General features: G+C 44.8%; 3 protein-coding genes across 5 annotated transcripts in view; 1 reads left to right on the forward strand and 2 right to left on the reverse strand.

Moving 5' to 3' along the window:
• Window positions 1–9084: 9084 nt before the first annotated feature.
• LOC115141457 (bone morphogenetic protein 2-like) lies at window positions 9085–38710 on the reverse strand. 3 transcript variants are annotated; one of them, XM_065000196.1, is made up of 3 exons: window positions 38520–38710; window positions 12504–12856; window positions 9085–11813 (listed from the first exon to the last, which is right to left on the reverse strand). In XM_065000196.1, the coding sequence occupies exons 1-3, from the start codon at window positions 38708–38710 to the stop codon at window positions 10753–10755; spliced, it is 1605 nt and encodes a 534-aa protein (XP_064856268.1). In that variant the 3' UTR covers window positions 9085–10752. The 3 variants fall into 3 exon arrangements, with proteins under 3 accessions (XP_064856268.1, XP_029536198.1, XP_064856269.1); XM_029680338.2 differs by lacking the exon at window positions 38520–38710 and adding an exon at window positions 19681–20264; XM_065000197.1 differs by lacking the exon at window positions 38520–38710 and adding an exon at window positions 13200–14314.
• Window positions 38711–39983: 1273 nt separating this feature from the next.
• Window positions 39984–41403, reverse strand: LOC115141456 (gem-associated protein 7-like). The gene is made up of 2 exons (XM_029680337.2): window positions 41288–41403; window positions 39984–41074 (listed from the first exon to the last, which is right to left on the reverse strand). The coding sequence occupies exon 2, from the start codon at window positions 41055–41057 to the stop codon at window positions 40671–40673; it is 387 nt and encodes a 128-aa protein (XP_029536197.1). The 5' UTR covers window positions 41058–41074; window positions 41288–41403; the 3' UTR covers window positions 39984–40670.
• Window positions 41404–58105: 16702 nt separating this feature from the next.
• The window catches only part of LOC115142120 (uncharacterized), a 17234-nt gene continuing 15339 nt past the window's right edge, over window positions 58106–60000 (forward strand). Inside the window, exons 1-2 of the mRNA XM_029681591.2 lie at window positions 58106–58210; window positions 58311–58343. Coding sequence (XP_029537451.1) covers window positions 58171–58210; window positions 58311–58343 — 73 coding nt within the window. The 5' untranslated portion in view covers window positions 58106–58170. The remainder of the gene's footprint in view (window positions 58211–58310; window positions 58344–60000) is intronic.

Below are 60000 nucleotides of genomic sequence, written 5' to 3' on the forward strand. Positions count from 1 at the left end.
TATGACATGAGTGACATTTGAGTTCGGCTGAGTGACATTTGAGTTTCTGTCACTAGAGAACATTCCATAGGCATCACCAGATCTTGGGGTGAAACCAGTGGAGGCTGCTGAGGGGAGGATGGCTCATAATAATGGCTGGAACGGAGTGAATGGAATGGCATCAAACACATGGACACCATGTGTTTGATGTATTTGATGCCATTCCACTAATTCCACTCCGGCCATTACCACGAGCCCGTCCTCCCCAATAAAGGTGTCAGCAACCTCCTGTGGGTGAAACAATGTTTGACAAGTTAGTCATCCCTCTCCTTGCTGTTGAGTCTTCAGTCCGTGGAGGAAGGAGAGAGGAAGAGAGAGAGTGCTACACTTCCAAGTACAGCAGTAGCCAGCAGACTGAGTTCACTGGCCAGTGAGGATACGGTATGCTATATTTCCAAGAACTAGTTTGGCGTGGAGATTGGGCCTGGGCTTCCAGGGAGGTGTTTCGGTAGCATGCTTCAGTTAGCTTGCAGCTCCATTAACAGTGTATTACATTAGCGTTAGCTGTTAGCACCTGTTAGCTACTCTCCTCCCAGAAAAGTCTCCGCGCGGTGACTCGGCCAGAGTAATTAAGCCCTGGTCGGCCCACCACTGGAGATAAGAGGATATATACCGTATCAGCCTCCCCATAGCTTTGTCTTCACGCCGTACCAACCCATCCTCCCTTTGGAGTCTCAGCTCAGTGGTGCTGGGAGAGAGGTCGTAATTAAAGGGAAGGGAATGGCGTAGGTTGCGCCAAACCAGGCCCACGCCTTCTCTGTGTTGGGGGGGGGATGTTATCCTTTCACACCCTCTCTCACTAGGATGGATTGTCCGGGCGTATATCAAGCATTATCATGCCTTAGAAACAGGTCACTGGACCTTCATCACTGCCCCTGAGGCAGGTGGGAGTGTTGATGGTGTAACACCGCATGGGGGTGAGCCTTGTGAGCTGTATGATAGAATGAGGCACTCAACAAGTCCGGTCCCCTTGACGGGGTGGTGTTTAGTGATGGGTGTGGTATTGAGGAAGAATAATCAGAAACAGATTACTAGTACAATGCTTGAAGTAGTTAGTTGTACATTATTGGGCTATGTCATGGGTATGGTCTGTGTAGTGTCAGACAAAGGCTTATAACAGGGGTTCCTAAATGCTTCTGGTCCGTGACCCCATTAAGATATATATATAAAAAAATATAATATCAACCCCATCATGTCAAAAAATGTAGACTTTAAAAAAAAATTGAAGCTATGACAGTCTGTCAAAAACTGCTATAGAATGATTTGTAATAATATTTTAATCTGAAGGAAGCATGGTTTGAAATGCATCAGAAAGGTATTGGGAAGGAAAACATCAAGGCAATAATTGTGTATGATGTTCTGTGTAGAAAAGAACATCATCATTAATGATGTTCTTTTACCACCGGTCTTCACCAGTCAGATTTTTTTGGCTGGTCCTGTACACTCTGTTCTAGGGTTTCTGACGGAAACAAACCATGCAGATGTGTTTGTGAGAGTTATCTTTCAGGAATGCGGTCATAATCATTTGTAGCGTAAACCGTTCAAAAGTTAGAGCCACATTTCTAAGAAGAAAACAGAAACAACCGTATAACAAAAGTACTTTGCGGCTACCTGAGGTTACTCAAGTAACCCCGGTTCTATGAACCAAGCACCCTTTTCTGTTCCCAATTTTTTTCCACGACCCCTAGGTTGGGAAACGCTGACTTATACGGAGGCACAAGAGGCACCAAAGCATCCGACCATTCTGTTGTAGGATCTATGCTCTGTAGACATTTGTTTTATATAAATTGTACCAATTTAACATTTGCAGCTTGGAGATGAATGGCTGAAGGAAGTGAAGAGTCGCAAAAAGAAACAAGCGCACTCACACAGAGAAAAAACAGAACAGACAAACCAGAGGGGATGAGGGCGGTGGAGGATGGCGGGAGGGGGAAGAGAATGTGAGATCGGGCCCAGATCTGTCGGGAAGCGGTAGCTTGGGCCGGACAAATTCACAGATGTTTTAAAGTGCTAATCTAATCTCTATGCCAGGCCTCCCCCCCCCCTCCTCTCTCCCTTCCCTCCTTTTTTCTTGATTCTCTTCCTTGTTTCTTAACTCTGGATGGGCTGAAGCCCATGTTAATGTTCCTCAGGAGCACCGTGTACTGCTCAGAGATTGCCCGCAGTTATTCATGCGCCTGTTATCGGCCCTGTTCTCAGGCTTAGACACATGTGCTAATGCAATGAGGGAGATTTGCCTGAAAAAAAAGGAGATAAAAATATCCCTACTCACTCAGGCAAAACACAAAGCCACCTTAAAAAAACGTGAAGAAGAAGGGAGGGAGGGGCTTGTTTCTTGTTTAGTTATGTCACCCCTGGAGACCATTCATCACATTCGATGAACTCACATTTTTTACTCAAGCAGTTATTCAGCTTATCCATGTCTCCTTTACCCATATTCTGACTATCAAAATGTTACAGTTTTGCTCCCGGTAAAGAACCAAAGGGATCGTATTGCCATCGCATAGTAAAATATTGGATATGTTTAAGGGCATACTTTGAATTTTGACTACCGAATCCCTCTCTCCTCCCGTCTCTGCCTTCCTCCCCCTTTTGTCCTTTCCTTTCCTCGCCACAATTCTCCCTTTCCTCTTTCCTTCAATCTCTTGCCAGGGAGGAAGAGTAGTCTGTCTAATACAGTAACCCCATTGAAATATAGTGACAGCTCCCCCCGACTCAACGGATGTACATGTTCAGGAACTGTACTCTCCTAATGTGACTGCAAACCTCAACCCTGTGGTTTAACCTGTATCACCCCAGACACGCTAGACAAGACACAGAAGTACTATCAGAAACGTCCACAAATAGTATCAATGACGTGAGAGTCTAATGAAGTGTATAGAAGTAAGTGGGAATGGAGTCTGCTATGACCCATCATTTGTACAGTACTGGAGACCGATTCAATATACAACACAATGATATCTATCATATGTAGGCATATAAAAACAAACACATCAGTGAGTTAATCAAGGAGAGCAGCTGGACAGGGAAGCTCTGTTTTTTTGTTGTGTTGCTGGGCTCTGACTGTTTGGAATGTGTTTGCCACAGACCGGGGGGGCCGGGTACTCCTACTGTTGACCCTCAGTATCTGACCACGTAGCACAATGAATGTGAAAGTCATGAAATGCGTTCTATGATGATTCTATCCTGGCAACGACCCACAAACACCCCTCCGCCCCTCTACCCCCCCACCCCAAACTCTCGCTTCTGTCCCCCCACGCCCTTTCCTCTGTGGGATTCAGAACATCTGGAGAAGAGTGACAGCCAAGTAAACAGACCAATAGCTGTCCTCCACCGGCTCCTTTCTCTTTCTCGCTCCCTCTTTCCCTTTCTCTGCCTTGCTATTTCTGTCTGTCTGTCTGTCTTTCTTTCTCTCCTTTCTCTCCCTACCACCCTCTCTCCCAGGAAGCTTATTGATGGATGTTTGGCTTGTTTGTAGGGCCAGATCAAGTTAAAAACTAAATAGGGCAGATAATTGAATCAGTCAGTTAGGAAAGCTGAGTAGGGTGTATCTGGGGCTCGTCTGAAGCCCCTCTCTGGGAGTTAGGGTTAGAAGAGCATCAGGTAATTAAGGGGGCTGTCCCATAGAGAAGCGAGGGTCTGGTCTACACGGTGGGGGGTTGAAGGGATGAGGAAGTGAGGAGTTTAGGGGTTGAGGTAATGACAGGAGTCAAAACACTGCCTTTATTGTCAACAAGTTGCTCATTAAAGCAACACTTAAGGAAGATCGCCTCCCTCCTCTCAACTTTGATGATATATTTCCCCTTAACGCCCGCTTCCAGTGTTGACAGCAAAGCAAAGGCCGGCAGAAGGGAGAGTATGGCAGGAGAGACGGTGGGAAGGGAGGGACGAATACGATTTCCATTCGAGTGCAGACAGCATCCGCATCGTGAGACACCTGTAAAAACATAATTTTTCATCCCAGGACTGAGGGGAGGAGGGAAGGGGAGAAACGGAGGGGGAACGGGAGCATGGCTGGCCGGAGGGTGGGGACTGGGGGCGGGGGGGGATTCATGCTTTTCTCTCGCCCGTAAGTCGTTATCCAGCCTTGCATTTCCATGGCGAGGACTCTGGGACAAGACTTCAACAGGGATTCCAGGAAGAAATGGGATACAGGGATGCAACAAGCACAAACAGAGACCACCAGCTGGTCCTAACTCATCCCCCAAACAAACCTCCATAATCCCCATTTACCCACACCATCATCCCCCAATTCCACAAACCACCCCCCAGCCCACCATACCAATCCCAGACCCTGTGACTCCCACCCCAGGAGTCACACACTCCTGGCGCTCCGGTCTGCTTCCAGGATGGGGATTGGGGACGGCCTTCCCAGCTTCATGACAGGCTGGCTTCCGCAGCACCTGCCTTGTTCTGTGACCCACTCACCCAGAGGTCCATGTTTTGTCAATCATTCCAGAATGGGTCCATCTTTGAAGCCCATAGGTGAAACCCAAAACCCTGGCTATCTATTTTCTGTGTTCCAGGCCAACCACCAACTCAGCAAACTGGATCCAGCTACCACATAACATTCTGAGAACCATGCATTTCTTAGAGCGTGGTTATCATATGTTTATCTTGCACACAATCTTTCCACAACTTTCTGGGAATGGTTCAGGATATTTGCTTGGCTTTGGAACATTCTCAGCACATTTAAGGAACTTAACAAAAAAAAGTTATTTCTTGATATTTCAGTACTTTAACAGAACATTTCCTAAATGTTCAAACATGGTTCAATTGAATTTACATTTTGGTAGTGTTCTGGGAACGTTCTCCAACTGGTTTGACATTGGGAATGTTCTCAAATAGTTCACAGAACGTTAAGAAACAATGTTCTTCTCTCAGAATGTCAATACTTCAGCATAACTTTTCCTACAGTTTTCCTCATGGTTCTGTAATGCTCTCATAACATTAACAAAACGTTCCATAAAAAACACAGGAACACATTAATAACGTTCAAAGAACGGAGTGCCTACGGATACTGAGTTTCTGTATCCCAATTTGCCCATTCAAAAAATAATAACGTAATAAAAACGCTCTTTTCCTCCGCTCCTCTCCGCTCTCAAAGCAACGCATTCTGTGTAGCAGGTAGAACATCACATTGACACGACGCTGATGGCAAAGCGACGTTGTGTAAAGAGAGAAGTGAGGGGGGAGTGTGAGCAGCAGGTATGTTAGAAAAACGAATGTGTGCGTAAAATAACACATGCGCACCACATGATCCGGATCCTTAGCTTTAAGAAATAGGTTTCCAGGGGAGTGGGTGAAAAATCCGTATCAGTAGCCACGGCCTATTTCAAAACGTATACATTCTGTTCTCAGCGTCAACAAAACTCTATATTTTTTCTTGTTTAATGTGTTCAGGTGTGTTGGCCACGCCCACTAATTGGCCACACCTGATCTCACTGAGTGCTAGTTTCCTTCGAAATGGGGGTCTGTTTGAATAAACTAAAATGAACATCTTTGTAAGTGTAAAAAAAGCATGGCATGTTAGCTCCATCCTGGTGGCGGTGTGGACTAATTACATTAATAAAAAAAACAAGATCATAGGTTTGAATCTCATTGACGCCGTGCCACAATAAAAAATATGTGTGTTTGCGTGATTAATGCCTAAGCAAATTCATGTGTCCTATCTCTGCTTAGAGGCCAAAAGAGTTAACGTAAGCTAGCAGTGTAATTAAAATTCTGTTCTCAGAATGCTATTTAACTACCTACAAATCCCCTATAATTTCCGTGAATAAAACCTCTAGAAACCGGAATAAAACGCTCTCAGAACCTCTCTGCGACCTAAAAAAATGTCACATTCCCAGAACAGGCAAAATTTTCACTTCCGTTCTCAGAATATTTAAAAAACGTTCAGTTTTACCGGTCAGGAAACTTATGGCTTTGTTCCCACAACTTCCAAGGAACCAAACATGCTAGCTGGGGAGGCTTTGACCACAGCTGCTATGGAGGGTTTTATCTTATGAAACAGAATATCTATCATATATTTTACATGTGGGGTGATCCGTGATTTAAAACCAGGTCTGATAGAGTACATGGAAACCTTTGTGACCCCACTGAATTGCTGTTGTGAGTTTTATTGAAATCGGACCTGGAACAAATACATCACCTACATCACTGATGTTATCCTACGACAGAGTTTTAAACTAGTCTGAAGCATATTTTGAACTATTCAAAAGCCAAGCCAAGCCAGGAGCTTTTACTCGATAACGTCAACCTATTATGTAGCCAGACTAGTCAGTCCACTGGTTCTGTCACGGATCCCTCTGGAACTTTCCTTGCGCACACCTGGCCCCTATTCCCACTGATTGTATTTGTATATATGTTCCCTTTGTTCACCATGGTGCTGTCCATTATTGTTCCCATGTCCGTTGGTGCGTGTGAGTACCCGTGCTGTGTGTTTTGGGCTTTCGTGCCCTTGTGGATTACGGGTCTTGTCCCGTGTGTTAATCATTGTGCTCGTGTGTTATTTATTCGAGGTACTCCTCGCTCTTTTGTTTTGGGTTTCTACCCTGTGTTTTGTTACGTGTTTGTTTGGTCTTCGTCCCGTGCCTTTACGCGGCACACCGTAATTTGGGCTTAATAAAAAAAACTATTACGCATTCCTGCGCCTGTCTCCCGAATCATTTATGCCAGCGTGGCAGGTTCTGATGCTAAACCATGCTTTGGCCTTGTGGTCCTAAATGTGGAAGGTCTAAGGCCGGGATTTAATCCAATCGTGGATTTTTACAATGTATTTAAAAGTAATTTCAGATTGAGCCCGGCATATACAGCGTTTACCGTACATGAGGTTTCGACGAACGTGGGAGCATTGCCTTTAAAACGTGCGTTGCCGACAAAGTGCGCTCGGATTGAATCCCGCCGTAGGTTGGCACAGAGTGATTTCCAACATGGTAATTTGTTTGTGCTTGTGCTAGTCTATGTGGGTGTATGAGCAAGTGTGTGTGTGTGTGTGTGTGTGTGTGTTGGGGCAGATGTGGGCAGTGGGTGGGCTGTACAGTTGACACAGTAAGTTGACAGACAGGAGTATAGAGGAACTGACGGCAGTGGGGGTTATTTCCCTATGCCAGGGTGAGTGGGGAAAAGCCTGTCACTTAGTAGGGTACTCCAGGGATGAGGCCTGCTCTGGGCTTACCTTGGCCCTGCCTGTGTGTCTGGTTGGATTGGCAGGTTGACGGAGAGCGTGCCAAACCTGGGTTTAACTTCATTTCCATGAACTCCACACTCCAACATGGAGGCACCTCTGGGCCTATCCCTGGCCCTTTTCACATGAACATTCTACTAATGCAGTACTGAATGTTCCAATCTAACTTCCATCTGCATGTAACACAGACTTTGAGATCCATAGTAAAATCTGTTCTAGAGGCATAGTGTTATAATCACAACTGTATTATCTGAACATTCCATACATTTGTGGCTGGAACTGCACTGGGCCTGTTGAACACTGCTTAGCTCCTGTAAAGCGGTTATCATAAACGTTTCCCTGAATGCAGCTAAAATCTGTACGTCAGAAAGAGGGCTATGTAACGTGAGAAATGTGTAATCCCCTGCCTGTCTGGGGTCCATCACAGGCACCTGGTTGTAGGTGCAGCCCCGCGGCCCTGGGTCCCTGTCTCTGTGGGTCGGGTGGGTTTGGAAGCCCTCAGGGCTGAGGGAAGGTGTTCCACAGGGTTGACTGGGTCAAGGCCAATGCTATCCAGGCTCATAGAGCCTACACACCTGACAAGATAAGCTGGCCATATCCTGTCTCCACTCCCCAGTTCTGCTCTAAACCCTGAACACAGTCATAATCCAACATCTGGGAGAGGAGGGTGAGGGAGGGGTTACGGGGGGGATGAGAGAAAATGGAAGGGGTGAGGTGGGTGATAAGTGAATGAGCTGGGAGGGGGAGAGAGGGGAGTGTGGGATGAGGAATGGGTCAGTGGGTGAGGGATGGGCTGGGTGGTGAGGGAAGATGTGTGAGGGAGGAATGAGTTGGGGGGCAAGGATAGGTTAGAGGGGAGTTAGGGAAGTTAGGGAGGATATAGACCCTCTATGGGGCAAAGGTTATCTTCCTGCCCATGCATGGGTGACTCATGCTGTGTGTATTTCATGAGATGGTTTTCGCTACTTATCTAAACACATCTACATACAAACACATAAATGCTCTCTCGCACGCAGGCAGACAGGCAGACAGATGCACGCACGCCACACACACACACACAGGAGCCCCGGTGGCAGTGTGCTGCTGTTGACAGCTGTTGAGAGGCGATATGTAAGAAGAATCTGGACAGCTCCAGCTGTAGCCGACGAGTTCTGGACCACGTCCAGCATCCGACAGGAGGGGAGGAGATTCGCCCCTCCCTAGGACAGAGCAACGCGGCTGTGGCTTTCACACTGTTCACCTCCCGATCCTTCACAAGCAGTGAGCCGATCCATCTGGAGGAGGGATGGGAGGGGTAGTTCCTTTCAACACACAGGAATGCGGGTTCAAGAAAGCTGTTGAGTTGGTTTGACCCCCACATTCACAACGTGGCCGAGCACACTGACTGCTGTAAGCTCAGAGGCTCAGTAGCTGTCTGGGTAGCATCTGGGGATCAGAAACATATGTGGGCTGCATCATAGGCCGGGTGTGAATTGATAAGATGGTGCAGTGGTTTTGCCAGTAAGAGTTCTGACCCATGTATAGCATTCTCCTCATGACCTTCTATCCCAGGCCTGTGTGTGTTAGTGGGACTATATAGGTACTCAAGGCCTATAGCCAAATCTGGTTTGTTCTGGGTTGCCCAAGGGAGCACTGGCTTCCTTCCTCCTTTCTGATCATGGATAATGTTAGCTCGATTGCCAATCTACGAGGCAATTTGTGATTGAAAGAGTCTGACCAATGGGAGGATTTGACAGTCCCACTCTGCTCTCCCCTTGTCCTTGTGCATAGGCTCAGAGCAATATGTTCTCAGAACACTAGCAGAGGAACAGCAACAAGGAAACGTGGTTGATTTTAAAAACTCAATCATGTGACAGAGGTGTTGTTTTGTCTCTGTTTTATTACAGGTATCACCACATCTTCAGACAATGTCAAACATTTTACAGACTGTTGTTTAAATGCTTCCATTTAAATAGAGGGAAAAGCAAATGACTGGAAATATACTCAAAACACTCAAAAACACCTGCAAAACCCCCGAAAGGCACTGGAAATCAACTGCTTTAACATTAGCCGTTCTTTAAAACATTTTTTAAACATGCACTCTGCTAGAAAAGACACCTGTGGTGAGGACGACATTGTGTTGTTGTTACGCGATTCAGTGGATTGCAATACACAGAGCCTTGATATGTGGAATTTCTCGAGCTTTTGACTGCTCCATTATGTTGTAGGACACCAAAAGACACCATAACTTGCTGTACCAAAGCTACTATAAGGACTGCAGGCTCCAGCTTTAGATGTATTACGGTACTGTGAATGTGGCTTTGTAGAGAGCAGATATCTGAAATATTTTCAAGGTTAAATACACAATATGTGGTTGCTATTTAAATACCTAAATGTGACTTTTAAGTTAGATGTAATGGAATTACTTTGACGACAACAGTTTTCAGATTTTTTCTTAATCTCTGCAAAGGAAATGTACAAAAAAATGTAGCTTTTTAAATAATAATGATGGTAGTACATTCAAACAATAGCATAATAATTTGTCCGTATTATTGTTGCGGTTTTAAATATCTCATGACGGGATGCTTGGCGCGGACAATTTGTCTGTCTGTGTGTCTGTCTGAGAAGTCCACATCTATACAGTCTATGAGGAGTGTCCGTCAATGTCTCTCTTGATGAGAGATCGGTAGTTGTCCATTGGCCCAGATATGTTAGATGAGTTAGTTTAAGGATGGTGTCACTGATGCAAAGGTTATACGTTTCCATCCTCCTCATATGGGCCACGTGACAGCTTTCTCTGCACTATACGTCACTCTTCATAATATGTCCACCGTATTAGATAGTATAATCTGGCACTGATATCTTCATCTCTTGCCAGTCCCCTTGGTCTCCGACTCCACTGGTCGAGTGCATCTCCTTCACAGATTGATGTTGCAATGAGGATGTGAGCGACACACTGAGCACGGAAAGACACAGATACAGACACATTACAGACACGTAGAGGGCTGGCGAGTGAGCATTGAACAAGCTCAGGAGTTCTATAGACAGAGAAGAGGTGGGGCTAATGGGAGGATTCTCTCCTTTACTCTTGGCTGTCGTTCCTCTCTTCTTCTGTCAGCAGCATCCTCTACCCCGACTGGGATGTGGGAGACTGCTTCGTGTTTCTCTCTCTCTCACTATGTGGTAGTTCTGAAGCACTGCACTGTGTTCTGAGGGGGCTCCTCTGTTTCTGGTTTTTCCTCTCTCTCTCTCCCTATCCTCTCTCTATTTCCACTACTGACAGCTGTGGCCCTCCAACACCTATACTTCTTAGAAACCACTTGGTCCTGCTGGATTGGGTTCTACATTCCTGTCTCTTCCCTTCCTCCCTCATCCATCTCTCCTGCCCCCCCCCTCGCCGCTACTAGAATTTTCATCCCACCACCAGAAGGTCCAGGTACTCTTGTCTCACATGGTCCTGCTGGGCTGGGTTCTGTCCTTGCTCTCTTTCCCTACCTCATCAGTCTCTCCTTCCCTCGCTCTCCTCCCTCCCTCTCTTTTGTTTCCCATTACCGGCATCCACAGCCCTCCACCACCATGTCCTGGTAGTTTTTGAGCACCACGCGGTCCTGCGGGTCCAGGTAGAGCATGGCGATGGGGCTGAGGGCGGTGGGCACGCAGCAGGCCCGCGGCACGGCTCCGTTCACCGAGTTCACCAGCGTCTGCACCATGGCGTGGCTGGATGAGTTCATGTGGTGTGTGAGCGGGAAGCGGCACTCCCCTAGGCAGAAGAAGGCGTCGTAGCCACTAGGCGCCACGATCCACTTGTTCCAGCCCACGTCTTTGAAGTCCACGTAGAGCGGGTGGCGGCGGCAGCGGGCGCGGGACAGACGCTTCAGTTTCGCCGCGCGGCCACCATTGCGCTTCACCCTTCCACCCTCGTCCCAGCTACCGCCCCAGCCAGGGCTGGCGCTCCAGTCCCTGTCTCTGTCCCGGTCCCGGTCCCTGCTGTTGCTCCTGCCCCTTTCTCTGGCCCGCTTCCTCCCCCTCATCCTCTGGACAGTGTCAGAGGTTCTCCGGCCATGGGCGGCTAGTGGCTCCCCGTGCCCGTCATGGCTGTAAGTAACCAGCAGGGGTCTCTCCCGTGCCCAGCTGTGCTCATCCTGTCCCAGAGACCTGCGCACCCTCAAGTGTCCCTCTCTGCGCCCTTCCTCCCCAGTGGAGAGTGGTAGAGCATCATGGTCAGGGGGGGTGAGGAGGGTGGTGTTACCGAGAGGGGTCACCTCCAGGAGGAAGGCCAGGCTGCCGGTCCAAGCGTGGGCCCCTACGAAGAGTTCAGTGCTGAGGCTGAAGGCCTCCCAGGAGTCAGCTGGCCTGGTTCTGGGGGCCCCTGTGAGGAGCCGTGACTCCAGCAGAGTGGGCTCAGAGTCCCCAGTGCCTCCATCGAGGAACAGGCTGACCTTGTGGGCCCCGGGGCCTAGGCTAGCCCCACCACCCCGGAAGAAACGCAGCTCGGCAGAAACCACACGCTCATCCTGGGGGATGGAGGACACGTTGAAGGAGATGGGGACCTTGTTGTTACTCATGGTGGTCAGGCTCTTTTCAAGGGGGAGTGAGGGGCTGGTAGACTCTGAGATAGAGGAGGGAGGGAGGGAGAGAGAGAGCAAGAAAGAGAGAGGTTAAGATAGGTCAAAGAAGAAGGTTCAATTTGTAAAACAAAATTGATGTCCTCCACAGTTCCTTGGAGGTCTCTCTTGTAGGATTTTCTAAATCAAACATTGTAATCTCACAATGTCAAATACAATGTAAATTGACCTGTCAACCCTTAACTTTAAAAGGTCAGACACATTCAGTGCCATAAACAGTTAGATAAGCTTTTCTTTGCACACACTAGCATCAGAATAGGACCTCCACTTGTTGCTGGTTAGCTTGTGAGTGTTATGGAAACATTCATGTTATCAAATGGAAAATAGATGGTCTGGATTTGGAGCCTACTGACTGCTAAGGTGGAGTCATAACAGAAAGAGACTGGGTATCACAGCCCTGTCGTCATCAATGCCATCTAACCCTGACTGAAACTACACATGGAATGTGTAGAACAGTGTCTATTAAAAACATACTGTGGAACTGATACCAAATGGTGGTAGGACAAGGGAGAACAGCTTTGCAAACTATCCACAAACTGTCTCAGATTAGGAGTGCTGATTTAGGATCTGTCCATATGATCTTATTCATGATAATCTAAAAGGCAAAACTAATCCTAGATCAGCACTCTTACTCGGAGGTGCTTTTGGGGATATGGGCCTATGTGTATTGTTACCTGTGTGGTGGAAGCTGCGTACAGTGTTGGCCTCCTGGACATGCTGGCTGGGGTAGCTGAAGTGTGGATCCTGGACTAGGTGGTACTGCTGGGCGTGGAAGCGATAGAGGTCCAGTATGTACTGGGGGATGGGCGCACCTGGCCGGGGGTTGCGGTGGGACTGCAGGCCCAGGCGGCTCAGCAATAGGTTCTGGATTGTCTGGGCCAGGCTGGGCTCCAGGGGGGTGGGTGATGGCGGTGGCAACGACGGCTCACTGCCATCGGGCTCGGTGGCAAAGCCCTGGCGCCCAGGCGAGGCTTGAGGTAGCAGCAGGACCATCAGGACCAAGAGTTTAGCAGCGAACATGGTGGATCTAGATGAGGGGGAAGAGAATGTGAGGAGAGGAGTTAAGTTAGGGTTTATTTCAGGGAGAAGAGGAATCGGAACGCTTAAGTCTGTCACTTTTTGACGCTTCCAGTGGTGCCCTTTAAAGTCACAAGTGTTCATTAAGATTCATATACCATATGTTTAATGTCTTTCAGTTAATTGGAGTTGGGGGGATTAAAATACTACTACTCACAACTTAAATCTTATGAGAGAAACTACTACCACTATATCATCAGCTTGTTTTCTCCTCTCCCAGTCCCCACCATACTAATTCCTCATCAGCAGAGTATGAATCATACCGTGACATTCAGACAATAAACATGTATTACCTTTAATGTGGCTTGAACACAACCAGTCATGATGTTTTCATCCGATTGTCAAACAAATCACTTAAAAAAACGTAGGCTACCTGCGCATGTTCATCCACCCCAAAATAATTCTAGCATTCTAATGAATGGAAAGAGACATCTGTTACAAAACATCAAAAGTTTTATGACATTGGGCGATTGTCATTCGTACTAAACTCTTGTGGCCGGAATGAATAGATGCTGTCACACCCTGATCTGTTGCACCTGTCTTGTGCTTGTCTCCACCCCCCTCCAGGTGTCGCCCATTAGCCACTGTGCATTTATACCTGTGTTTTCTGTTTGTCTGTTGCCAGTTCGTCTTGTCTCATCAGGCTTACCAGCGTTTTTCACATACACCTGTTTTTCTCTCGAATCCCTGTTTTCCCAGTTTTGACCATTTTCCCTGCCCTGACCCTGCCATTCTGTACCTTGTGACACTGCCCTGGATTACTGACCTCTGCCTGCCATTCTGTACCTTTCGGACTCTGCTCTGGATTACTGACCTCTGCCTGCCATTCTGTACCTTTCTGACTCTGCTCTGGATTACTGACCTCTGCCTGCCCTGACCCTGCCTGCCATTCTGTACCTTTCTGACTCTGCCCTGGATTACTGACCTCTGCCTGCCCCTTGACCTGTCGTTTGCCTGCCCCCTGTTTTTGTAAAAAAAAACTTTTGTTACTCTGAACTGTCGGCAGCTGGGTCTTAACGTGAGGTCTAATAGATGAGTCTTGCTGACAAATGTACATTTTTTTGTCAAAAGTAAAGTCGGGACATCTGAAAAAGGGGCTGAATTACGGGACGCAAATACAGCTGTCTGTCCCGAGTGCATTGGCACAGGAAACCGTGCGGGCCTGGTTGAAACAATTATGTAAGTTCAGCTAGCGGACTAGACCCAGTTGATAATGTTGCAAGGTCGCTAGTGGGCTGGGCCCAGTCTATACAACGTTGCAAGTCTTCTAGCGAAAGCTCAAGGCAGAGAGTAAGGCAGAGAGAGAGGAATTTAGGCTGAGGAGAGAGCTGAATGCAATTGAAAGAACCTGAATCAACTGTCACTGGCCTTAAACCATGAGAGAGAGGTGGGGGTGTTTGTTTAATTTGAAATATTTTCATATTTACCACTGTAGCAGTACAACGTGCATTTTAACCCCCCCCATGTAATTCACATACTGCTCGTCAGGCTTTTAGGACGTAATGCTGGTGCGACATCAAGAAATGTACTGCTGGAGTCCATGTGAAGTTGTTTGCCGGATACACATGGCTGTAAAAACAGCACCACTTTGTTTTCCTTAATGTTAATGTATTGCTATGTGTTGCCAAGGCCCCATCTCCTAGGAAATTCAAGCACAAGGGGATACAAGTGATTAAGCAGAGACTATATTCAGTGTGTGTGTGTGTGTGTGTCTGTGTGATTTAGGAGAACTTTAATAGTAGTACTGCTAAGACCATAAATTAGCTAAAGTTAGTTGACTTTAATGGATAATAATAACTAGTGTAGCTACTGTACTTTATATCTCTATTGCTCCAATTTACTCTCCAGAGCGTATTTGCTGAATGGACCTATACAGTAGCTTCAACCAAATACTTGAGACCATAGTTACTAACTGGCCTGTCTGCTGTGCGGGAAAAGGCCCAGTGCTGGAGGTCATAGCATTAATGCCCCAGCCAGCCAGGTTACCACCCCGTGTCTCTGTAGTACAGCTGTTAATGATTGAGCCACTAATTAGAAACTATAGGCCTTAATGGCCTTATGCCCTCTGGAGTCAGGAGGTCAGGGGTCAGGGTAGGGGTGTCTGACCTGTCTATTGTTCAAAGTAGGATGAAGTTGGCCCTGGACACTTAACTAGAAGGTCAGTTTGCCGTTAGCAAGAGGGTAAGCTGACCCTAGATTTGGTTCAAAGCATTCAAAGCTAGCAGGCTCGTGTAGAGACTGAGACCTGGGCTGGGCCATGACTTCTCTTCTCCCAACCTGTCTGCTTTACCATCATCCTACAACTAAAGAAATTAGAGATGTCGTCATTATTCTAAGAAGAAAAGATACGCCTCATTGAATGCAAACGAAATAGAACTCAACGTCCTGTTTCTCCCTACAGACTAGAGCGAAACTCTCTCTTAATCTTATCACTCCCTGCCTATCGCATCACTGTACTGAGCTGAGAATTGATTAAGTCCAACATGGCAGGATAACTGAGGCATTTATGGCACAACGAACACATAACTACACCATAGTCACAGATAATCATGCCATAGTGTCAGAGTAAGGTTTACAAGGAGGTCACAGGGTGTGTGTGTGTGTGTGTGTGTGTGTGTGTGTGTGTGTGTGAGAGAGAGAACAGACGCAGCAATACCCTGGGAAAATAAGCTGTGAGCGTGGAACTCTGTTCACTACCCATTAACTCAGTCGGCCCCACCCCAAGTAATGTCTCTCCACCCCATGCTTCTCCACCTGAGGCAACACTACGGGGGAATTAGAGGATGATTAGAGAGCCACAACTGTACACCCTTTCCCATGGCGTCCTATGGCTTGACAACTAGATTAAGGATACCCCCCACCCCCTTAATGAAGGTTCAAAGGTTTGTTTCAGAAGTGGGAGGAGGGGAGTCAGAGGACACCCTGCCGTTCATCCATCAAGAGTACGTCCACCCATCTCCCTGTCTCTCTCCAGCTAATCTAAACTGGGAGAAAAGTTCCTAAACTTAATTTGGCCTCTATCTGCCATCCCCTTCGTTGACCCGCCCCCCTCTCCATTCATCCTGGATGGTAACATCCATGCGATTGCTTTCCCTTCATCCCCCGCTCTCTCCCTCCTCTGAAATGGGACTAATCGAGTCTTCCGGGGGAGGTGAGGGGTGAGGTGGTTCTCTCAGACGTATTAGATGATGTCTGACCCAGAGCAGACGGTAGCGTGACCCCAGGCGCACGCAGACGAGAGATGGGCGGTAATCAGGCTGTTCCTCTGAACTCACAGATCAAAACAGACCAACATAAGTATATCTCTTTCCCTCTCTCTCTCCCTCTTTTAATCTCTCCTTTTCGTAGTCCCTCTTTATCTCCTTATCTCCTCCTCCCTTTCTGTTTCTGTCCCCCCTCATTCTCTCTTAGTTCCCCTCCATTTCTTTCAAGTCTATTCTCTGGATATCTTCTACTTCTATGGGGGGCAGAGGAAAGACAGATTTAGAAAATAGAGAGAGGCAAAGATAGAGAAGAAGAGATACAGCTAAAGAGAGAGAAGGGAAGACAGAGATATATCCCTCTTCTCTCTCTATCACTACTTGTCCTTTTCCATATCTCTTCCCCTGCCCCCCCTCTGTGTTCCCTGTCTCCCCATTCTTCTTTATCTGCATGTTTCTCTCTTTCCCAATCTCTATTTTTCTTTCTCTCCCTATCTTTATTTATCTACCCCTCTGTCTCTTGTGTTGGTCTTTTTCCTAAGCCCTCGAAATGAATGGTGTTTTTGCGGAAGGATGCTGCTGAGTGTTGTCGGGCGAGAGGGCCCAGTGTCACCGCAGCCGGCTGATTTATCCGCTGCCGCTGTCTTCGTGTTACGCCTGGTCCCGCCACTTTCCCTTCCTGTTGTTCTTCCCGTTTTTCTTTTCCCCAGATTCCTGCTCTCCCTCCCTCGCTCTCTAACACACACATACACTCTCTGCCCATGTCATAACTACTGCATGTCTTGGAAATCTTATACTCGCACACACACAAACATGTACAAGCTCACAAACACACTGCTGCTCCATGGCCTGGATCCACAGGCTCAACACACTGTCTTCTCTTGGACTTAACCAGGATTTTGACTTGAAACCGTTTTATAGTTTCAAAATGTCCAAATGATTGTGTTTCCCCCCCACCCTAATTGAATATTGAAGCGATGTCACTAAGTACTGCCACTATATATAGGACCTTCCACCCCCACCTGGGATACGGATGCTTGATGAAGACCTGAGGGTCAAAACATTAGGAATAAATATCACCTGGGAGCATGAGCAGCAGTGTACAACTCCAGCACCTTTCGAAAAGTACCTGGGTGTGCGTATGTTCTTCAGCTTTTGTACAAAGCTCACAAACACACATCCCAAGAACGTTTTTTTTTTCTTTTTCGAACTTGCTCAACCCGCATCTCTGTGGACCATTCTCAAAATCACCTGAAACGGACACCTAATGCATCCGGAATGATCCTCACACTTCTCTCTCTCCACCGCTAACACGCGACCGATCTCTCGAATGACGACCGCGTTCACTGCTCTATGATTTAATGTATCAGGCTGAAACGAGGAGGTAAGAGTGACATTTTTCGAAGCATGACAGTTGAAATCATTAGAATAATATTCCTAGTTACCTGCTGTGTGGTTTTATTAGAGTGTATTATACTTTTATCCCAGCTGGGGCGATTAAGAGGTTAATGACACGGGCAGTCCAGACTTCAGCCCGCCGCTTGCCTTCCTCAAAAAACCTTTATGGTAGTTACGGCTCCACGCGTCTGCACCACGCAGGCAGAGTGCAAACACGTACATGGAAATACAAGCCAAGAGGTATAAATATGTGTGTTGTGTGTATATGAATGTATATGACGGACAAAAGCCAATCGATTAGAATGTTTTCATGCATAGCGCTGCACATGCATCACACACGAACAATCGCAAAAAATGTCAAATGCTTGGGGACACACACACACACACACAGAGAGAGAGAGAGAGGAGAAACCAGTGTCTGCTGCCAGGGTTGAGATTACACTTTCCAGCTACTGGGGAATCAACCAACACTCTCACAACATCACTAGAAACTGCAACTGCAAGGTACCTGACTGCAAGGCCCTACAGAGTGTGGTGTGTATGGCCCAGTACATCACTTGGGCCGAGCTTCCTGCCATCCAGGACCTCTATACCAGGCAGTGTCAGAGGAAGGCCCCAAAAATTGTCAAAGACTCCAGCCACCCAAGCCATAGACTGTTCTCTCTGCTACCTCATGGCAAGCAGTACCAGTCTGGAACCAACAGGACCCTCAACAGCTTCTATCCCCAAGCCATAAGACTACTAAACAAGACTCCTTAAATGGCTAAAGAAATGGTCACCCGGACCTACCAGCATTGACCCTTTTTTGCACCAACTCTCGTGCACTGACTATGTTCACACACTGGACTCTACCCACACACATACATACACCCAAACACACGTATAAGCATTTTGCTACACCAGCAATAACATCTGCTAAATATGTGTATGGGACCAATAAAATTTGATTTGATTTGACATGCACGCTACAGACGCCCACACACACATAAGACGCGCACACCTGCATACTGACGCCACACACTTTCACACTCGCCATATACGCTGCTACTACTGTCTATCTATCCTGTTGCCTAGTCACTTTACCCCTACCTATATGTACATATCTACCTCAAATACCTCGTACCCCTACACATCAAATCAGTACTGGCAACCCACTGCATATATCCATGTAATTTGTATTTGTTATTCAGTGTGTTTTATTCCTCATCTCACTATTTCTATTCTTTATTTTTATTTTTTTAATATGTTTATCTTTAACTCTGCATTGTTAAAAAAGGTCCCGCAAGTAAGCATTTCACTGTTGGTCTACACCGGTGGTCTCCGAAGCGTGTGACAAATGACATTTGATCTGGAGCGTCAGCTACCCTGTACCCTAGGAAAGACATTTAGCCAGATACCTCTATGTACAGTATAGTAGTCACCACTGCCAGGACCTTCATTCCCAGGTCCATTATTAAAAAAGAGTCTAACTAGCACATACAGTGCAGGAGATCAACAGGTCACCTTTAACCTCCATCTATTTCAACCAGAACTACAAGTCACTGGAAGCTTTTCAGCTCTTGTAGATCTTCATCTATTTCAACTAGGACATTCACAACTGTATGCCTCAGTGTTCACGCCATTTCTCGCTGTGATCCATAACGTTTCACTCAGAGCTATGTTTCGGATGATCTGAGCGTCAGGGAGTTAAGCGACAGACGCCGGGAGACGGTGGTTTAGTTAACAGGAGGCTTTGCGGAGGCAGATGTATTGGTGGAAACAGTGACATGCACGACACATCAGACACGTCAAAAACATCTTCACACGTCCTGTCGACACAGACAGAGGTGGAAAAGACAAAAGCAGCACCGGTTCACGTGAAAGCTGTGTTTTACCATCAACACTGAGGAATAGTTCAATGCCTTTACACTCCTACAGAGAAGTAAGTTACATTAGGTCCTCTGAAAACATAATAGTCACATTATTCTTGGACCCTCGCTTATAAGCGTTTGATTGCGAGCAACACAGTAAGCCAGCATCTGCGTGTAAGTGAGCATGTGTTTGTTCTCCCTAGAGTGGCTAATGGTTTGAGCAGTGAAGTTCCCGTGGCCAGGCAGAGTTGGCTTGGCATACATGTATATGTGTGTGTTTGCGTGTGTTGAGAGAGAGTGTGTGTGTGTGTGTGTGCAATACTCACGTCCAGGCGTGGTAGGAGGTGTGCAGAGTCCATGGTTTATCCTAGAGCTCCAGTGTTACGAACCATCGTCTCTCGCTCCCTCTCCGTTGGACAGAATGGACAAAGTAAACTCTTTACCTCTCTTTCTCTCTCCGTTTGTCTCTCTTAGGTTAGCCTGTGTCTGTGTCTCCTCTGTGAGTGGGCTGTGGATGAGGATGCTGTACTCTCCATGGTTCTCCCCCTGTACTGCTGGGCTCTCCCCTCTCACTCACCCTCTCATCCTGTTGTCAGTTTCAGATAAGCGGCCTCTTAAAACATATCCACCGGCTTTCCCCTGCCTGCCTGACCTCTTCAAACAGGCAACTCCCTCTCTCTGTCGCCGACACTTCCACCTCTGCTCAGACACAGAGAGATAGATAGACGTGCAATATAGCTACTGTATGGACCTGCACAAGATAAATATATGTCTGGAGAGTTCTGTAACCGGCAACAACAACAAAAATGCCCTCTTGTCCTCAGCTTCCTAAATGTGTCTCCCTTCCTCTCTTTCTCTGTCTCTCATTCTCTTTGTCTCTCCTCCCCTTTTTCCTCTCTCTCCCTCTCCCTCTCCCTCTCTCTTATGCTATACCGAGAGTCCAGCTGGTAAACTCAGTTTAACTCTAATTGACTTTCCTGGTCATTTGGATCCTCCCTGATCGTGATGTCACCAAGTCAGACCACCCCCACTACCATCACACACACACAGAGTTAGAGATAAGGTCAGGGTGGACTGGCTAATTATTTTATTTTCCATTATTACTTTCAAACTCACCCACTGATTTTCATTGACACCATTTTCATTATCAGTTAACATGCTGACATGTTCACAGACATTACAATCTCCACGATCAATTCATGACTATGTTACTGAATAAGACCAAACATATTCTCTTACCAGACCAAGGCATGAATGGATGACTCATAGGGGAGGATAAAGTCACTACAATTTGGGGAATGTGATTGGATGGAACGAGCCAAAAAAAAAAAGGCACATTGTAATTCTCCACTGCGTTGTTCAAGCAAGGTGCAATCGTCCTTCCAGCGGCGGCCACCGAATTGGTATTCATCGGGCAGGGCTATGAGGAAACGTCTCTTTAGGATGTATCGTCTCACATATTAGATTTCATCTGGAGAATCACTTTATTTCCCGTCCCTCTGCCCCTCCCCCTCCCAAACACACACACACACAACCCCAACTCCCATCAATTCACCCAGTCTGATGAATTACCCTGGTCCAGAGGGACAACACACACACCTTCCCATCTGTGGGCTCAGACAATTTACATGACAGTTATCGAGTGTCATCTGTGTCATCTGAACAATTACACTGTAATTATTTACAGTGTATTTCACAGAAGTATTTGCTTTGATCATGATGTACAGTATTTGTCTTTGTACCTATGGATTCGTGGGGACATTCGAACCCAATAAGAGGCCACTAGGAAGCAACACATGCTGTTACATGTTTGGTGGGACCATAACATTATCCTGTCCAGTCTGTCAGTGAGTAGGCTAATGGATGTGTGAAGGATGTCACATTGCTTGCTTTAGTGAGGACCACTTTCCTCCTGATTCAGCTCTTACAGAGGCTCAAACCCAGTACCTCTGCCTTGCGAACGCGTGACCACCGCCCTTAAGCGTCTTACCCAATTACGCCACCGAAAAGCTAGCTATTCGGCAGCGCAAGTGGGGATAGTTCAGGCTGAGGAGTGAGTTTCACAGACTCCCATCTGCTACATACGGACCCTTCAGTCAGAGTAGGATACGGCAAGGACCCTTCAGTCAGAGTAGGCTACGGCAAGGACACTTCAGTCAGAGTAGGCTACGGCAAGGACCCTTCAGTCAGAGTAGGATACGGCAAGGACCCTTCAGTCAGAGTAGGCTACTGCAAGGACCCTTCAGTCAGAGTAGGATACGGCAAGGACCCTTCAGTCAGAGTAGGCTACTGCAAGGACCCTTCAGTCAGAGTAGGCTACGGCAAGGACCCTTCAGTCAGAGTAGGATACGGCAAGGACCCTTCAGTCAGAGTAGGCTACGGCAAGGACCCTTCAGTCAGAGTAGGCTACGGAAAGGACCCTTCAGTCAGAGTAGGCTACTGCAAGGACCCTTCAGTCAGAGTAGGCTACGGCAAGGACCCTTCAGTCAGAGTAGGCTACTGCAAGGACCCTTCAGTCAGAGTAGGCTACGGCAAGGACCCTTCAGTCAGAGTAGGCTACGGCAAGGACCCTTCAGTCAGAGTAGGCTACGGCAAGGACCCTTCAGTCAGAGTAGGCTACTGCAAGGACCCTTCAGTCAGAGTAGGCTACGGCAAGGACCCTTCAGTCAGAGTAGGCTACTGCAAGGACCCTTCAGTCAGAGTAGGATACGGCAAGGACCCTTCAGTCAGAGTAGGCTACTGCAAGGACCCTTCAGTCAGAGTAGGCTACGGCAAGGACCCTTCAGTCAGAGTAGGCTACGGCAAGGACCCTTCAGTCAGAGTAGGATACGGCAAGGACCCTTCAGTCAGAGTAGGCTACTGCAAGGACCCTTCAGTCAGAGTAGGCTACGGCAAGGACCCTTCAGTCAGAGTAGGATACGGCAAGGACCCTTCAGTCAGAGTAGGCTACGGCAAGGACCCTTCAGTCAGAGTAGGATACGGCAAGGACCCTTCAGTCAGAGTAGGCTACTGCAAGGACCCTTCAGTCAGAGTAGGCTACTGCAAGGACCCTTCAGTCAGAGTAGGCTACTGCAAGGACCCTTCAGTCAGAGTAGGCTACTGCAAGGACCCTTCAGTCAGAGTAGGCTACTGCAAGGACCCTTCAGTCAGAGTAGGCTACGGCAAGGACCCTTCAGTCAGAGTAGGCTACGGCAAGGACCCTTCAGTCAGAGTAGGATACGGCAAGGACCCTTCAGTCAGAGTAGGATACGGCAAGGACCCTTCAGTCAGAGTAGGATACGGCAAGGACCCTTCAGTCAGAGTAGGCTACGGCAAGGACCCTTCAGTCAGAGTAGGATACGGCAAGGACCCTTCAGTCAGAGTAGGCTACTGCAAGGACCCTTCAGTCAGAGTAGGCTACTGCAAGGACCCTTCAGTCAGAGTAGGCTACTGCAAGGACCCTTCAGTCAGAGTAGGCTACGGCAAGGACCCTTCAGTCAGAGTAGGATACGGCAAGGACCCTTCAGTCAGAGTAGGCTACGGCAAGGACCCTTCAGTCAGAGTAGGCTACTGCAAGGACCCTTCATCACAAGAGCAGTGGTATAACTCCACTTCTGCCTCCAGGTTTCCCGTCCTCTGGAAAAGACGTCCGCTGTCCCACGTTCCCCCCTCCACATTCCGACGGGGGTGGAGGAGCTTTTAAAGTAATACCTCACCACTCTCTTAACAAGCCGACCGGAGTGTCCCCCCCCCCACCATTTCTCAACCCTTTTCCTGTCCACTACCCTGACTGGAGTCACATCTGGAGGAGAGGGGACAGAGACGAGGGCCCTTAATCCCTCTGTACCCTTCACTTGAAGTTGTTGCCTATATCGTCATCATGGCGTATTTTAGCGCATCAGCACACTGTATTGTATGAACATTGTTGCCCCTTTGTGTGTCTGAAATGGGAAAAGTCCACAAAGAAATAGACCGTGCACATGAGGGCCTACTTCTGTTGTGGTTTGATTCACTGAGCTCCAACACGGCTGACAACCATCCAGAGACATCGCATCCGTGTTACTGCTCAAGTAATCGCGGAATTAAAGATGATGGATTGTAGAGTCAGGCGGGACTGAGAAGAGCATAGCCATAGGCGTAAAAATCAGGAAGTGAGGTGGGGAGGAGAGCAGTAAAAGCTGTATAGATGGTGGCGTGATCCTTGGCCTCAGCAATAACACAAACAGCCGAACTGGTGTTCAGCTTGAGCAGAACTGCTTCTCAGGCGATAATGGGAGAATTTACGAGCCACTTTATATCTGCGATAAAGTTCCAAATGACTGGTCCAAACCGCACTCCTTATCTGTGCCCAACTAAACATCTGTTTGCTCAGGTAACCTCCTCATTAAACTCAGAACTGCACACACATGGTGCATGACACACGTTCTTTGACGTCACTATGTAAGTATATAAGATAGCCAATGGTGTGCTAGAAAGCCTATTATAAACTGGGTGGTTCGAGTCCTGAATGCTGATTGGCTGAAAGCCGTGGTATATCAGACCGTATACCACAAGTATGACCAAACATGTATTTCTACTGTTCTAATTATGTTTGTAACCAGTTTATAATAGCAATAAGGCACCTAGGGGTTAGGGGGCTGTATCCATCATGCGTCATGCATAAGAACAGCCCTTATATAGCACACCTCCTTGGGCCTTATTGCTTAACTGTGCACTGGTAATTTTGTAGCAATATTGGATGAAAAATTCAATTGAAAATAGAAACATTTTACTTACAGATGTAGGATCTTAATTTGATTGGAATTTTCCAAAACAGCAGGAAATGCAAACTTGTAGTGTATTCAAGGGTTAAAAAAGCTTCTAAAGTTTGTAATTTCCACTTTAAAAATGTCAGACTTGATTTGCCCGAACAAAATTGTCAACTCCAATAAAAAATGTCCATTAATTATAATCCACATAATAATTCACATTTCCTGTTGCGGCAGGATTATTTTCCAGCTGTAGTAAACTGTCTTAAATTAGGATCCTATATCTGTATATGGGGATATTTGATTGGCAGCACCACTACCTTAATTAATACGGTATTCAAAATATATTGAAGATCAAATGAAAGTATTCATCTTTAAACATTTGAAGGAAAGATCATTCGAAGTGCATGCAGTTGCCATTAGAAGGTTGAGAACAAGTTATACTGGGTTTGGCCTCTGAAGGAATGACACTGCGGGGAAAAAAGTGGAATGGATGGTTTGTGAGTGTAGCGTGCTGGGTAATACAATTTCATCTTGATGTCAGAGAGTGGACTGCAGTGTGAGGGACGAGGAGGAACATAGAGGAAGACTTTCATTTACAGTTCACATTAAATAATTGGGTTAAGTCGTGGACCACAAAACAAACACACACGCACAGACTCTTGTGCACACAAACCACACAACATGTGTACACACACACACACACACACACACACGGAGCTGACGTTTTGCATTCACTGGCAAGGAATTCCAAAGTGCATTTTTGCAGAGATAAGATTCCATTCTCCTGAGCTCACTGTTTCCGAGACAGTCAGGGAGAGGGAGATGGTGGCAGGAGGGGGTCAGTCATGCCAACAACCCTCTGGCCTCCCTCTCCCTTGTTCATTCAGACTCCCCCTCGTTCCTCCAGACTCCCCCTCGTTAATTCAGACTCCCCCTCGTTCATTCAGACTCTCCCTCCACCTCATCGGGGGACTATGAGAGCCAACAGGTTTCCTCTCTGTGTCCTATTGACTGAAACCTGCAAATGCAAGACAATACCTGCAGTACCAACACTTTCCTTTCCGGTTACATGATGAAACTTTTACTTTCTCCCTAACACACACAAACACACTGACTGTCCGACATCCCGCCCCTCCTTCCCCCAGAAACACATTCAATGATATCATCAGAGCAAATACTGAAGACAAGGTCGGTGAGCGGGCAAACGTGGACCAGGGTGTGTGTTGAAGATTGTGTGTGTATGCGTGTGGGGGAGTGTTCGTCCTTGTTATCAAGACAATGATTTTATAAACGAGCATGTGTGTGGAGGTTAGAGTCCCATTCAAGCTGTCTAGAGCAGCACAGGGGACTTCCCCACAAGCCCCATTCAAGCTGTCTAGAGCAGCACAGGGGACTTCCCCACAAGCCCCATTCAAGCTGTCTAGAGCAGCACAGAGGACTTCCCCACAAGCCCCATTCAAGCTGTCTAGAGCAGCACAGGGGACTTCCCTACTAGCCCCATTCAAGCTGTCTAGCGCAGGCCAAGCCTTTTCATCATTCATCTGCTCAAACGGTCTATGCAACACACACACAAATGTGTGACTGTAAATGACAGTGACCTCAGAGGAGTAAAGGTTTGTCTTGATCGACTTCTCCAAAACCTGTCCACTCTCGTCCGTCACCGTCAGCAAATTTTGGTGATCTCACGGAACATTGAAATAACAGACAGCTGATTCATTCAAGGTTCTACACGGTTCCGTGTTGCCTTAACGACGACCCCGAACCATGACTGTGTCTGGGGTGACAGAGGTGTGGTACTTCACCTTCCTGTGTCTACTGTATATACATACAGCTCTAAACGATGGTCAACTATTTATGTTTGAGGTATTTTCAGACTCCACGTTGAACAAACTGGATGTGTGAAGCAGTGCCAGAGAGTGGGTGATGAACCATTGATATTGGCTGTCTATTTTTGAACACAGGTGCCAATACCAACTGTTGAGGCCAGACTGAGTCGGTCTTGGCAAGCTGAGCCCACAGTGAGTAGCATTAGGAGCAGTTGTGTGTCCAAGAGTATTTTCAGAGTCAGTCTGACTCGCCTCATCCGTAGACCTGTCCGCCGGTTTACCCTTGGAACCTCTGTTCCGGAACTGTTTCATTCTCCTCCACGGGACCTACAAAACCAACCACACAGTCAACAGTAGAACTGTATAGGAAGCACGGGCTGAATCCGTGGCAACGATCATCATTTATTATTGTAATAGTGAGTGATGTTTAGATTCTTAATGCCAATTACAGAAGTCAAACACATACAGGTCCTCTGTAGTTCAGTTGGTAGAGCATGACGCTTGCTACGCCAGGATTATGGTTTTGATTCCCGGGACCAGACATAAGTATGAGCACATGGCTTTAAGTCGCTTTGGATAAAAGCATCTGCTTAATGGCATATATTTCTGATAAATAAAAAAGAATAAAAAAATGTATTTCACCTTTATTTAACCAGGTAGGCTAGTTGAGAACAAGTTCTCATTTACAACTGCGACCTGGCCAAGGCAAAGCAAAGCAGTGCGGCACAAACACAGTGTTACACATGGAATAAACAAGCGTACAGTCAATAACACAATAGAAAAAAAGAAAGTCTATATATAGTGTGTGCAAATGGCATGAGCAGGTGAGGCAATAAATAGGCCATAGTAGTGAAGTAATTACAGTTTAGCAAATTAACACTGGAGTGATAGATGTGCAGATGATGATGTGCAAGTAGAAATACTGGTGTGCAAAAGAGCAGAAAAGTAAATAAAAACAATATGGGGATGAGGTAGGTAGATTGGGTGATAATAATAACGACCCAACAATTGTGAGAAGGAAAGGTCAAATACATGTCAATTACACAAAATTAGAATGTGCTACTTTCATATTTTGTACATTTGGGTGTGCGTTCTTTTCTTTTTCTCACTCATCTCCAGACGGTGTGGTCTTCGGCAGACCAGGGCCCCGTATTCACAAAGCGTCTTAGAATATGAGTGCTGATCTAGGATCAGTCTGAATCTTGTTCATGATGATCTAAAAGTCAAAACTGATGCCAGATCAGCACTCCTAATCTGAGACTATGTAAGCTTCCCACAGACAACATTCAGCAGTCAGTCAGTCAGTCCAGCCATCAACGCAATCTCCCCATCTGTTTATCTGTAGTGGGAATGGCAAGGACATAAATCGTAAACATAACTGTCCTTAACAGACAACCAGGGATGAGAAGAGGGATGTTTGCATCTCTGTGTGTTTGTGTTAACGGCAATGTGTATGTCTCTGTGTGTTTCTCTGTTCGTGTGTGTGAGCACATGTAGAATGCGTGTTTGTTTGTGTGTGTTTGTGAGTGTGTGTCCGAGTGATTGCGTTTGCACAGCCTGTTTACAATGTGAGTGCTCGTCTCGATTTATGTAGTTGTGTGTGCATGTCTTTAAGGTACACTACCGGTCAAAAGTTTTAGAACACCTACTCATTCAAGGGTTTTTCTTTATTTCTACTATTTTCTACATTGTAGAATAATAGTGAAGATGTCAAAACTATGAAATAACACATATGGAATCATGTAGTAACCAAAAAAGGTGTTAAACAAATTCAAATATATTTTATATTTGAGATTCTTCAAATAGTCACCCTTTGCCTTGATGTCAGCTTGCACACTCTTGGCATTCTCTCAAACAGCTTCATGAGTTATTCACCTGGAATGCATTTCAATTAACAGGTGTCCCTTCTTAAAAGTTCATTTGTGGAATTTTTTTCCTTCTTTAATGCATTTGAGCCAATCAGTTGTGTTGTGACAAGGTTGGAGGGGTATACAGAAGATAGCCCTATTTGGTAAAAGACCATGTCCATATTATGGCAAGAACAGCTCAAATAAGCAAAGAGAAATGACAGTTCATCATTACTTTAAGACATGAAGGTCAGTCAATACGGAACATTTCAAGAACTTTTAAAGTTTCTTCAAGTGCAAATCGCAAATACCCTCAAGCGCCATGATGAAACTGGCTCATGAGGACCGCCACAGGAAAGGAAGACCCAGAGTTACCTCTGCTGCAGAGGATAAGTTCATTAGTGTTACCAACCTCAGAAATTGCAGCCCAAATAAATGCTTCACAGAGTTCAAGTAACAGACACATCTCAATATCAACTATTCAGAAGAGACTGTGAATCAGGCCTTCATGGTCGAATTACTTCAAATAAACCACTACTAAAGGACACCAATAATAAGAAAAGACTTACTTTGGCCAAGAAACACAAGCAATGGACATTAGACCGTTGGAAATTTGTAATTTGGTCTAGAGTCCAGGAGATTTTTGGTTCCAACCTCCGTGTCTTTGTGAGATGTGGTGTGAGTGAATGGATGATCCCCGCATGTGTATTTCCCACCGTAAAGCATGGAGGAGGATGTGCTATGGTGTGGGAGGACTTTGCTGGTAACACTGTCTGTGATTTATTTAGAATTGAAGGAACACTTAATCAGCAATGCTACCACAGCATTCTGCAGCAATAAGCCATCCAATCTGGTTTGGGCTTATTGGGAGTATCATTTGATTTTCAACAGGACAATGACCCAACACCCCTCCAGGCTGTGTAAGGGCTATTTTTACCAAGAAAGGGAGTGATGGAGTGAGTGCTGAATCAGATGACCTGGCCTCCATAACTCCCTGACCTCAACCAAATTGAGATGGTTTGTGATAAGTCGGACCACAGAGTGAAGGAAAAGCAGCCAACAAGTGCTCAGCATATGTGGGAACTCCTTCAAGACTGTTGGAAAAGCATTCCAGGTGAAGCTGGTTGAGAGACTGCCAAGAGTGTGCAAAGCTGTCATCAAGGCAAATGGTGGCTATTTGAAGAATCTCAAATATAACATATATTTTGATTTGTTTGACACTTGTTTGGTTACTACATGATTCCATATGTGTTATCTGGTAGTTTTGATGTCTTCACTACTATTCTACAATGTAGAAAATAGGAAAAATAAAGTCCTTGAATGAGTAGGTGTTCTAAAACTTTTGACCGGTAGTGTATATGTTTGAGTAGTGTGTGTGTGTGTGTGTGTGTGTGTGTGTGTGTGTGTGTGTGTGTGTGTGTAGGGGCTGTAATAACAGGAAGCTGGTCCTCTGTGTTGATATAAACCTGTATGGGTGACGGGCCATCTGAAATAAATAAATAAGACCTCAGAACCCAAACGAGCGGAATGTTCTTCAAAAAAATAACTTTGAGGGCTCCCTCAAACCCAAACAAGAACACCTGCATCTCACCCCCGAGCCTGGCCCGTTGTCACGACAACCACTTGCATTGTGTGTAAACAGTTTACAGTAGAACAGGGTTGGGAGGGGGGAGAAGAATGTAGCACAGAGGTGGGGGGGGGAGATTGGGATGAGAGAAAACACAGAGAGAGAGAGAGAGAGAGAGAGAGAGAGAGAGAGAGAGAAAGAAAACAGAGAGAGAGAGAGAGAGAGAGAGAGAGAGAGAGAGAGAGAGAAAACAGAGAGAGAGAGAGAGAGAGAGAGAGAGGAAGCACAGGTTAAACAGTTCTTTGAGTAGGAGTGGTGGTTGGGACTGAATCAGGTGGCCTTGTAGCAGGATATGGGAAACACTATATATAGACAAGAGGAATGCACAAATAAAAGCAACAAGGTTCCCAAAAAAGGCCAAATTAGCATTTGACCTTTAAAATGGTACAGAGGGGGAGAGAGGGGAAGAGCTTGCCTGAGTAACGTCATCCCTCCCACTCAGGGTTAGATGAGAATTCAGCAGTGTCATAAAGTATGACCTTCCTTGCACAGAGCCTGTATAGTTAGTAACAGAACCATAGTTGTACAGTGCAGCCAGGGATATCCATTTTGATTTGGGTGAACTATCCCTTTAACTCTATGGTTAGTTCTATGGTTGTGTAGTAGCCTGGTTGCCAATCGGTTCTTTCTTTGGTTGGAGCAAGACATGTTATTCCTCAGAGATTCTGGTCCCTGGTCACATATGGGCTCCCGACACCAGAGGCCCTTATTCACAAAGGATTGTTCCATTGGATTTCAATCACTTTTTGACCACACCCCTTTTCATTTGAACAAAACATACATATTTGCCCATGGTAGAAGTGGTCAGAAAGTGACCAAAACATTCAGGAGATAAGAGGTGCTCAAAGTTGACCCATTTTTTCATACCCTACAATACCAAGAGACACCCATGTCTTCATCGCTGGAGAAGACTAACCATTGAGTTTGATATCTTTTAAAAGGTTACAAACAGGGTTGTCAAACAATTTCATATTTTCTATTTTCATATTTTAAAAAAATAAAAAAGTATGCGTTTTAATTTTTTTTTAACCTTTAGCATCAATTATTATGTTGTAGTTTAAACCCTAATTTTCATAATCTGAGATGTATGTGTTGTGCCTGCCATCAGTTGAGACACAGCATGCTCTTGAATACAGGGTGAGTGTCATTTCAATCATAGAAACATAATTCATAGAATGGACCTATCCCTTGAAATATTATTGAAATCTTCCAATTACCACCACAAAGATGGCCGTCGGTCCACCCATCATAGAATGTCAATTTATAATGCGAATATCTATTCTATTATCCATATTTCTATGATTCCAATAGGTTTCCTATGGAAGATTGACAGTGTAATATAAAACAACTTATACTCCCATTCAAGTCAACTTTCTCTGATGGGTGGACCTGGATTCAACTGATGGCGGGCACAACACAAACACCTCAGATGATGTAAAATAGGGTCTAAGCTACAACATATGCAGAAATTATGGTTTTAAATGTTTTTTAGATAACTGCAGTTAAAGTTGGAAAAAATGACAATAGTTTTTCCAGTGATGAAGACATGGATGTGTCATGGTGTGGTGGGGTAGGCAAAATGGGTTAACTTTGGGCACCTCTATCTACTGAATGTTTTGTCATTCGGGTTCAAAAAAGTCACTTTCTGACCATTTCTACCAATGGGCAAATATATACGGGAAGTTTCATTCAAATCAAAAGGGATGCGGTCAAAAGTGATTGAAATCAAATGGAACGACCCCAAAGCTTCTCAGAGTAGGAGTGCTGATCTGGGATCAGGTTTCCCACCTGTTCATATAATGGTATTATTTTATACTGAACAAAAATATAATCGCAACACGTAAAGTGTTGGTCCCATATTTCATGAGCTGAAATTAAATATATCAGAAATGTTCCATACGCACAAAAAGCTTATTTCTCTCAAAATTTGTGCACAAATTTGTTTACATCCCTGTTATTGAGTATTTCCCCTTTGCCAAGATAATCCATCCATCTGACAGGCGTGGCATATCAAGAAGCTTATTAAACAGCATTATCATTACATCGGTGCACCTTGTGCTGGGGACAATAAAAGGCTACTTTAAAATGTGTCACACAACACAATGCCACAAATGTCTCAAGTTGAGGGAACATGCAATTGGCATGCTGACTGTAGGAATGTCCACCAGAGCTGTTGCCAGAGATTTGAATGTTCATTTCTCTACCATAAGCCGCCTCCAATGTCATTTTAGGGAATTTTGCAGTATGTCCAACCAGCCTGACAACCATAGACCACGTGTAACCACGTCAGCCCATGACCTCCACATCCAGCTTCTTTACCTGCGGGAACATCTGAGACTAGCCACCCGGACAGCTGATGAAACTGTGGGTTTGCACAACCATAGAATTTCTGAACAAACTGTCAGAAATCGTCTTAGAGAAGGTCATCTGCTTGCTCGTTGTCCTCACCAGGGACCTGACTGCAGTTTGGTGTCGTAACCGAATTCAGTGGGCAAATGGTCACCTTTGATGGCCACTGGCACGATGGAGAAGTGTGCTCTTCACAGATGAATCCCGGTTTCAACTGTACTGGGTAGATGGCAGACAGTGTGTATGGCGTCGTGTGGGCGAGCGGTTTGCTGATGTCAATGTTGTGAACAAAGTGCCCCATGGTGGCGGTGGGGTTATGGTATGGGCAGGCATAAGCTATGGACAACGAACATAATTGTATTTTTTCGATAGCAATTTGAATGCACAGAGATACCATGACGAATCCAGAGGTCCATTATCGTGCCAGTCATCCGACGCCTTCACCTCATGTTTCAGCATGTTAATGCATGGCCCTACTTCGCAAAAATCTGTACACAATTCCTGGAAGCTGAAAATATCCCAGTTCTTCCATGGCATGCATACTTACCAGACATGTTACGTATTGAGCATGTTTGGGATGCTCTGGAATGACGTGTACGACTGTGTGTTCCAGTTTCCGCCAAAATCCAGCATCTTCGCACAGGTATTGAAGAGGAGTGGGACAACATTCCACAGGCCACAATCAACAGTCTGATCAACTCTATGCGAAGGAGATGTGTCGCTCTGCATGAGGCAAATGGTCACACCAGATACTGACTGGTTTTCTGATCCACGCCTCTACCTTTTGTGACTGAAAGATGCATATCTGTATTTCCAGTCGTGAAATTCTAATTCAGCACTTCTACTTTGAGAAGCTTTGTGGATACGGGCCCTGGTCTCAGACTCCTCTACTGCTACTAATAATTATTATTTAACTTGTATAGCGCTTTCCATTACATAAAATAATCTCAAAGCGCATAAAAAACATACAAATAACACATTTAAATTGAGATAATGAAGATGTATATTGGACACCTCTAGAAAGGCCAGGAGTTGAGGTATTTTGGATTGGAAACACAGTGTAGCCTCAGCGGAGGAGGCATCAATGGTACAGCCAGGTAGAAACAAAGACAGTCTGACAAACATTTCTGGAGCTCTTCATCAGTGCACCACACCTGCTTTCTGACGTCCGTTCCAAGCGTCGCTTCTCCGTAGGTACTGGTCCTCCGTTGCCGAACACGTAGCACCCACCTGGGTGATGCCACAGCTGCTGAAAAGCGCACAAAAAGCCACCACATTTTGGCAGTGGTTAAGAACAGTCCCTGAACCTCCTATGCCATCGCTGGACACAGCTCGCAGTCAAAGTTGTAGTTATTCCCGACAGATGGAAAAAATAATAAAGCCGCGGCAGCATTATTTAAATCAAAACTGCCATCTAGCTACCTATAAGCCAAACAGACTTTTCATCTCAATTCTGTACATGTTAGAGTCAAGAATGTCAGGTTGACTCTACTGACAGTGACATGCCTCTGCTGCCTGTAGAGAAGCTGCTGGGTCAGAGAGGACCACTATCTGTGGGCCCCAGAGAAAGCAGGGGATGTATGCTCCTGCAGTGTCAGTGGGGTCCAGTGGGTAGTAAAAGTACCCCTCAGAAAGACAGAGCAGGTGATCGTATTTCTCCCCCAGACTGCAGGATAAAACACAAGCCTCCTCTGATCCATAAAATACAACAGCCAAGCTCACAACTCATGAGGCGGAAGGAGACACTGGATACAGAGTGTCAGTGTGTGTGAGTGTACATGCCTGTCTCTGTGTGTGTGTGTGTGTGTGTCTGTACACAGTAAGTGTGTGTGTCTCAGAATGTGTGTGTGTGTGTTATTTATGTGTTATTTCACTCCGTCAGAGCCCTAGCTCCAGATGTGTGGGGTTAACATGAGGAGTTTAGCTCTCCCAGATGTGGCCAGGTGTGGCCTGTGGCGTCACGCCACCAGACCCATGGCCTCCCTCCACACAGGGCTTCATCTACAGGTCACAGGGTCAAGTCTATCCAATCAGCACTCCAGAATGGGAGGAGAGGAGCACCAGGCTAGGACAGGGTGAGGCTGAGGTCCAGCTTCACTGTGGCAGGGAGTGTTACAGCACATACTAGGGCTGATGAAGGAGAGCTAGGCAGGTTATGAGGAAGGGGGGTATTAGAGGTTTTGGAGTAGTGGGGAGGGTATGGGGGGGGGGGGGCTGGTTGGAAGGATTACAAGGAGGTGGGGTACAGAGGAGGTTGGGTGGAAGGCAGTGGGGGGCTAGGGTGAAAGAAGATGTCCTCTCCTCGTTATCTAGAGTAGGTTCAGTGTTTACCCAGATTCCAGCTCGAAGATACCATCAGTAAATAAGCGGCCAGGGAGACGTGCTCTGGGACCCAGCCAAAAATGACCTGCACCCCGCCACACACACCGACACCACCCCTGCCATCCGATGCAAAACTATGAGCTCTGAGGGACAGGGGTGGAAGGCCAATGGGGGAGGGGGGGGGGGGGTCTCATTTAGACCTATAGGTCTCATTTAGACTGATAAATGCATATCACATTAATACAGTACTCAATTATAAAGTGTCTTCCTCCCCACTCGTCCCCATCGCTCTCCATGCTCTAGTGACGGACCACATTATCAACATCATACTGACTCTTTCAAAATGACAGTGTAACGCCGTTTGATTCACTTCAAGATGACCAAGTGGTTTTGCATTCTGCCCTTCACTCTCTTCCCATCTCAGCCTCCCTCTCTCCATCTCTCCCTGCGACAGAGTGATGAGACAGTAGAGAGCAGACAATGTCGGATTCCCTGGTAATTTCGGAGGGGACGGAAGTAGCCGTGGCGTCCCACCCTGGGCCCAGACTGAGCTCACTGATGATTCACCGGCCTGCGTGATGAAGGTTGGCGACCCCAATTTGAAAGAGGGAGGAGGAGGAGGAGGATGATAAGAACAGTGGGAAGAGGGAAAGGAGGGGACGGCAATACCTAAATCAGTCTCTCGCTAATGGGCAGATGTCCTTGTCCCTGACACAAGTAAATCAAGCTTTATGAGAAGAGGGAGGGAGGGCGAGAGAGAGTAGGCCAGAGGAAGTGAACGAGAAAGACATACACTACATGACCAAAGATATGTGGACACCTGCTCATCATTCCAAAATCATGGGCATTAATATGGAGTCAGTACCCCCTTTGCTGCTATAACAGCCTCCAATATTCTGGGTTGGCTTTCCACTAGATTTTGGAACATTGCTGCGGGGACTTGCTTCCATTCAGCCACAAGAGCATTAGTGAGGTTGGGCACTGATGTTGGGCGATTAGGCCTGGCTTGCAGTCGTAGTTCAATGGGGTTCTGTCCAGGCCAGTTAAATTCTTCCACACTGATCTCGACAAACCATTTCTGTATGGATCTCACTTTGTGCATGGGGGCATTGTCATGTTGAAACAGGAAAGGTTGCCACAAAGTTGGAAGCACATAATCATCTAGAATGTCATTGTATGCTGCAGCGTTACGATTTCCCTTCACTATAACCAAGGGGCCTAGCCTGAACCATGGAAAACAGCCCCAGTCTATTATTCCTCCTCCACCAAACTTTACAGTTGGCACTATGCATTGGGGCAGGTAGCGTTCTTCTGGCATTCTCCAAACCCAGACTCATCCGTTGGACTGCCAGATGGTGAAGCATGACTCATCATTCCAGAGAACGCGTTTCCTCTGCTCCAGAGTCCAATTGTGGTGAGCTTTACATCGACGCTTGGCATTGCACATGGTTATCTTAAGTTTGTGTGCGGCTGCTCGGCCATGGAAACCCATTTCATGGAGCTCCCGATGAACAGTTCTTGTGCTGACTTTGCTTCCAGAGGCAGTTCGGAACTCGGTAGTGAGTGTTGCCACCGAGGACAGATTATATTTTTTTGTGTTAAACAAATATAGAATATATAAATATAATATATTTTATCTTTGTGGCAAAGTAGGTGAAAGGATGATCTCTGGATGTGTGGTTCCCACCGTGAAGCATGGAGGAGGACTTGTGATAGTGTTGGGGGCACTTTGCTGGTGACACTGTTAGTGATTTATTTAGAATTCAAGGCAGACTTAACCAGCATGGATACCACAGCATTCTGGAGTGATACGGCATCCCATCTGGTTTGCTCTTAGTGGGACTATCATATATTTTTCAACAGGAAAATTAACCAACACACCTTCAGGCTATGTAAGGGCTATTTGACCAAGAAGAAGAGTGATGGTGCTGCATCAGATCACCCAACCTCAACCCAATTGAGATGGTTTGGAATGGGTTGGGCTTCAGAGTGAAGGGAAAGCAGCCAACAAGTGCTCAGTATATGTGGGAACTCCTTCAAGACTGTTGGAAAAGCATTCTAGGTGAAGCTGGTTGAGAGAATGCCAAGAGTGTGAAAAGCTGTCATTAATGCAAATAGGCTACTTCGAAGAATCAAAACTATTTTTTGGTTTGTTTAACACTTTTTTGGTTACTACATAATTCCACGTGTTATTTCATAGTTCTGATGTCTTCACTATTATTCCACAATGTAGGAAATAGTCAAATGAAGAAAAACCCTTGAATGAGTAGGTGTGTCCAAACTTTTCACTGGTACTGTGTAGTGTAGATTGAGACTGCAGTCTGTCTGGGGAGAGGGCTGGTGGGCATGAGTGCGTGTGTGAGTTAAATTATAAGCAATTAGGCCTGCCTTTTGAAAACACGCTTTTGATGATGTGAAGGAGAAAAAAAGATGCGTACAGGAAGGAGAGTAGAGGGGAGAATAGCTGTACTGTAGTGTAGCAAGGACTGGAGGATAAGGGGCTTTGGAGTGAGGAGGAGGGACTGAGTGTCGGGAACCGTCCTCCCTTCTGTTCTTGTGGGAAGCTTAATATTAGTGTAGCGCTCCAGTCACAGACACAGCGTTAATGACCACAGGAAGAAAAATCTTTAAATGTATGCGATTCTGCCCCTGATTAAATAGCTTTTACGAGACTGCCACTTCTCAGTGCCAGGGCACTTTCCCTTGTAGATAAATTACCAGACATCTCCTTCGCAACTCTGTTAAAATAACCTGATTTAGTCATTTAAGGGCATGCAAGAATGTCTACGGTATTCTTGCTCATCGAACAGGAATGTTATTCAACATAACATGTTGAAAAAAAGAGCCTTTGGCATAGCATGGTCAGTCCTGGGCCCTCGCCCACACCGAGCTCCAACAGGAAACCGTTTCTCAGATATTGCCTGTCTACTTCCTGTTTTTGTCTAATTAAAGGATTATTGCAGTGAAATCCTGACAGCCTGGAATGGTCCGTTAATACTGTTGGACATGTTTTCTGGCCTGGACATCTGCAATGAGGTTCAGGAGTGGTTGGGAGACCAAGGAAGGTCCCAACTTAACTGGAAATATGAAATGTATTTACCTTCCCCTGGCCTTTGAATGTGTAGAGGACAGAAATATGGAGGACTCTGTTTAACCCTTTTGGAGGGTTGGATGGACTCATTTGTCATCATGCTTATCCACAAACTTAACAAAATGGCAGCTTTGCTTTCCTGCCCTCCTCTGATTGGCTGGGGAGTGAACTTCATTGCTTGTGAGGGGATTCAATCATCAGTTGGGAGCTCTGTTGGTGGGTCATCAGCATCATAGACAGTCATTAGAAGCATCTTCCTGTGTTTAGCCTTGTGGGAATGGGAGTGGGCCAGTTAGGGCTCTCTAGGCTTTGATGTAGATCAATTAAGATAACTTTAATCTCTTACTAATTAGTAAACCCCCTTCTTCATCTTTTCCTGTCTAGACTGAGTACATGCAACCCCCCTCCTGTCCTTCCCCATAAGGTCACTCAGGAAGCAAAACTATGTTCCCCTACTTTACTATGATGTGTTGGAAAGCAGTTAGTCAGCAGCTGATATGCTCAAACCATAGACCGTATATAAATACACTCAAACCTAGGGAAGAAAGAGAAGTTGGAATTTCAAGTCATTTATGATTCAGTCTAAATAGTTGAACATGTTTCATATACATAGCCAACCTACTCAGACACTACTGATAGGTGCAATGTTTCCTGGGAGATGTTGGGGTCAGGAACACATAGTCCTATACAGATATAGTATTCCATAGTATTTTATAAATGAGACCTCCTTGTATGAGTGGTATTGTTTGGGTTTGGGGCCCAGACGTCTACTTGCCGGGTCTATCTGCTGGCATGGTCTCCTGCCTGGGTCTTTATCTCCCTGGCCACTTGAGCCAGGGAAGTGAGCCTGTCCCTCACAATCACTGGAGCTCCTCCAACATACCCTCACAGGCTAGTCAAACAAACCTGGGGAATGCCGCCTAACCGTGACTGAGTCAGCCCCCCCCTCTGTCTGCTCTGACTGCCGCACAGCGACACAATGGGCACATTCCAGTCAACATCTCCGGCGGCCCAAGGAGCCACCTTCTCAATCTCCTGAATGGAGAAACCAAACAGCAGCATGTATGATAGAGGGCGCTGTGACCCAGTCACCACTGTGTTTTTCATATTATTCTAATCATGTCAAGTTTTTTTTTTTTTTGGTGGTACTTTTACCCCTTTTTCTCCCCAATTTGTGCCAGCTCATGTACACCGATGTCAGTTCAAAACAACGCTACGGTGGATTTGGAGTGCAAGATAAAGACGAGACACATTCAAGAGCTTACAATGCCCTGGGTGTTACAGTAAAAAGCATACATGCTTTGTTATCTTATTGAACCTGTATTTATCCAGATTAGCCTCAATGAGACCCATTAAAAAAAAAAATGTATTACCTCGTCCACGACAGCAGGGTGCAGTCTGAAAAATGTATCTCTATATGTTTTGAGTCCTCGAACCTCATGCCAGCCTGTACCGATGAGTAATAATCTGAATAATTTCTCAACCCCAGCGCTCCTAAACCAAAAACAAAAGACTGAATCGGTGAACCCCTTATGAGGCAGTCATAGAAGGAAAACACATACATTCCTTAGAAGTAACTGCCCAACAGTTTTAATGGAGGGAATTATGGGCAGGGTATGATTAAGTGGATGTGGCCATGTATTTTTGTAAGTTATCACAGACAGTTGACAGGAAGTGAGAGGAACCACAAACAGGAAGAAGCATAATGTGCTTCCTGTTGGCTGATGGTGTGACAGGGCAGATTCCTTGTACCATCGTGACAGCCCCTCTCCCCTTGTAACACTGGCGCACACTTACACCTGCGCACAGGGATGTTTTTCCACTTGAATCAGAGAAGCAGACTGCCAACAAAGAGAAACTCAAGAGTAGATAACATTGAGAAACAGTGTGCCCACAATGCAACAAATGAGGCAGGCCACCAGATTCAGTCCACAGCACAAAAAGAGGATTTTCATTTAGTGACTATTCAACTTCTTCTCACTCAGACAGTAAACACACAGCAACTAGATGTAACGTCTCACTCTATTGTCGATACACTACTGCAACAAGATTAACATTCAGACCACGTGCTTCACTGAGCTTGAATGGGACGCACATCAAGGAGAGAGTGCGGGCTGGGAGGGAGTTGAGCGCTGCTGTTGCTGCCTGGGAATATGAAATTAACATTGGTCGTCCTTGAGGGCTTCCTGATTTAATCACAAGGGCCCAATAACGTCACAGGATTTCACTCATACTTTAGAGGGGGCGGGATGGTTATGACTCACCCTCTCATTGTTGACCGTCTCCACAAAGCGGTCGGTATCATTCAGGCACAAAAGAGGGAGACTGTGCACTGCACACCGATTGCCTAATGCATTCCAATAAAATTATTTATTGGAGACGCACCTTTTAGGAAGATTACATATTACCGATGCCTCGTCATGAGGGCGTTTTGCGAGGATGATGAATCCTGACCACTACTGACCACTCATCAGGTCTGTTTCAACTGACAAACGTGTAAACTAAGGTATCATATTAACCCATACACAAAGTATGTAAGGAGATTTGACCGTAAACAGTAATTTATACTTGTTTAGTTCACTGTAGGCTCTCTTATTCATTTGTGAATATTATATTTGCAGTCTTAAAGATTGGGCAGTCGAGATCATTTAGGCTAGGTCATATTAAATTTAGAAAACCAGAGGTTGCAATATCTGTGTTGACTGGCACAATACTGAAAGGTAGGCCTACATTTCAGGGTCTTATCAAAATATATGTAAAAAAAATTAAAGCCATATGACACTGAAAGACGTGACCACCGAACGTGAATATTTCATTCAGTGAGGAATACGATAAGCTCGATACTACCACCACTTTATCTGCAATATATAGCCTACTTAAACGAACACATTATCAAATTCAATGCAAGTGACTGACTAAACATTCTGTCTTTTTTTTTTAAAGAAAAAAAAGAAGTTCATATGCCCATTGGTAAACATATCTCAGCAACAGATCTTATGAAAAGGAAGACAAGAAACACATTGTCCTGTAATCACAAAATAATTGCAAGATTCAGGTTTCCAGACAATTATATCCAAATTCCACCTGAAGACATGTGTTTATCTCCCATCTCTTCCTAATGAAATGGACAGCTGAGTGTCAGAGAACCTGGTGGTATGGGTGCCCCCTGACATACCCGTTGTAAAGACAAGTGCTGACATCTCTCTCCAGTGGAGGTATATTGAATTGGAAACTACAAAACAAAAATCATAGACATACTGTATAGCAGTGTTCTCAATACCTGGCTGGCCACATAAATATAACATATGACAAGTCTACCCCTTAATCAAAGTAACAGAATAATAAATGGTAACATCTTGCTACATATTCACCCAGACAGAACACTGTAGCAATGGAACTGTCATCATTGACTCCCCAAAACGCACTGTATGTCAAACCAAATCATATTAAAAATAACAGTACAAATCAGATTCAGTTTGTTGGATATCTGCTCAAAAACAGCACACATTGGTGTACAGCACTGTTCAGAGATCAAAGGAGTATGAAATGACATCCTGACACCTGAGCAGAGCTTCTTTCTGCACCCCAATGGGGGTCTGTAGTTCCGAAACTTGGAAGTTGAGCACGTCAATGTCCGACGCTCCAAACTTCGCCTCAACCTCGACTCTCTCGTACATGTGGAATTGCACCTGCTTGTTGGTCATGGCTATGAGCGTTCTCAGGAAGCTTTCTCTCAAAGCCGACCGTGCACGCTGCTCTTCTCCCACTTCGACAGAGTCAGTCCATGTTTCAGTCGAAGCAGAAATAGTTGTTGGACACAGCGCGACGAAACGGGTTGAGTTCGGGTCGAATCCGCGGCCATTCGGATCAGGTCCTCTCGGGAGGCGAAGCACGGTCACGAGCGTACTCATTTCGAGTTTTTGTCGCCCTGCAATCAAAAATTGCGACAGATGTTGGCATGACGTGCAAACAAAGTTAGTAGATTCAATTTAAGCGAAAATATAACGACACTAGTTAGTGTTTGCTCTGTATTGGTTGACTGTGTTGACATTCACTAGCTAGCCAGCATGCTGTGTAGAGCAAAGCTAGCTAGTTTTGGTTCATAGCTAGAAAAGCGAAGTCACTCGTATTTAATACTTACCGACTCAGAGTAAACAAATTCTCTTTGAAGTTGGCCAAAGAGAACGTTTTATGAGGGTCGTTTGAGTATGCACACCGTACATTTTGTTGTCCCTCTGTTAAATGTGACCGGAAAATGTCATGTATTTTATCTTTTGGTTCCGCAGTAGGCAACTCGACACAATCTTTGACACTGATGCCGCCTAGCGAATAAATGAGGGAGCACTCCAAAGTCGATGTGCACTGTACACCAAGGTAGTAGGCAGGCTGTGACTGTAGTTAGGCTACTGGGGCAATGTGATGCATTTAGCTAGCCTGTTTACTCTAGTGTTTGTATAAAAAAGAAATAACTACTCCTATTTGATTGATCATACTACTGGATCAATGAGCTTGCTCCACTGAGAAATGTTGAATATTAAATAATGTGGGCTATGTTCAGATTCAGGTGACAATAAAAACTATGATACATTTGAATGTAAATAATTACAGCTTATAACGAGGGGGGCTTCAAATTACTTTTCAAAGTGTGTGTGTGTGTGTGTGTGTGTGTTTTTTGGCCTCACCTGTTTGAGTGGTCGCCTGTGAATGCCCTCACCCACTAGTACGCTCAAGCTGATTCTTAGGTTCTGATCGGCTACTACAGGACGTCTGGTAAGAATAGGCAGATGCGCTTTCTGTCTCCGTTCAAGGCTTTTATTCTTCTATCTTCAACACACACACACACACACACACACACACACACACACACACACACACACACACACACACACACACACACACACACACACACTACACCGTCCCAAACAAACCAAATTCTCTGCTATAAGCCACCTCCAATATCATTCTAGAGAATTTGCCAGTATGTCCAACCAGCCTCACAACAGCAGACCATGTGTATGGTGTTGTGTGGGCAAGCGGTTTGCTGATGTCAACATTGTGAACAGAGTGCCCCATGGTGGTGGGGTTATGGTATGAGCAGGCATAAGCTAACGACAACAAACACAATTTGAATGCACAGAGGTACTGTGACGAGATCCTGACGTCCACTGTTGTGCCATTCATTCGCCGCCATCACCTTGTTTATGAAACATTCATGAAACATTATTATGTTTCATGATAATACACTGTCTCAAGGATCTGTAAGGATCTCAAGGATCTGAAGCTGAAAATGTCCCAGTTCTTCCATGGCCAGCATACTTTCCAGACATGTCACCCATTGAGCATGTTTGGGATGCTCTGGTGTCGATGTGGATGACAGCGTGTTCACGTTCCAGTTCCAATATCCAACAACTTGAAGATTTTTTTTTTTACATTAATAGCACACATTTGAATGTTTAAAAAAAATGCAGCCTATAATGAGAGGGCCTACTTTTCAAAGTGTGAGTATGTGTTTATTTCTTACAGTATCACTCACTACTTTGTGAGTTGCATTGTTTGGGACAAACAGTAGCGTGCAATAGGGGTTTACATGCAACATGTGGTGATAGATTATTTGTAGATAAATATATGTATTTTACAATTTAAAACACCAGATATGTGGATAATGCATTTAAAATCTTTGAGGATGACACAAAAAAAGTTTGAAAATGTACTTTCTTGGTCGTTCTCTTAAATAAATGGTTTAAAAAGGCACGAACATCCACATAGTAGGCCTAAGCTACACAGTAGAGCTAGCCATTCTAGGCATACTTGGGTTACACATATAACACGTAACAAAACAAAGGACAGGACCACATTGTCCTAGCCATAGAGCAAGACTCCCTCAGTAGATATGCGATCTCAGGCTCCTAAAGTGAGTTAGATGATGGTTTGATGATTATGATGATGCCAGGTGACGCCAGATGCTGGTGACGCAGTTGGCTTAACGACTTTGACGTCATCCTCAGCTCAGCATCTCTGTAGCCTGTACTTTGTGCTCCTCCACATGTAGCACCCACTTGGGTGATGCCTCTGCTGCTGCTCCAGTGCAAAAAAAAAAGAAGCCCATACCACACATTCAGTCCAGAGCAGTAGTCATCCTCACTTTGAACTCTCTGCCATTTCCATAATGCAGTCAGGTCTCATTGATCAAGAAGCAGCTGGTGCTGAGTTGCATCTTTTAAATTCAAACATTGGCCAGGGGCTAGCTACAATGGTTCCACAAGCAAAGGTTTTGAGCTCATGCCTCGGACAGTCTGTAGGTAGATTGCATCATTCTATCATTGCGCCACACTATCACAGGAGGAGATGCCAATCTATCAGTAGCCTTAACTGTTGCACAAATTGGCTATCTTTTTGTAAATGAACGGACGTGGGAATGTTTCAGTCCGAGAGTCTCACTCCCTGGCACTAGAGTCCTGCATCAGGCAAAACATTTTTCTGCTGGCGGGTGGTCCCTGAGTTGAGGCAGAACTTGGTTAATTACTATTGCGCAACTACATGACCAACAATTTTTAAAATAGGCACGGTGGGCTTTTGGTTTCTCTCCCTCTTAAAACAGGAAGAACTCTAAATTACCAACTGGCTTTATTTACCACAGTGTGAAAGAGTGATAGACCATCTATATAAAGTGAGTTTCTGAAACAAGGAGTCCTTATATGCTGATGTGAAGAAGACACGGAATGAAAGAGAGTCCAGCGAGGATAAGGGGGAAAAGGTTGCTCATATTTTCAAGTCCTGAGCCACTTCATAAATGCACTAGCTTATTTTGGCAATCGAATATATTAGTTTAGGCTTGGCCTATTTAGGAGGCTATTACGAAACATAAAGCTACATTTGTCAGCATAAAGCTGAGTGACTCACTCATTCGTGGCTTTGGATTTTTTTTTTTTTAAGTAACAACAATCTTTCTGTTAGTCTCTAATAAAGAAATGTTTTGACCAAGTTAATCTGCTCATGTTGTGTGTGTTCAATTATTTGTGACTTTGTGGTTACAATGAAAAATGTAAATGACTAATCAGATCCGTGTTGCAAGCTTGTCATTTTTTCTTATTTCATTATTTTGTACGATTTTATTTGATCTTTTAGACAAAACAAAACATACACAATACAAACGGAAACTACATCACACCTGTCCAGACCCACCTGCTCACACCCCCATCTCCAGCGCCCACATCACTTTCCACCACTTGGCCTCAAACTGCACCGAGTCGCCCACACGCACTTGCAACATTTGGATAATAAAGCATTTAAAGGCTGACATTGGTTGATTTTCAGTTTTGAAGTATTATGTATACATATTACAAAATGATTGATGAGAAAAGTATTGTCCAACTCATAGGGTATCTCACTGCACCTTTGTATGCCATGTCTTGAAATATGCAGACAGATGGATTAAACGTTCATTTCTATTGTAATACTTCTGAGAGCCGATCCATTACCCAACAAATGAATATCAGTTTATTTAGCCTAATTGTTTTTATGACTAAAGACAGTAGGTTATTTTCCTGTTTTCCTGCATTAATTCATTTGTCTGCATGTCTATTCAACATTTGGCTAAAAAGAAACCACGCCATGAATTAAGAACAGATATATTTTTGTTTACAATGCAATGCGGCACATTGACATAAATATACTAAAACAATAACTGAATTTCTTAAAATTGCTGTGCAGGAAAAGGATATCATCCACCGTGCCTGGCCACAGGCTCGCTGCTGGCTTCTCTCTGAAACCAGGTGGACAGTAGGCCTTTTGAAGCGAGAGGAAATCAACAAGTATTCTTTCACAATAGCTGGCCTTATGTAATCTGTAAGGCACAAGTATCCTATTTTTTGGGGGAAATTGCCAGTCCACATGTCAAGTGTAACTGCACCATTGTATTTACCCAAGTTCTCTCTCTCAACTCCGGGACCACCCGCCAGCTGATTTGTCTCTCTCAACTCTGGGACCACCCGCCAGCTGATTTCTCTCTCTCAACTCCGGGACCACCCGCCAGCTGATTTGTCTCTCTCAACTCCGGGACCACCCGCCAGCTGATTTGTCTCTCTCAACTCCGGGACCACCCGCCAGCTGATTTCTCTCTCTCAACTCCGGGACCACCCGCCAGCTGATTTGTCTCTCTCAACTCCGGGACCACCCGCCAGCTGATTTGTCTCTCTCAACTCCGGGACCACCCGCCAGCTGATTTCTCTCTCTCAACTCCGGGACCACCCGCCAGCTGATTTCTCTCTCTCAACTCCGGGACCACCCGCCAGCTGATTTGTCTCTCTCAACTCCGGGACCACCCGCCAGCTGATTTCTCTCTCTCAACTCCGGGACCACCCGCCAGCTGATTTCTCTCTCTCAACTCCGGGACCACTAGCCAGCTGATTTCTCTCTCTCAACTCCGGGACCACCCGCCAGCTGATTTCTCTCTCTCAACTCCGGGACCACCCGCCAGCTGAGTTCTCTCTCTCAACTCCGGGACCACCCGCCAGCTGATTTGTCTTGCCTGATGCAGGACTCTAGTGCGATAGGAGAGAGACTGACTGAAACATTCACACCTCCACTAATTTACAAAAGGATAGTCCAATAGTTCAGCTAGGTGTGAAAAATCCCCCAATTTGTGCCACAGTTTTGACTACCAATAGACAATGTTGTCACTCAGAGTTAAGTCCTATTGTAAAGTGTAGCGTAATGGCCAAAAAGTGCAAACTTGCAATGTATTCGATGCTTAAGTACCCAAAAGTTTGACATTTCTAACTCAATATCACAGACCAGATTTTCCCTAATGAAAAATGCATCAACCCCTACAAATATATTAATTTATCGACATGATAATTCAAATGAAATTAGCTGTAGCGAGAGGAGAGACTGCATGCTAAAGACAATCAGAAAGAATGTGTCTTTAACCCTGCCTTATAATATAACTTATTTTTAACGTGGAATGAGTGGTTTAGCCCTGTGTTGTTTCTGCTTCTGTTGCCCATTTGAGTGTTTCTGTGATCACCAAGCCTCATGCAATCGCAAAATGTCGGATAAAGCAATTTTTTAAAACTTTGCTATGCAGTATTAAAGGCTTTACTTTTTAAAAATAGAACAGACTCTCTGGTTTTACTTATACGTTATTTAGTATTGTTTACACTGTTCCTAATGGGCGGATAAATTATATTGCAATCTAACAGCACCTGTTTGTCATGCAACAGTATCTCTTGCGCTTTTGACGATTTCACATGAGGCCTAATTCGCATGATATGCCTCAAATAAATGTATTACAATTGAATTTATGAGGTTTTTATTCTAAGAGAAAGTTTATATTCCATTATATTCTTAGAATATGTGTTGACTGAATATACGAAAGTGATGTCTGCTAAATTAACAAGTTGATGGTGAAGGCATGAAGCCTCGTCTACTAAGCACAGATAAAAAAATAATAATAATCAAGACCTGATATATATAATGTAGGTGTTTGTCCAATAAATTGGAATACAAAAGAAGCCATCCACCCGTGATGGGCATTCAGCAGGACAATAGACTCTTGCCGAGTTTAGGGACTTTAAATGTATTAATGGGTGTTTGTGAGGCATATCAATTCCCCCATCTCTTTGCAAAGCCCACCACATGCACTGTTCTGTAACCACATCTGGATAGATCCATAACGAATTACTATAGGAATAAATGTCACTGAATAACAGAAATATTGGAATAAAGTCGGCTAATGCAATTGAAGGCAACAAATGGTTACTTACTGAAACACCTAAAGTCATCCAATTGTTATAATAGAATTTCGAGCAATAGCCTACCTGCGTGTGGTCAACTATTTCAGCACCGTTTCACGCTGCTTTGACACATATATGGGTACTGGTCTTGATAAATCAATCTGATCTCCGTTTGGGTATTGGTTAGCCTACAATTAGGGTGTGGAAATGTTAGGATTATTTGACTCTTCACTAGGCCTACTCCTGTCCGGTCACGTTGTACAGTGCCATATATTCCTAATGGGAAGCCTGAGGCCTACATAGGATACTGTAAAATGCATTTTTGTTTTTCTTGGAATAGAAAAAACATAATATTAATCCACTTAATGAAGCTACATTTATAACATTATACATAGCACAACAAATACAATAATCATTTCCAAACAAATTATAATCAATCCCATATAGTCTGTTCTAACAAAAAAGGTTTTTAAAGTCAAGTACAGCCAATATAAAAAATAGTCAAATGCATTTGTGAATTCAATCGCTTTAGCTGACATTTTGCGGTTTATTCATTGTTAAATGATTCAAGGCTGCCTTTGTTATTTTGTTTTATAACTAAAACGCTTGACTGTATTTCAAGACATGGATGGCTTGTATGCTGTGCGATGACCTGCACAAATGAATGAATGATTTATTGATATACTGTGTATTGAAGTACAGTAGGCCTTTATGCCAATAAGTAAGTTAGGCTAAAACAGCTAGAGTAAACAGGACTCGTTGGCCTATAGTTCCATGTCATTTCAATAACTTAGCTTCTCAAAGACGCCCTCTGGTGGTCGAACTAGCATTAACGGCAACAATGGTTGACGGTAAAATACTATGATGTCATGCACTCCAACATGCCATACAGTCCTGCTGTATGACATAACTTTTAAAAGGAAGAAACACTTTATGTGCAACCTGCGGTGGTTGCTGAGTAACCCCACGGATGAGTAAGGCTGACTATGTCAGTCGTAGGGGGATTCCATGAAAAGTACATATAAATAAGTTAGTAATTTCTTTATGGAACCACTTTCATAAATATTCCACACTGCTGTTTGTCCCAAGCAATGCAACTCAGAAAGTAGGAATGTGTCCACAGTTATTATTTTCGGGGAATCCCTACAGTACCAACCCAGGCTGTTTACAATCATGTGATCATTGCATCAGCTTAACCCATTATGGCAGTTTACAATCCAGGGTTACTCCAGGCAGGTTAGTCACCTCAACGTGCTCAATTCCCACATCATTTATTACAAGGTTTAGTTGAGGTTTAGGGTTTAGTGAATGATTTTTCCTAAATATAATGCTTTTTTAAAAAACGTATTCCTTGCCACCCATTCTGAAACCAACTGCAGTGTTGCAGTGATCCTCGACTTCGGCGATGTCATTTACAAAATAGCCTCCAACACTCAGCAAACTGGATGCTACATATTTGCTACATATTCTTCGCCAGACCCACTGGCTCCAGGTCATCTATAAGTCTTTGCTAGGTAAAGCTCCGCCTTATCTCAGCTCACGGGTCACCATAGCAACACCCACCAGTAACACATGTCACTCATAAATAGAATCCTTCATTCAGGAGGAAAATTACTAGAATCATTAACCATGATCACACCACGTACTTCAATAGAAAGAAGAGTTCCGTGTGGACATATTCCCCACAAAGTGGAGTGTTCGTTCGCAATGACGTGATGTGCCATTTCTGACTTGTCCGATTTTAAGTGGGCTTGGCTTTAACGAAGCGTTTGACCTTTTTGTTCTCCACCTTTGTATCAGAGTCTATAGACAAAGCCCGAGGGCTTGTTTCTTGATCTCAAGCGGAACCTGGATAGGGTCTTGAATGAGAGCGGAAGAAATTTGAACGTTAACGTCCTTGCTATGGGTGTTAATTCCTGCGGACCTGGTGTCCGGTAATTCCTCGTCTAGTCCTTGTTACTTATCTTTTGCCCTTTTCTCAAATTGTTCTTGCTTTAGTTATTCCCGTAGTGGAACTTCTGGAGAACATTGGTCTACGTTTTGATCGTCCTTCAACCCTTTGTTACCCTTTGTTACCCTTGTGCTCTGACACTTTTTGAGGGTTCGGTGCAGGAAAGTAGTGAACAGGTCGATTGTAGCGGTAGTCATGTTGAAGGCAATGTACTTTACAGTTATTTCGACCACGGAGGTTATTGGAATCGTGGTTTCGTGGTAGAAACTGTTGGTGTACGTCATCTCTCAACGCTCCAATACCTGATAATGCACCCTCTAACTGGAGTGAGTGCTCCTGGTCAAACTTCAAAACTGAGTGGTCAGGGCTCTTAGTGTTGTGAACTTTTAATGCCTCAAAAGCTGTGCTTGCGAGCTCTCTGAGTTGTAAGATAGGCAAGCCAACGTGGGCGGCAGGGCCCAAGTAGGTAATGAAGGTAGGATACATGTTTGACAGGAACATTTGTTTAAAAGGTAACAGGTCTTCCATGCCTGTTTCAGTGAGTAGGTCAAAGTAAGCTGAACAAAGCCAATGATAGTAAGCTTGTGGGTGTTCGTTCCGAGCTTGTTTGACGGTGTTAGCCTGTGAGTTATCGTGTTTGCAAGTCGCAGAACCACTGAATTCTAATTTCAAAGCTGTGGCAAGTTTAGCATAGCCATTTAGCACGTGTTGCTGTTGTAGACGAATGAACCTTGTCATGTGTCTATTCGATGTTCCCTTCAACAGGTAAACCCTGTCAGAACCCGTAGCGTTCGGGTAGCCATCCAATGCGTCCTCTATGTCCGCTAGGAACTCTCAGTGTCATTTGGCTGACCTGGAACGGGGTCAAATGTGGGAAAACTCTTGATGAGTTTGTCAAGGTATTCCGTGCCAAGCGGGCGGAGAGGGTTGGCTTCACCCTGTGGAGAGATTGGGGCCGAAAGGCCAAGAGGAGAAGCCAAGCCTTGTTGTTGTTGGCCAAGAGGCGCAATATTACTCAGTCCCGAATGGCCAAGAGGAGAAGACTGAGGGACACATGAGGGAGGCAAGGTCTGAAACCTATCGTCTTTACTCCTGTGAGTACAGGGCTCCGGTTGCTTGGATTGGTAGTCACGCTGTAGAGCGTGACCATTCTGGACTTCCTCCAGATGGTACCTATGGGTGGTATTCTGCTGCATTGCAGAGTCCACTTGAGTGCTTAGAGTACTGATTTTGGACACATGAGTGTCACACTTACTCCTTTCGGTCTCAAACTTATCTGTCATGGTTTGTAGATAGAGGTCTTGAGTACGGAGCGAGAGATTCAGTGATGAGATTTCCTCTGCTTGCTTAGAAATCAATATTTCCATCTTCATCACCTGAGTTCTTTCATCATTCATTTGGTCAGCGACTTCAATGAGTTCTGCTGATTTGTCATCCAACTTTGTCATTGTGTTCATTAACTGATCGTCTTTGGTCTGCAGCGTTTTGAGTAGGACGGTGTTACTTTGAGTAACGTTCAACAAAACTGCATGCATGTTATCAAGTTGAGCGCTCCTGTTTGTAGATAACTCTTCAGATTGATCTAGTTTGGCGTGGACATCATCGTATTTAGTTTTGGCGAAATCGAGTTGTTCCTGTAGCATATGATTTTGTTCCTGTAGCATATGATTTTGTTCCTGTAGCATATGATTTTGTTCCTGTAGCATATGATTTTGTTCCTGTAGCATATGATTTTGTTCCTGTAGAAGACGATTTTGTTGAAGAGCTTGTGCTTGTTCACCGTCATACGTTTTTGCAATTACATTTAATTGTTCAGTTTTCAAGCGCAGTTCCATAGCTAGCAGAAATGTTTCCTTTTCTGCATTTGTCATTGGTTTCCCGGTTCTCTCCACCTGTCCTTTTATGTCTACCCTTACCTGCTCGTGATTCAGCTGTGCACTGCGGTATTGGACAGATGCCAATCTCGGAGGGCAAGACATCAGGGCTAGACTGGAGAGAACCTTTACGAGGCCTGCGCCCGATGGTTGATTTTGGAAAGCGTTATTGTCTGCTTTTCCACTAATGGCATAACTAATGGCATAATTGGTATCACTGCTGAGGTCCGAGATCAATCCATTTGCGGGTGGAGGTTCACTAATTAGCGGGCGAATGGGTACTACCCCCTCTGATAGCTTGCACAGTTTTAACATTCGAAAGGAAAATTGTTTTTCCTAATTTTCCAAAGTTTGGTTTTGGAATATATTGGGAGCTGCAAAGACGATTTTAATCTATTTATAGACGTTAATGAACCATCAGTACTGGACAGTACTGTGGAAGTTGGACGTGAATGAATTTGCAAAAGCAAATTGAATTAATCAAAGATAATGATTAATCATACCTGGATAGGCTATCTGGGAATTTAACTTTAAATTAATCTGGGAAGTTGATTCATCTAGGTTACTATTGCAAAGTTTAAGGTGTCTCATTTAACTGGAAGAACCAAGAAAGGTATGTTCAACAATTTAAATAAATAAATTGAATGAGACGATAAAACCCAAGGAATTGAGATTGCTGGATTATCATAAAGGTAATGTTAGGTACATTTACCACTATGGTACACTTTCCCCTCAGGCCAAAGCCATATGGGATTCCCGCTGGAGGCGGGACTGATTGATTGTGCTTTACAGAAGCAGATTTTACTGATTGATCCAATTTAATGTATAGGCTATCTGGGAATTCAACTTTAAATTAACCTGGGAAGTTGGTTCATCTAGGTTACTATTGCAAAGCTTAAGGTGTCTCATTTAATTGGAAGAACCTAGAAAGGTATGTCCGACAATTTAAATATATAAATTGAATGAGACCCAAGAAATTGAGTTCGTAGCTGGATTCTTCACCGATCTTTTATACCTTGTCCGGAACATGAAATTTGTTCAGACCTCAAGTTCTGTGAGGTGGAAGAAATTCCTTTGTTCTCTATGAAAATTCACTCTGTCTCTTATACTGTGTGGCCATGAGGCAGGGTCTTCTCGGGAATTTACGACCTCTCTCTGACCACAGCAGCCTAGTTGAAGGAGGCAGGGGGAGGCAGGGAGAGGGGGATGGGCTTGCTGTACTCAAAGAGGGCAACGTCATGACAGTGGAGAGAAACGTTTGCAGTTTTTATTATGATATCTGAGTGAGACTGACTAACAAAATCAAAGGGGGGCCCCCGGGCCGGTAATTCGACCGTGCTGCTCTGTCATTGCTCATCCACATGTTTATATGTATATTTTCTTATTCCATTCCTTTACTTAGATTTGTGTGTATTAGGTAGTTGTTGCGGAATTGTTAGATTACATGTTAGATATTACTGCACTGTCAGAACTAGAAGCACAAGCTTTTCGCTACACTCACAATAACATCTGCTAACCGTGTGTATGTGACTTACAATATTTGATTTGATTACTACGTTTAGATGAGCTACCAATTGAAAAAATGTTAGATGACATGGGCTAATTGAGTGACTGTCTGTGACTGACCTAAAAAGAGACCATTTAGAAATTGCACCTTGTATATTTTACTATTCTGACTTAAGTTGAGTAAGTTGAGATTCCGAGTGAGTTGCGAAAAATGTTTTGTTGATCTGAGGGCCTTTAAAAAGGAGTGCCGCGGGCCTCATGCCAAGACAACTGTAACTAGAACAACCGGTGCTGCTTAGGAGTAACATCTCATTAATCTAGTTAAATAAAAGGTAATAAATAAAAATGTTGCTGTCATACTTCCGATTTTCTTTTAAAACGGATACCATACAAACACACTGTGATATCCTTTTACACAACACAACACAACACACATAGAGCAACACATTCATTTATTCTCTTACTACATTCATTCTTTTCAGCTTGGCAACAAGAGATCCAGCAGGAAAGTCCCGCCCAGAACAACCAATGATATTGCATCCATTACCGTCATCTCTACTCCCTTCAATGGATCTCCCATGAACCATCAATGACCTGTTGAACAATAACTTTCCCCTTGTGTGTGTGTGTTTGTGTCTGTGTGTGTGTATGTGGGTGTGCTTATGAATACATTTAAATTGCTGGTTTTCCCCCTGGTAAACTGTGGATACGGTTGTACTGACAAACAAATAGCGTCACTTTTTCAAGTTCATTAACTTCCTGTGCATTACCTCACTCTGATTTACAGTACCAACCCCGACCCTTTGACAAAAACAGATTCAGATAACATCACAGTTTTAAAACAGGTTTTCTGCAATTCTAAACATTTTGCCATGGGGCACAGAGAATATTTAGTAATTGTATAACTCATTTCATGCAATTCTAGACACTTTGCCATAGGGTGGAGGGAAATGTTTGCAGTTTTTATTATAATATCTGAGTGAGACTGACTAACAAAATCAATGGGGGCCCCCGGGCCGGTAATTCGACCGTGCTGCTCTGTCATTACTCATCCACATGTTTATATGTATATCACACTGCCCTACCCTGTGCTCTGACCTCTTTCTCCCCTCTCTCTCCAGATGAAATCTCGCGTCTTGTGACGGCCGGCCGCCCAACAACCTGCCCGCTTGACCCTATTCCCTCCTCTCTTCTCCAGACCATTTCCGGAGACCTTCTCCCTTACCTCACCTCGCTCATCAACTCATCCCTGACCGCTGGCTACGTCCCTTCTGTCTTCAAGAGAGCGAGAGTTGCACCCCTTCTGAAAAAACCTACACTCGATCCCTCCGATGTCAACAACTACAGACCAGTATCCCTTCTTTCTTTTCTCTCCAAAACTCTCGAACGTGCCGTCCTTGGCCAGCTCTCCCGCTATCTCTCTCAGAATGACCTTCTTGATCCAAATCAGTCAGGTTTCAAGACTAGTCATTCAACTGAGACTGCTCTTCTCTGTATCACGGAGGCCCTCCGCACTGCTAAAGCTAACTCTCTCTCCTCTGCTCTCATCCTTCTAGACCTATCGGCTGCCTTCGATACTGTGAACCATCAGATCCTCCTCTCCACCCTCTCCGAGTTGGGCATCTCCGGCGCGGCCCACGCTTGGATTGCGTCCTACCTGACAGGTCGCTCCTACCAGGTGGCGTGGCGAGAATCTGTCTCCTCACCACGCGCTCTCACCACTGGCGTCCCCAGGGCTCTGTTCTAGGCCCTCTCCTATTCTCGCTATACACCAAGTCACTTGGCTCTGTCATAACCTCACATGGTCTCTCCTATCATTGCTATGCAGACGACACACAATTAATCTTCTCCTTTCCCCCTTCTGATGACCAGGTGGCGAATCGCATCTCTGCATGTCTGGCAGACATATCAGTGTGGATGACGGATCACCACCTCAAGCTGAACCTCGGCAAGACGGAGCTGCTCTTCCTCCCGGGAAGGACTGCCCATTCCATGATCTCGCCATCACGGTTGACAACTCCATTGTGTCCTCCTCCCAGAGCGCTAAGAACCTTGGCGTGATCCTGGACAACACCCTGTCGTTCTCAACTAACATCAAGGCGGTGGCCCGTTCTTGTAGGTTCATGCTCTACAACATCCGCAGAGTACGACCCTGCCTCACACAGGAAGCAGCGCAGGTCCTAATCCAGGCACTTGTCATCTCCCGTCTGGATTACTGCAACTCGCTGTTGGCTGGGCTCCCTGCCTGTGCCATTAAACCCCTACAACTCATCCAGAACGCCGCAGCCCGTCTGGTGTTTAACCTTCCCAAGTTCTCTCACGTCACCCCGCTCCTCCGCTCTCTCCACTGGCTTCCAGTTGAAGCTCGCATCCGCTACAAGACCATGGTGCTTGCCTACGGAGCTGTGAGGGGAACGGCACCTCAGTACCTCCAGGCTCTGATCAGGCCCTACACCCAAACAAGGGCACTGCGTTCATCCACCTCTGGCCTGCTCGCCTCCCTACCACTGAGGAAGTACAGTTCCCGCGCAGCCCAGTCAAAACTGTTCGCTGCTCTGGCCCCCCAATGGTGGAACAAACTCCCTCACGACGCCAGGACAGCGGAGTCAATCACCACCTTCCGGAGACACCTGAAACCCCACCTCTTTCAGGAATACCTAGGATAGGATAAAGTAATCCTTCTCACCCCCCCCCTCCCTTAAAAGATTTAGATGCACTATTGTAAAGTGGCTGTTCCACTGGATGTCTTAAGGTGAACGCACCAATTTGTAAGTCGCTCTGGATAAGAGCGTCTGCTAAATGACTTAAATGTAAATGTAATATGTATATTTTCTTATTCCATTCCTTTACTTAGATTTATGTGTATTAGGTAGTTGTTGCGGAATTGTTAGATTACATGTTAGATATTGCTGCACTGTCAGAACTAGAAGCATTTTGCTACACTTTCTGCTAACCGTGTGTATGTGACTTACAACATTTGATTTGATTACTACGTTTAGATGAGCTACCAATTGAAAAAAAGTTTGATGACATGGGCTAATTGAGTGACTGTCAGTGACTGACATAACAAGAACAACCAATAACATTGCATCCATACCGTCATCTCTACTCCCTTCAATGGATCTTCCATGAACCGTCAATGACCTGTTGAACAATAACTTTCCCCTTGTGTGTGTGTGTGTGTGTGTTTGTGTCTGTGTGTTTTTTCTTGGGTGTGCTTATGAATCCGTTGAAGTTGATGGTTTTCCCCCTGGTAAGCTGTGGATCTGGTTGTACTGACAAACAAATAGCTTCACTTTTTCCAGTTTATTACGTTTGACATCTGTCATTGCCAACAAAGAGTATATAACAAAGTATTGAGATAAACTTTTGTTATTGACCAAATACTTATTTTCTAGCATAATTTGCAAATAAATTCATTAAAAATCCTACAATGTGATTTTCCTGATTTTTTTCCTAATTTTGTCTGTCATAGTTGAAGTGTACCTATGATGAAAATTACAGGCCTCTCTCATCTTTTTAAGTGGGAGAACTTGCACAATTGGTGGCTGACTAAATACTTTTTTGCCCCACTGTACATACATACAGTATGAGTCACACACTGGCACCTGGAGACTATACCGACAGAGTCCCAGTTGTCCTAGATTTGGACACAAACCTCTGGCACGCAGAATATATATTTAGATGACTAAGGTCAACACACAGCTGCTAAAGATACTGATCTCGAGGACGTGAGAAACAGACAAAACTAGAAGTGTGATAACAGAGTGGGTGGCTCAGAGCCACATATGCAGGAAGTGCAAATCAGAGTGAGGTAATGCACATTTTTTTTCTCATTTTGTCTGTCATAGTTGAAGTGTACCTATGATGAAAATTACAGGCCTCTCTCATCTTTATAAGTGGGAGAACTTGCACAATTGGTGGCTGACTAAATACTTTTTTGCCCCACTGTATGTATGATGGTTACCCAATTGGATATTTTTGTGATGGATTACTTATCTCACTGCGTCTTTTATCTATGTTTATGGAAAGAGTCACCATGGTATGATATGATAGAATAGATAAGAAAACATTATTTATTGTCTATTATGTTCCGGATTCGGTAGCCTACCTCTCGTGGCATGAAAATTAATTGTCACTGTTTGCATTGTAACAATTCTATTAAAAGCAATGAAATAATTTTGAGTTGCCTCCTCGCAAATTCTCCTGACCCCCCCAAGAAAACGTATTGTGAAAATGTAGATTTTTAGCCCACACCTGATATTCTAAGAATGTATCAGTTTTGGGCTAGCCCGGGGTTAGATCTACTCAACATTGTAGCCTGTTTGAGACCAACGCTTGGCTGTTGTTGTGGTAAGAGAGAGAAGTGTGCCTGTCACAGAGCTAAAATGAGATATGATCTCTCTCGCTTGCTCTGCTCTGATAGACATGAGCCTGTTACTTTAATACCTCCAATGTTGCAAGTCATCCTTTTTTGGTATTTGTTTTACAATTATTTAATATGCAGTTAATTCTATTTTTTCCCCCAGATGGCCTATAGAATAATAGCCACGGGAAGGTTGCTGAAGGCGCTGAATCACCCCCTGATAAATTGAAATATATTTGCCAAAATGATACAATTAGCCTACTGCTGTCTGTACAGAAATAAATTAAATAATTCAGAATAACCTACTATACCAAAGAGTATAATTTAGCCACAGAGGATCAATAGCTTTTAAAAATGTATCTAGCTGTGGATTGTGTGTAGCCCAATCACAAGGCATATACAGCCTACAGTCAGGAGCCACCTAATATTAATCGGCTGATTTTTGCGTCACGACTGTCAATGAACAGCACGCAGCCAAATCATTTCACAGTAATGATTTCAAATACAATCACGGGAAAACACTAAACACAGGTTGGAAAGCAAATGGATGCTGCGGAAAAGAGAAGACTAATCTGTCTGTCGGTCAAAATATTTGATCAACTTCCAAATGGGTCTATGGAGCGAATAGCACTGTGTTACAAAGTACTCATCATTGGGTGAGTCAGTGGAACTTCTTTTTTTTTTGACACTATTTTCCTCCTTATATTGTTCTATACGTGTGTCTCCACTCGTCTGCCTAGGATATTGATTGATTCCAGACGAGGACATTTTTAATCCAAGTCAAGTTGACAGTGTCAAAAGTAGCCTGTCATTTCTGATGTATTGAAAAAAAAGACCCCCCCCCCCCCCTCTTACATTTTTGTTACGGTACCTGCAGATTTACAAATGAAGCACTGCCGACCGGACGGCAGCATTTTGAAGGATGTGGGTGTTGGGTGGGTGTTGTCGCTGAAGCCCTGGAGTGCTTTCCTTGTGTGTGTACATTTCTTGGAGTTGTGGCTGTTCACTGCAGATTGTTCTGCTGGCCTGATAGACACCTTGTGCCAGTTTACTCATGTTCCTGACTGAGAGCTTCCCATACCAGGAGAAGACATTTAATGTGAGAACAATCTCAATCAGTGGTCTGTACACTGTTGCCAGTGTTAACCCAAAGGCCAGCAGATGGGAATGTTGAGTCGTTTCCTCTCACCATCTAAAGGGAATGTATGCAGCCGGCTATACACTTGTATCCACAGCCGCAGGAAGTAGAGGTGCTAAGATATATAATAACAGCGGTCTGATACAGCCATCTGCAGCGCCATTAAATCGAGTTAAGGAAGAACATGAGTGGCTCTTGGAAAAGTCTTTTGACATTTTCAAAAATGTGGCAATGATCCCTTTTTCCACTTTCACCAACTGCCACCGGAAAAGCAGGTCCCAGCCAAACAATGACTCATACGACATATTAATGATTGAGATGGGGTCATACTATGGATATTTTGGGATGGCAAGGTAATTGGCTATTGTTGTCAGGGGTGGTGCTTGTAGGTGGGGCTGAATTGGACTACTTATCTCAGCTCATCTTAAGCTTCCATCTATGAATGAGATTGCTTTATGGAAAGAAACACCATGACCACTCCACTACGGATGTTTGGTATGTGACCATCACTGTCAAACTCTGCTCATTTGCTAGAATTTGTGTGTACAATCTCTGGACTTCCTGTCCTTAACATTTGTTTGTTTCATTTGTGCAGTTCTTCTGACTCTACCCTGCTACAGCGCACATGGTAAGTGGAAAGCACTGTCATCTCTTGCATCTGTTTGTATGAATTAAATGTGGCCAGCTGTTGAGAAGTGTAGGGCTGTGTGGGCTACTACTCTGCCTCTCAGATTGATGTGTGTACAGTAGACAGCAGAGATAGTATTGTAATGTGGGATACTACTCTCCCTCTCAGATTGATGTGTGTACAGTAGACAGCAGAGATAGTATTGTAATGTGGGCTACTACTCTCCCTCTCAGATTGATGTGTGTACAGTAGACAGCAGATATAGTATTGTAATGTGGGATACTACTCTCCCTCTCAGATTGATGTGTGTACAGTAGACAGCAGAGATAGTATTGTAATGTGGGCTACTACTCTCCCTCTCAGATTGATGTGTGTACAGTAGACAGCAGATATAGTATTGTAATGTGGGCTACTACTCTCCCTCTCAGATTGATGTGTGTACAGTAGACAGCAGAGATGATATTGTAATGTGGGATACTACTCTGCCTCTCAGATTGATGTGTGTACAGTATACAGCAGAGATGGTATTGTAGTGTGGGATACTACTCTGCCTCTCAGATTGATGTGTGTACAGTATACAGCAGAGATGGTATTGTAGTGTGGGATACTACTCTGCCTCTCAGATTGATGTGTGTACAGTAGACAGCAGAGATGGTATTGTAATGTGGGCTACTACTCTCCCTCTCAGATTGATGTGTGTACAGTAGACAGCAGAGATGATATTGTAATGTGGAATACTACTCTGCCTCTCAGATTGATGTGTGTACAGTAGACAGCAGAGATGGTATTGTAGTGTGGGATACTACTCTGCCTCTCAGATTGATGTGTGTACAGTAGACAGCAGAGATGATATTGCAATGTGGGATACTACTCTGCCTCTCAGATTGATGTGTGTACAGTATACAGCAGAGATGATATTGCAATGTGGGATACTACTCTGCCTCTCAGATTGATGTGTGTACAGTAGACAGCAGAGATGATATTGCAATGTGGGATACTACTCTGCCTCTCAGATTGATGTGTGTACAGTAGACAGCAGAGATGGTATTGTAATGTGGAATACTACTCTGCCTCTCAGATTGATGTGTGTACAGTAGACAGCAGAGATGGTATTGTAGTGTGGGATACTACTCTGCCTCTCAGATTGATGTGTGTACAGTAGACAGCAGAGATGATATTGCAATGTGGGATACTACTCTGCCTCTCAGATTGATGTGTGTACAGTATACAGCAGAGATGATATTGCAATGTGGGATACTACTCTGCCTCTCAGATTGATGTGTGTACAGTAGACAGCAGAGATGATATTGCAATGTGGGATACTACTCTGCCTCTCAGATTGATGTGTGTACAGTAGACAGCAGAGATGGTATTGTAGTGTGGGATACTACTCTGCCTCTCAGATTGATGTGTGTACAGTATACAGCAGAGATGGTATTGTAGTGTGGGATACTACTCTGCCTCTCAGATTGATGTGTGTACAGTATACAGCAGAGATGGTATTGTAGTGTGGGATACTACTCTGCCTCTCAGATTGATGTGTGTACAGTATACAGCAGAGATTGTATTGTAGTGTGGGCTCCTCTTCGTTGTTTCCTGATAGTACTTAGTTCTTCAGGCATTTTATAATAGAATTATCTCCATGTGTTTTATCCTA

This window comes from Oncorhynchus nerka, linkage group LG14 (genome assembly GCF_034236695.1).
Source record: "Oncorhynchus nerka isolate Pitt River linkage group LG14, Oner_Uvic_2.0, whole genome shotgun sequence".
Taxonomy (NCBI): domain Eukaryota; kingdom Metazoa; phylum Chordata; class Actinopteri; order Salmoniformes; family Salmonidae; genus Oncorhynchus; species Oncorhynchus nerka.

Bases quoted from the DNA above. Each gene is read 5' to 3' on its own strand.
- LOC115141457 (XM_065000196.1), bottom strand. From the start codon at position 38,710: ATGTATGTGTTTTCCTTCTATGACTGCCTCATAAGGGGTTCACCGATT. The intron at 12,857-38,519 runs GTAATACATTTT...CCCCTCATCTAG, and splicing joins ACCCTGCTGTCGTGGACGAG to ATCCACCATGTTCGCTGCTA. The intron at 11,814-12,503 runs GTAACAATACAC...CCTCTATCTCAG, and splicing joins ACGCAGCTTCCACCACACAG to AGTCTACCAGCCCCTCACTC.
- LOC115141456 (XM_029680337.2), bottom strand. From the start codon at position 41,057: ATGAGTACGCTCGTGACCGTGCTTCGCCTCCCGAGAGGACCTGATCCG.